The sequence below is a fragment of the Pantherophis guttatus genome, chromosome 14 (genome assembly GCF_059756535.1).
Source record: "Pantherophis guttatus breed Tessera chromosome 14, ASM5975653v1, whole genome shotgun sequence".
Lineage (NCBI taxonomy): Eukaryota > Metazoa > Chordata > Lepidosauria > Squamata > Colubridae > Pantherophis > Pantherophis guttatus.
In genome coordinates, this window is record NC_142076.1 from 18,242,791 (window position 1) to 18,313,041 (window position 70,251).

A 70,251-nucleotide genomic window follows, 5' to 3' on the forward strand; every position below is an offset into this window, starting at 1 on the left:
TTGCCCCCACGCGTTGCATTTTTGCCCTCCCCAGCCCCCAGGAGCACTCTGCAGGCCTCCCAAACCCTCTGCACAACCCGTTTTTGTGAAAAACGGGACGCGCAGAGGGTTTGGGAGGCCTGCAGAGTGCTCCTAGGGTCCGGGGAGGGCAAAAACTATTTTTTCGTTGTTGCTTATCTCTTCAAAATCTTGGTGCGTCTTATACACCGGTGCGTCTTCATAGTCCGAAAAATAGGGTACATTTTCTGTGGCACACTTACACATTTTTACCTGATTCAGACTTCTCGCTGTATTTTCTCCAAAGTAAAATAGACCATAAAAATAATGACCTCAGTTGTAACCTGACTTCGGTTTGTTCCATAACCCAGAAGTGATTGGATGCTCGTGCCATGCCAAGAAACCATAATGGATGAACCCCAACGGCTGCCCCTCACGCAGCGTGGGAAGCCGGTTGGGCTTACCGCAAGGCATGAACCCATCAAGACATTCCTTCGGTGGTTCTGCTGAAGAAGCACCCATCCCAAGCTGACCTTTCTTTCATGTCACTTTTCTTCTAGAGCAGAACTATTGTGAATCTCGCTATCACTTCCTGCACTCCACAGACGGGGAAGGTTGCGCAAATATGTTGGTAGAATATTCCTCCGCCAAGGGATATCGCAGCGAAGTGGACATGTTTGTAGCTCAAGCTGTGTTACAGTAGGTGTTCCTTTCTGATCTTGGATCTTTCAGCCGGAACTGTCGTCCTTGATCTGCTATGACTGAATCAAAGCATGGGTTGACCATTTGTTTCTCGCCCTCAACTCTTTGGCCATCGGCCTGTAAGAAATTTGATTTTATCTTCCAACCAACCTTCTCTAGAAGCTGTTTTGGTCTCCTTTAATAGTTGTCGCAAAGATGCTTTTCCAAGAAGGCATCTAGACTGGAGTTTTTTTTTCCTTGAGGAAGAAGAAGATGTTTCTCATCTCGTCCAAGAATTATTGGATGAGAAGTGAAACAACTACTACTGCTACTACTTCTCTTCCTTGTCTCCTCTTTCTCCTCCTCCTCCTCCTGTCCCCTTCCTCCTTCTGTCCTCCACCACTTCCTCCTTGTTCTCATCCTCCTGTCCTCCTCCTTTTCCTCCTTTCTTCTCCTCTCTTCTCCTCCTCCTCCTTTTACTCCTCCCTCGTCCTCCTCTTTCTCCTCTTCTCCTCCTCCTCCTCATTCTTCTCCTCCTTTTACTCCTCCCCTCCTCCTCCTTTTACTCCTCCTGTCCTCCTCCTCCTCTTGTCCTCCTCCTTTTCCTCTTTCTCCTCCTCTTTCTCCTCTCCTCCTCCACCTCATTCTTCTCCTCCTCTTCCTCCTCCTTTTACTCCTCCCCTCCTCCTCCTTTTACTCCTCTTCTCCTCCTCCTCATTCTTCTCCTCCTTTTACTCCTCCCCTCCTCCTCCTTTTATTCCTCCTGTCCTCTTCCTCCTTGTTCTCTTCCTCCTCCTCTTGTCCTCCTCCTTTTCCTCTTTCTCCTCCTCCTCTTTCTCTTCCTCCTCCTCCTGAAAAAAAAACCACCAGCCTCTTTGAGACAACTGTGACCCGAAGGACAGAGAATCTCCCCACAGACCCACTTAATTAGTTGTGTCCTTCGTTTCCGGTTTCAGATTCCTCTGCTTGAAAAACAAAACCAGCGCCCTGGTAGTTTTCACGACGTACACGGAGAAGCATCCTTCCATAGAAAGCGGGCCCCCCTTTGTACAGCCCTTGCTTAACTTCATCTGGTTTCTGCTGCTGGCGGTTGACGGGTAAGCGCTTCACAGAGCTGCCAAACACGCCCTTCCTTCCTTCTTTTTTTTTTTTTTTTTTTTGAACTCTTCAAGTTTCACAAGTGTCTCTGTGTGTTGGCTGTCTCTTCTCTTTTAGAGGAAAGCTGACCGTATTTACAGTATTGTGCGAACAATATCAGCCTTCGCTGAAACGGGATCCCATGTATAACGAAGTAAGTTTTATCCCAAGCAGGATTGTCTATTTTTCACATTTCCCCCCCCCCCTTTATTTCTCGCCCGTATTTTAATCTGATGAGGGTGCGACTCCCAGCTAGTTACGCAATGGCAACACGGGATGAAAACAGATAACTAACCTGCAGGTTTGTTTAAAAAACAAGACCTTCATAAACTCTGGCAATCTATTCGAACAACTGATAGAATATTTCTAGCTCAGGGTTTACTGTAGGGTCCCTGGTGCTCTCTGGGCTAGGTTGTTTCCTTGTAGACGTTTTATTACCCTACTAGGTAACATCTTCCGGACTAGAAGGGAGTGGGAAAATTGGAGAGCAAACCCCGTTCCTTTCTAGCACAGATGATGTTACCTAGTTTAATAATGAAACTTCTATAAGAAAACAGCTGCAATATAAGGATATCTGCAAGAGGGACCTAAAGGGCCTGGGAATGGACATTAACAATTGAGAAACCTTGACCTCCGATCGTTCAGCTTGGAGGCCAAAGACGCAGCCTGGCCTTCTCCAATTCGAAGAGACACTTGTTCGGCAGGCCAAGGCAAAGAGGCAGGACCGGAATCAGCGAAATCTGGGGGCTGGGCAGGGGACAGAATGTATCTGCCCTCAGGGTGGAAGGGATTGCCACTCTCGAATTGGCCTTTTTAGTCACACTAGATGCTATTTTAGGACCTCTTTCCAGAGCACGACACCATAGTCTCTTGAGGCTGAAGGATGCCAGTGCCAACAAGAAAACAGCCAATCTTAGAAAACACCCACAGTCCTCCTCTTCCTCCTCTCCACAAACCCCACTGCCTTCTAACCCAGATGATGTTATCTGGTCTGCAAGAAAACAGCCAAGCTCAGAGAGCACCAAGGACCCCCGTATCTATTCGTATTCCTGAGAGAAACTGTTTGAAGATGTGGGAGGCTACACAGCTCTTCCACCGGGGAGTAATTTAGAGACTGTGCCTCAACCCTGAGAAAGGCCTTTTCTGCACAGTGAGAATCTCCCTTCTTTGCAACCTCTTACTAGTGAAGAATGGTGTGTCTTCAGGTTGTTTTGGACTCTGAATAGCAAATTCAGGTTGCCATTCCCATCCCAGCAGTCCCTTCTCTAAAATCAACCCTCCACTTGTAGAGGAGGCGTGTCGGGAGATCCTAGAGCCATGATGGCGAATCTGTGGCACGCAGGGCCCTCTCTGCGAGCATGCCAGCCGTTACCCCAGCCCAGCTGCACCACGCATGCGTGCGCACCTCCCGCCAGCCAGCTGGTCTTCTGCTCTCCGTCGCGGAGGGCGGTGCACATGCACTGGGATGCTCGCATTGCATTTTGGGGGTTTGCGTGCTTGCCCTACCATGCCCCATTTGCGTGTGGGCGCTCGCATTGCATTTTGGGGGTTCGCGCACACGCACGTGCTTTGGGCACTCGGCAGCAAAAAGGTTAACCATCACTGTCCCAGAGCAACATTGAACCATGGTCGACATCCCAGCAAATGTTATTGACAAGTAATTATATCCTGTAGACAGAGCATTGGGCCTGGCTTAGTACACGGCGCCTAAGATGAGCCACGAGTAACGTTTCTTTTCCCCCTGTGCTTCCTTCAGTACCTAGACAGAATAGGACAGCTCTTCTTCGGTGTCCCCCCAAAACAAACGTCATCCTACGGAGGACTATTAGGTGAGTTGAAGACTCAGGATAAACCTTCTTGTCTCCAGAAGAAGGGGGGGGGGAATTAGCTTGTTTTTCGCTCTAATGGCTTTCTTGTTGGCATGGGGAGGGCAGCAATGGGTAGATCCAAATGGAGATCTTTTGTGTGAGTTTAAAAATACCTCTTCCTCCTGGATGGTTGGTCCACTCTGGGCTCCTTTTAATTAAACGGTGTTATCCAGGGGTGGGATGGAAAAATTCCAGTGAAGAGGTTGTAAAAACACGCTTTCAAAAGGCTCTGATGATCCCAGCTGAATTGCCTGATAGGCAGAGACTTTTTTTTCTTTTAAATGCCTCTGACGATCAGGCAACTCAGTTTGGATCGTCAGAGGCATTTAAAAGAAATAAAAGTTTTTTTTTCTTTTAAAAGCCTTTGACAATCCCAGCTGAGCCACGCGATCATCAGAGGCTTTTTTTTTTTTACTTTTAAAAGCATTTTTTGGCCAAAGAGTTTGTAGAAAAAATGCTTTTAAAAGTAAAAAAAAAAAAAAAAGCCTCTGATGATTGTGCGGCTCAGCTGGGCATGGGGGCAGGGCAGGGATTTTTGCTACCGGTTCTCCATACCACCCGCCTCCATCGCTACCGGATCGGGCGATCCGGTCCGAACCTGGAGCATTTCACCCCTGATTTAGAGGCCCTCCGTCTTAAGGTAACATCTGGGTGAATTTTCGCCCTGGGCCCATCATCCAATGAGCATCCCCTGAAGCTTTTGGGTTTCCTTCCTTGTCCTGTGATTCCCTCCCTTAGGCAATCTTTTAAACAGCCTCATGGTAGCCGGGGAAGAGGAGGAAACTGAAGAAGAGCAGCAGGAAAACAGCAGCCCCATCGAGCTGGATTGAGATCCTCCTTGAATCCCTTGGAATCCAGACCACGTGCTCACCCGAGACTCCCACGATGACGACGACGACGACAAAACGAAACAAAAACAAACAAAAAAAGAGAGAGAGACATTGGGGACGAATCCTGCGGTCGTTCCTCGTCAGATTCAAGGGGGCCACCTCTGTTATGTTTAAAAGAAGAAGGTTTGCTGAGATGTTCATAATGTTTTGGTCTATATTATTTATGTAAAAACAAAAAAAACCCACAACCCAATGCGCTGGGGATAGGCAGGAGAGAAAAAAAAAACGGATTTTGTTGCGATCATTAGCGGACTTTTTTGAACGCCGGCAGCAGACTGAAAAAGGCGCGCCTTCTCTGTGGTTTTCTGAGCAGTATTTCCCTCCTCTTTCCAGGCCCACGAAATAAAACCAGAACACACATTGGTTGCTTTATATATATAATATATACATATATATACGGTATATATATTTTTCCCAAAGGCTACCGTTTCATTCCAGCCAATTCACCAATTAAGGACTTTTGATTGTCAAAGGAGGGGAGGGGAAGAAGGAAAAATGTGGTGGAGTTGTTGTTGAAAATTCAGGCAGTTTGCTGCTCATGAAGGCATCCCGTAGACTGGTGCCAAAATAGTAGTAGTAGTAGTAGTAATAATAATGAATTTTCAGATGAGCCAAAGAAAAAATTGCTACTAATTGAAAAAGAAAAAAACAAGGACTTACACCAAATTCATATCCATTGTAAAGGGGGAGGGGGTTGGGAAATGATACATTTGAGTAAATTATAGCAAGGAACAGGCCGAGCATAACTTGGGGCAATGTAAATTTTCTATTAAAAAAAATATGTCATTTAACCCCAACTTGTGGAAGGCATAGTCAGAGGAGAATTTTCAGCCTTCTAAGGGTATGAACTGCAGCTAAAATCCTGTTATTTTCCTAGAAAGACGGTTGTTTAATCCGAACATCCAGCAATCTGCAGCCCTGCTTCCGAAAAAATAATACTAAATCACTCCCTTTTGGCTGGCGAAGAAAGCATGCACATATTAGAAGCGAAGAGGGATCCTTAGGTGAAGGGGATCTGCGGACCTTTTAGATTATTTATTTTGACGGGATGATCCATTGATCCATTTTTAACCCTTCGTGTGCAAAAGAAAAAAAAACGACAAGTTAGCTTACCAAACCCCTCGTAACGGGCTTCGCGTAACTCTTTTTAACATCCTCGTCTCCGTTAACGCACATCGACACCGGAAGTTTAAACCGTACAATTACAAAAAAAAAAAAGAAAGAAAGAAAAAAATGGAGGAGGGGACGTTTTATATTTTCACATTTAAAAAAAAAAAAGGCTTAGATTAATACGGCGATCATGCATGAAAGGGGAATATTACGTTTTTATTTACTGTAAAAAAACAAAACAAAACAAAAAAGATGGATTTGTGTTAATTGTTGAGTATAAAATAAATACTTTATACCGGATGTGTGCTGCTCTTACCTGGGGAGCATGGCTAAGCATCACTTGTATTTTATAGGTCTCGTATGAGAGCCTTAAAACCATGATTCTTTTATTTTCTGCGGTAGCTGGCTATGATTTCAACTGTCGGGGATCTTTCTGCCAGATCTTATTTTTCTCAAGCCTTTGTCCTATCAGCTTTTGAGTGATACGGTGGCCTAGAGGTGGAACTCTTGCCTGACAATCGGGAGGCTGTGAGTTCAATCCTAGGTAGAGGCAGATATTTCTCTCTCAGGACACGTTGAGATTATATCTTCTGAATATAACTCCGCACTGGCGACAGGTCGAGCATCCGGCCAGTAAATACAGCTCCATTCAGTTGCCCAGACTCCACCCAGCAAGGGATTATGGGGGTCATTGAAAGACGATGATTGTCCTACCAACTTTTGTACACCTAGCCCTTGACTTAACGATCCCAGCTGAGCCCAACATTTATGTTGCTGAGCGAGACATTTGTTAAGTGGGTTTTGCCCCATTGTACGGCTTTTTCTGGCCTCCGTTGTTAAATGAACCACTTAATAAGTTAGTGAACTTTTCTTGTCAGAAGGTCGCAAAAGGGAATCATATGATCTTGGGACACAGCAACGGTCCTAAATACAGTTGCCAAGCCCCTGGGTTTCGATTGTGTGACCATGGAGAAAATTACAAGTGTGAGGGCTGTGGTTGTAAGTCACTTTCTCCGGTGTCGTCATAACCAGGAACAGTCCCTAACAAAGGAGAATAAGTAGAAGGACTAATGCAGCGTTAAAGACACAGAAGCCAGCAGCTCGCTTTTGACAGCATATAGTAGATAAATGTATCAATTGCAGTAGTCTAGCAATCCGCAAACCTATTTTATGGTAAAATCGCGGATTTGAATTCGTTTTTCTCTCCTTGTTTCTTGATTGATGTTTAGCAGCTGTAGGAAAATAGGCAACTTTGCAGCCCCTAAGCCAAATCTCTCCATTCGGCACCCAGATTTAATTTTCCTGCTTTAGTTTAAGTCACTAGGTGGTGCTGAAGCTCAGATATATAGATATATAGATATTATTTTTTCCCCCACTTGGAAACAAAAGGCCTTCGTGACATCTTCAGGAACAAACCCACCCAAAGCCAGGCTCCTAATTGGTCAACGAGAACGAAGAGACGATGATGTGATCCGGTTCCTTTTTTCTCCCCGCCTCCTTTTTAGTCCTTTTCACCAGAATGAACCAAACTTTCACTGACCTTGAACGTGGTTCGTTTCCCTCGGTCCGCTGTGTGTCAATTGTGCAAGCGTGAAACTGGAGGGGTTTTGCCCAAAAAAAAAAAAAAAACGGGGAGGAAAACCCGTTCCGTTTTGTAATGGCTGGCTGGATCACAGTTCAGGATCCTTTTGAATAGAGAAAAAAAAAAGTTTCTGTTTTTAAGTCTCGGCGTTTTAAAAAAGGAAGCCCATCATAAAGCTGGAAGATCATTGACAGCCAGCAAAGAACATTTTGAGGATGGTGCAGATTTTTAAATATGGCACGGAAGGCAGTTTTCAGCTTTTGCCCTACCGGTATTGGGGGGAAAAACCCCTATTCAGAGAATCACTCCCTGCAAAAGATCCCCATTTGTTTTACGCATCTGATCTGGTCCTTTCTGGTGGGGGAAACAAGAACATTAGCTAGATATGGAAGCACTCTGCACTCTAGAAAGAGTGCAGAGAAGAGCAACAAAGAGGATTAGGGGACTGGAGGCTAAAACATAGGAAGAACGGTTGCAGGAACTGGGTATGTCTAGTTTAATGAAAAGAAGGACCAGGGGAGACATGAGAGCAGTCTTCCAACATCTCAGGGGCTGCCCCAAAGAAGAGGGAGTCAAGCTATTCTCCAAAGCACCTGAGGGCAGGACAAGAAGCAATGGGTGGAAACTAATCAAGGAGAGAAGCAACTTAGAACTAAGGAGGAATTTCCTGACAGTGAGAACAATTAATCGGTGGAACTACTTGCCTCCAGAAGTTGTGAATGCCCCAACACTGGAAATTTTTAAGATGATGTTGGATAACCATTTGTCTGAAGTGGTGTAGAGTTTCCTGCCTAAGCAAGGGGTTGGACTATCATTATTTATTTTAAATCTGCATTTGCTGCGTTTAAAAGTCCCCAATTTTTCTAATGCCCTGCCTAAACCAAGCCTCACCAAACTTGGCGACTTTAAAGACTTGCGGGCTTCCAACTCCCAGAATTCCTCAGCCAGCATGGCTGTGACTTGAGCAATTCTGGGAGTTTAATAAAAGTCTTAAAAAGTTGCAGGGTTTGGAGAAACCTTGCCCTAGACTAGAGCGACCGACGGCAGTCTTGTCTTTTAAGATGCTGTGAAGTCGATTAACTAACCATGGTGGGGCAGTAGTTAGAATGCATTATTGCAAGCTAACTCTGCCCACTGCCAGGAGTTCGATCCCGACCGGCTCAAGGTTGACTCAGTCTTCCATCCTTCCGAGGTCGGTAAAATGAGGACCCAGATTGTTGGGGGGAAATAGGCTGGCTCTGTAAACCGCTTAGAGGGGGCTGCAAAGCCCTGTGAAGCAGTATATAAGTTTAAGTGCTATGGCTATTTCTATTGCTGTTGCCCTTCCTTTCTTCCTTCCTTCCTTCCATCCTCCCTCCCTCCCTCCCTCCCTCCTTCCTTCCTTCTTCCCTCCCTCCTTCCCTCCCTCCCTCCCTCCTTCCTTCCCTACCTACCTACCTCCTTCCTTCCTTCCTTCCTTCCTTCCTTCCTTCCTTCCTTCCATCCATCTATCCATCCATCCATGGTGCACAGTGGTTAGAATGGAGTATTGCAGGCTAACTCTGCCCACTGCCAGCAGTTCGATCCTGACCGGTTGACTCAGCATTCCATCCTTCCTAGGTCATTAAAATGAGGACTCAGATTGTTGGAGGAAAATAGGCTGACTCTGTAAACTGCTTAGAGAGGGCTGCAAAGCCGAGTGAAGCGGTATATAAATCTAAGTGCCATTGCTAGTGCTATTTCTATTATTCCTATTCCTATTCTAGAGCCCTGGTGGCATAGGGATTAGAATATAGTATTGCAGGCTGACTGCCCACTGCCAGGAGTTCGATCCTGACCCGCTCAAGGTTGACTCAGCCTTCCATCCTTCCGAGGTTGGTTAAAATGAGGACCCAGATTGTTGGGGGCAATAGGCTGACTCTGTAAACTGCTTTCAACACTGCAAAGCAGTATATAAGTCTAAGTGCTATTGCTATTAAAAATAACCAAGACTTTGAAGCGGTATATAAGCAAGTGCTGTTGCCGAGTGTGATACGGTCAACGTTCATCCTCTTTTCAGTTAAATTAGATCTTTCAAGTTTCTTTCAGCCTAGCTCCCCTCGGTGTTCCCTTTCAAGATGGGTGCTGACTTCTCCATACAGTTGCCCAAAGAAGATTGCTTCAGCCACCTAACCAACCTCCGGAAGGGCCTGATGGTTTTATCTCTTGAGGTTCTCCTTATCACCTCCTTAGAGCCTCTCTTTCACTGGAGTCCTTTGTTTTATGAGACAAGGGCAGCTCCGTACATTTGACAAATAAGTACAGGGGGAAAAAGGAAGAAAGCACCGTAGAGCCTCCACAGTTCAACCCTGAACCACAGTTACTCTCTTCTAAGGAAGGACTTGTAGATGGCTCTTGCAAACCAATGAAATGGTACTTCCTCTAGAGGTTGCGACACGTTTCCTGGGGAGTGATGGAGTTGCGAAAGACGTATGGCGAAACACACGAAGAGCCTGTTAAAAGAACTTGATCAAACTGCCCGGTTGATCACAGGAGAATCTGGCCTGATGACCTTAATCAAGCATCAACCTGCCTTCCATTGAGGACCTGCCTACTGCACGAGTCAAAAAGAGGGCTGTGAAAATATCTACAGACCCCTCGCATCCTGGACATCAACTGTTTCAACTCCTACTCTCAAAACGACCCTATAGAGCACTGCACACCAGAACAACTAGACACAAGGACAGTTTTTTCCCCAACGCCATCACTCCCCTCAACACTGTCAAGCTATTTACTAAGTCTGCACTACTATTAATCTTCTCAACGCTCCTATCACCCATCTCCTCTTATGACTGTATGACTGTAACCTTGTTGCTGGTATCCTTACGATTTTTATTTATTTATTTATTTATTATTAGTCCAATTTATGGACCAATTTATTAGTCCAATTTATATGCCGCCCTTCTCCGTAGACTTAGGACGGCTTAAAATGCATTATAGCAATAGCCTGCATACTTTTATGTATATACCTGCTTATTAGGGCTTTCGGCTCCCCCTAAGCGGTGTTGTTCTATACAAAGTCAGCTTTATTGCCCCCACAATCCGGGTCCTCAATTTACCTACCTCGAAAGGATGGAAGGCTGAGTCAACCTTGAGCCTGGTGAGATTTGAACTTGCACTAATTGCAGGCAGCTGGCAGCTAAGTGCTAGCACTTAATAGCACTTAGTCCGCTGCACCACCGAGGCTCTTGATTGTTATAACAATATTGTTTCCTAATATGATTTGATTGCTTATTTGTTCCCTATGACTATCATTAAGTGTTATGATTCTTGACGAAGGTATCTGTTCTTTTAGGTACACTGAGAGTTTATGCACCAAGAAAATTCCTTGTGTGTCCAATCACACTTGGCCAATAAAATTCTCTTCTATTCTACTCTACTCTACTCTACTCTACTCTACTCTACTCTACTCTACTCTACTCTACTCTACTCTACTCTACTCTACTCTACTCTACTCTGTTTTACAGCAGGGAAGTTGCCACTGGGGAATTCTGGGAATAGGACACACAACTCTGAAAGTTGCCAAGGTTGGACACACCTCTATCTTAGAGGTTTCGATTTGAGTCAATTGGTTTGATGGACTTAAGAAGTGTGCCATGGCCCAACAAGTCACAACTATTGACATACACAAAATCCACCTAACTTTTCTCCGTGTACTTCCCTTGCAGTAACTACAACCATGGTTTTCTCTGCCTACGACACTTGTGGGTATTTTATTTATTTCCCAAGTTCACTTTTTTAAGGAAAGTGTCCGTCACATCTTCATATGAGTTCATTTGTATTTTTTCACTGCCTGCTTTCTTGGAAGCGGAGAATTTTCCATTCTAAAAATAAATCTTAAGTGGCTTTAAAGATGCTCTTCCTCATTTTAACTTTTTTTAAAAAAAATAAGCTTCAAATATTGCACAACGAGAAAACCGTAAGAAACTCTTTAATTTTTTTTTCCCCCACCCTGAACTTAATCAGACACGCCTTGATCAAGCCAACAGGATAATAATTTATTGGTGTGGGTGATAGTTAGTACCACAACTGTCTTAACCATCAAACTTAACAAACGTAACGCACGAGACAGACAAACCTGGTCTTACAGAAACATTGGAAGAAACCGGTTTAAATCCAGACTGTGTCTTCAGATGCAGGAAAACCTAGTCCTGGACTCTTCAGAAGAATTCTTTTGTACCTGACTTGTCAAAAAAGTTGTGAAGGTAAGAGCTGAGCCTGCGGAGGAGCAAGAATTAATATAATCTTACATCCAGAAGATGAGAAACTAGGAGGTTTCAGCCAAAGGGTGAATTAACCTGCTGAGTCAGTCAGTATAAATAGACAATCATACAAAGTAATGGCTACGAACGGTGGGAATCTGGCTTTAGAGGAGAGAGAGGCGCGAATCGGTTGCCGGGTGGCTTAAACACGATGAAAATAGAAGTAAAATTAAAATCCCATATTAGTCAACGATAGTCCTCGTGCAGCAAACTCCTAAATAGCTCCCACTTGCCAAAAAACAAACAAACAAACAAACAAACCATCACAGGAAATCTCTTGCCTATTGAAGCTAACGGAGCTCTGAATCAAACCATGGTTTGCTTTCTAACTTGTGGCTACTTGCGCTGGGTTTAGTCTTTAAGCGGTTTTACGAATGAACGTTTTTAACGGATGCTTTGTTTGAGGTTGAGCAGGCCTGGGTATCTTACGGCTCCCCTGGGCCACGTCTGGCCCTTTCGGTTGTTGCTGTCCACCCCACGGGAAGATCAATCCAAAATTGGAAATCAAATGTGTAAATAAGTGTACGCCGGGCACGCAAAATTGCTGCATTGCTTTCATTTTGAAGACACCAACTTTTTTTTAAAAAAAAAAATTATCTACACACCTTCAGTCCAATTGGTTTGGCCCTCCACAACAGGCCTAATTTCTCCTGTGGCATCTTGGGAAAATTCATTGCCCACCCATGGATTAAAGGCTTCTTCTTGTTGTTGTTAGCTTTGGTGTCTTCTTGGAAAAGTCACTTCTGACATCGAAAGTAGTGAAAACCATCCAACTCTGCCGTGAATTGAGTTGGGTTTGTGCTAGGCTTCGCGTAGGATGCAAACTCAAAGGTGGCTTAAGTCTTTAAACCGAGATGAAGCAAATCATAGCTTAGTGCTTTTGTGTGCATTTAATCACCGCTTTGCAGAAGTTCACTCATGGATGGGCTATTGTCAAGGGACAACTGGCAAAAGTTTGTCCCGGTTCATCAGCTTGGCCGTGGTGGTTGGGTGACAATATCCTGAATTCTTCTAAGAAGAATATCGTGAATTTTTCTGAGCGAGGATAATGCTCACGATGTTCCATCACAGCTACCATCTTGACCTTTTGGGGACAGTAGCATGGATGCTCCTGCAGAGTTCAAAGATGGGGAAATCTAGCTTTTTTCAGTTCCTTATTGAGTCATGCAGATCTGTCCCAGTCCAAAATTGAGAGGCTGTTTTTTTTTTTTTTGCATCTCCTTCTTAGCTTGTCCCTTCCTGCTCAAATGTCACGATAAGGGTCGGTCCTTCAAGCATCACAACGTGACAAGAAGCAAAACAACCCCAAAAAAGAGCTAAACCCAACCTCTCCGCATCAAACATCTTCAAGAGGTGTTGAGGAGGAGGGGGTCATTGCTTCCTGATTTTGTTAAGTTTAGCAACGTTCCCAGAGAACAAGTGGAACAATGAATGAGTGGAGGGCTTGCCCTTCAGAAGTTATGGGTGCTCCATCATTGGAGAGTTTCTAAGAAGAGATTGGACAGCCATTCTTCTGAAATAGTATAAGATGCTTGAGCAAGAGTTGGACTAACAGACCTCCAAACTCCCTTCCAACTCTGTTATTCTTTTAAGGCTGGGCCAGCGGAATGGATGCATTAGATCAGTGTTTCTCAACCTTGGAAGCTTGAAGATGGGTGAACTTCAACTCCCAGAATCCCCCAGCCAGCAGCGGAGTTGAAGTCCACCCATCTTCAAGCTACCAAGGTTGAGAAACACTGCATTAGATGATGCCACCACGTATTTGACAGCAAGATAACTGAAGTCCATTGTCCAAATTTCATCACGTACAACCTTCTTTCTACCTTCCCTCCTCCCGTTCCTCCTGCCTACTCCCAGACCAGAGTTTCTGCATCACGACCGGTACCTTCCAACGACGGTTTCTAGGTACTGCCACAATCTCTGAACGTGAATCTTCTTGGAACATGTTCCGCACAAGGATATAACCATAATAGCCCAGCCAAGAGCCAAACAGAAGAAAGGAAAAGAAAGGAAATAGTACATTCTGAATACGGGGGATGAAGCACAGAAGATTTGTAACCGACCGACAACCACTGTTCGCAATTGTAATGGATGATGGATTTGTTTTATATTTTGTTTAAAAAAAGAAAAAGAAATTCAGAAAAAGAAAAAGAAAAAGGATGTGGCGACAGGATTCTTCCAAAACGTCAGACACAATTTTTTTTAACTAGTGTGCCCAGGTTATTCACCCGTAAGTGTTCAAGAACGACATTCTCAGAAAAGTGCTGTTGCCTGTGATTTCGGTCTCCTTTGGACGGACAGCATCACGATCCGCAGCTCAAGCATTTGAATTGCACCTCCCATCTTGTGGTCTAAGAGGATTCACTAATTCATATAAATTACGTTTTCTTTTCTTTTTCTTTTTTCTTTTTTTTCTTTTTTGGTCATTGCTAGCCTCGGCAAACAAAAACTTAACAACAAAACCAACGTCCTGGCGTGTCGTAAACCAATCTTGCTTCGACGTCGTCGCTTAGGGTTTATGCTTGAAATGGGCTTCCACTGGAAAGGAAAGACACAAACAAAAGAAGAAAGATGTCAGGTTTCGATGTCGTCTCAAATAAATTGCATTTTCCAAACAAATAGTCTTTGATGAAATCTTTCATTTATTAAGCATGGCAATCTGTCCCCGATTAAGTCGTAGCCAACACTGACTTCCTGACCCCAAACCTTCCCTTTCCGTTCCCCAATTCTCTGTGTCTCATTGGCCATCTTCCAAATCACTCTCCCCATATCTACTATTTCAGCTCCCAGGAATGTCCCCCCTCCCAACCCATCTCCTAGGGGATATTATCTTCAGGGAAAATAAGTAGGTGAAAAGTCAAGCGTCCTCTTGCCAGCTGCCCCCTCTTCTCCTCCTTATGTCAGCACTGGAACGAATGTAGTTTGAAGTGCTGACATCCGGCCCCTCTCCCTTCATATTTCCAGTGAGGCCTGTTGCAAGACAAACAACAAGTTAAGTACCGTTACCCTGTCCGAGGGTGTGTCCCGCCCCCTCATATAATCATTTGATAATTATATCATCAAAGAAGCTGTTTGTCAGCCCTGAAGCTGACCTGACCGAGGCCATTTTGAGAATTCAGCGCTGACAAGGAGAAGAGGGACAGGGAGGGGGCGAATAGATAGTTGAGGTGTTGTAGCCGAAACAAAATACTTTCTCATGGAAACCAAGGACGTTCCTGCAGGTGCTCAGAAGGAGGGGATTGGAGTCACCTAGCAACTGGACTGTATCCTGATTGGACCATGTGACCAACCGTTTTGAGAAAGTGGCAAACTTTCACTTTTAATTAGGTGGAAAACCGCGGGAATATTCAGAGTCGGTTTTCCACCAGCCTGTGCCAATATGACATATCCAATAAATGTATTCTTTGAGGAATCTATCTGCCTCGGAGTCTTGTTTGCTACGGGTATATTACTTGGAACCCTGACAGCCTCTTTACCAAAGACAGGTAGTCCTTGACTTACAACGGTTTGTTTAGTGACTGAGATTACAACGGCGCCAATTCCAGTTTTGATGAAGGCTTCCGTCAATATCGTACGAGCGATGGCTCCTCCCCCGAGACCGAACGCGGGAGCCTCACCTGCGTATTCCTGCGGCAGCATTGGCCTGTTGATCAGTTTCTGAAAAGCGGAGATCCACTCCAGCTGATCGCTTTTGGTCTCACAGGCAAAGAGGAACTTCCGGTCGGGGGTGATGATGGTAATTCCGTACTGCCAGTGATTTCCCTGGATTGATGGTGGGAGCCCTTCCAGGACCTTGTAACTGTTTTCTTTACTCCCAATAAAAACCTCTCCCCTGGCGAAAGCATCCTGAGTAGAGGACAAAACAGAAGGACTCCGTGTTTACAAAGGAGTGGAAGGATTAACCTGGGGCTTTTTTTCCTGCAAAAATTAACAACGGAGACAAGATCTGAAGCCCAAACCAATCATCCTTCCCTTCCCTTTCTCAACTGGGGCTCCATGAACAGTCACGATTAGGAGGGGAAAAAAATATTTTCTTCTTTTCTTTCTTTCTTTCTCTTTCTTTCTTTCTTCTCTCTTTCTCTCTTTCATCTATCATCTATATATCTCTACTTATCTCTATGTATCTATCTTTATCTATCGCTATACCTACCTACCATTTTCCCAAAAATATGACCTATCCCAAAAGTAAGCCCTAATTTATTTTTCTGTCTGTCTATCTGTCTGTCTGTCTATCTCTCTAATCTCTATATCTCTATGTGTATCTATCTATCTCTATTTCTATCTATCTCTCTAATCTCTATACCTCTCTGTGTATCTATCCATCTATCTCTATTTCTATCTAATCTAATCATTTTTATTTCATCAAGCTGGCCTGGCCTAAATCATCTCCTCTTTTTAATTTAAATTTTAAACATAAATGTTAATCTGTTTAATTATGGGGTATTTTAAAATCCAGCCTAAATTATTTAATTCGTTTTAATTTATTTTAAATTTTGTATTCTTGTGTTTTATCTTCTGGCTGTTCACCGCCCTGAGTCCTTCGGGAGAAGGGCGGTATAGAAATTTAATAAAATAAAAAATAATAAATAAATAAATAATAATCTCTATATCTCTCTGTGTATCTATCCATCTATCTCTCTAATCTCTATACCTCTCTGTGTATCTATCCATCTATCTCTATTTCTATCTATCTAATCTCTATACCTCTATGTGTATCTATCCATCTATATCTATTTCTATCTATCTCTCTAATCTCTATACCTCTATGTGTATCTATCCATCTATCTCTATTTCTATCTATCTAAAGTAAGATCTAAAGAAAAAAATCTCTCTCTCTTCAAACCGGAAGAGAGAAAGCAGAATAATTATTTTAGAAGAAAAAGAGAAAAAAAATTGGAAAAAAAAATCTAGAGTGGCTTGCAGCCAACAGGGTGAAATTGGCCTCAAAGAGAGAGTCCTGCATCTAGACAGAGGGGGGGAAAAAAGAGCCAGTTGCAAGATGGGGTAGATCTGTTTTGGCAGTGAAAAGGATCTGCGTGTTCTGGTACTTCGAACGTTGAACGAGAGCCAAGAGTGCGAGGCAGCTGTTTAAAAAAAGGCAAATGCTGATCGTGGAAGGAATTAAAGAACGGATTGTCCCTTCCTTCCCTGCTTTGGTCAGATGCCACTTGGAATATGATATCCAGCAAGGCGTTGAGGAACTGGAGAAGACAACCAAGATGGCCAGGCGAATGGAAACCAAGCCCTACGTACAGTTGAAAAACTCAAAGGAATTAGAATGTTTACTTGTTGGACAAATATTTGAAGACTGCTGGTGTATTTGAAGAGTTGTGAGGGCAAAGGAGGAGGAGGGGGGGCTGTGGGGTCCTTGGTGCTCTCTGAGCTTGCTTATCCTCTTGCAGATGTTTCATGACCCAACTAGGTAGCATCATCAGTGCTAGAAGGGAAAGGGTTTTGGGAGGAGGAGGAGGAGGAGGAGGAGGAGGAGGAGGAGGAGGAGGAGGAGGAGGAGGAGGAGGAGGAGGAGGAGGAGGAGGAGGAGGAGGAGGAGGAGGAGGAGGAGGAGGAGGATTGTGGGGTCCTTGGTGCTCTCTGAGCTTGGTTGTTTTCTTACAGATGTTTCATGACCCAAACTAGAGAACCTCATCAGTGCTAGAAGAGCACTGGATAGCTCAGCAGACTAATGCATTGTAATTTAACTCCAGCTGTCTGCAATTAGTAAGTTCGAATCTCTCCAGGCTCAAGGTTGACTCAGCCTTCCATCCTTTCTAAGGTAGGTAAATTGAGGACCCAGTTTGTGGGGGCAATAAGCTGACTTTGTATAAAATATACAAAAGGATGAAGGCTATTGCTTAACGCATTGTAAGCCGCCCTGAGTCTCCGGAGAAGGGCGGCATATAAATCAAATTTTTAAAAAAAGAGAGAGAGAGTAGAGTTTGCAGAAAGGAGGAGGAGGACGAGACTTACTAAAGGGTCCTTAAAATACATTAATCTTCTATCATCCATGGTAAACCAGCGTTTTTTGAACCCTTCTGTTTGCTAAAAGGGAGGAAATGGGAAAGAAAACCTTATTAATAAACCAACGATAAATATGTTTATCTCAAATACAAAGCAGATACTTTTATTTTCCTTCATTTTTTAAATATATATATATATATATATATTTAACCTTAAAGATGGTCTTATTAATTGCACATGTAGGAACTAACTAGATAATTTAAAGAAAAGGGAAAAAAATTCAGCACTCATATTACTTCTTTCGGACCATATCAAGGGGAGGTGAAGGGGTTAAGCTCATGACTCCCGGAGCCCTGATAGTTTCCTAAAATAAGAGTTTATTAAAGAAGTCGCAATTGGTTGGATTCCAAGGTTATAAAAAGCCTACAACGATGGCTTATTTGTGTCTGTGTATTCAGGCAACACACAGAGCTACGATCAAACAGAAGAAGATTACAGGTTCAAATTCCAGCTATGATAACCAGTCGGTAATAATTATTCTTCCAATTTATCTGCTTCAAAAAAAGGAGGAGGAGGAGGAGGAGAAGGAGGAGGAGAAGGAGGAGGGGGAGGAGGAGGAAGAAGAAGAAGAAGAAGAAGAAGAAGAAGAAGAAGAAGAAGAAGAAGAAAAGAAGAAGAAGAAGAAAAGAAGAAGAAGAAGAAGAAGAAGAAGAAGAAGAAGAAGAAGAAGAAGAAGAAGAAGAAGAAGAAGAAGAAGAAGAAGAAGAAGAAGAAGAAGAAGAAGAAGAAGAAGAAGAAGAAGAAGAAGAAGAAGAAGAAGAAGAAGAAGAAGAAGAAGAAGAAGAAGAAGAAGAAGAAGAAGAAGAAGAAGAAGGGCAGAATACAATGCTGGCCACAGATCCCTAAAAACAGCCACATGCATATCTTTTTGTTTTTTTAAAGGACAAGCTTCTAGTCCCTATGGCCAAGTTCTGGAAGTATGCGTGGTTTATGCTTGCATGAATCCTGACAGCTGGGGAAATGTGTTTGCGTGTGTTTTCCTAGCCTGAAAGAAGCAGAAAAGTTGAATATTGAAATATAAACCTAAACTTCTGCCTTCCTTTTGAATCTCTGCCACGCTCTGATATTTTAATTTCCCTTGGGACCCCCCAACCCACCCCGAGAAAGGGGCGGAGGGGGATGAAGCATCTTGCAAAAACAATGCACCATTTAGATTGTGCTGATTGGATTAAAATGGTTAGCAGCGACAGGGCCAATCCATACAAATCTCTCTCTCTCTCTCTCTTTTTTTTTTCTTTTTCTTTCAAAAGACAGCTCCAGTTAAAATCTGATGCAAATCTTGGGCTTGTTTAAATTTGTATTTAATGACTTGGTTAAGCACAGAGACGGAGGAGGCCTTGATTAAAACTCTCCTTGGCTCACAGCAACAAGAAAATAATTAATTTTCTCGGTTCGCCTTAATTAGGAGAGAGAGAAAGAAAAAAAAACTGCAAGGCATTTTTTTTTTTAAAAAAAGGAATAAACGTTTTCTCCTCCAGAAGCTGACTGGAGAGCAGAGAAATCAGAGAAAATGTTCATCTGGACTTGGAGAAAGAAACCCAGGTTTAAAAAAAATCTCAATTTTTCGGCTTAATCAAACCCTGCAAGTCTATTGTGTAAGGATCAAAAGAAGAGAGGAAAAACCATTAAAACGATCTGTAGTTTTTGGGAAGAAGATATATAGCTTATAATAATAAATGCAGGCTCCCCAGGGACGTTAATAACTCCATTTTGAATTTGGGGAGCACAATATTTATATCCTGTTTCTCCAAAAATAAGACATCCCCTGATAATAAGCCCAATCGGGCTTTTGAGCGCATGCGCTGAAATAAGTCCTCCCCCAAAATATTTAAATGCAGAGCTGGAAATCAGGTAAGACGGCAAGAGGAGCCCCGTCTTGCTCCACGCGCCCCAAAATAATAAGACCTCCCCGAAAATAAGGCCAAGCGCTTATTTCGAGGTTCAAAAAAATATGACAGGGTCTTATTTTCGGAGAAACACGGGTAGCTGTAATCTTTTTTTCAAAGGTGGCGAGCATGAGATCGTCTCCTCTCCAATCCCAAGATGTTTTAGCCAGCCAAATTCCCAAACCGATAGTAATGTTTACTCTTGCTATTATGGGATGGTCTATTAGGAGATATTCAGCTGGTCTGTTGAGCAGAGAAATAACTTGGTCATTTAAGGAAGCTACTCGCCGTCAGCCCTTGTTTCAAGATCCACCAAGATCCTATTTTGGGGGTTCACGATATATGGGAAATATCAGCTTTCTAAGGCAAGCTAAATTTGCCAATCAAATTCCTTTTGAATATGATAAAATACCTTTTTAAGGCTTTCAATAGACTCTCGGGCAGGGGTCCCCAACCTTTCGGACCTCAGGGACCACTAACTTCATAATTTTAAATCCCGCGGACCACTAATATGATCTGCCTAATGACCAGATGGGTAGGCGTGGCTAGGTGATCATGTGACTGGGTGGGTGTGGCCAACTTTATGTCACTCACGTCAAGGGGCGTCTCGCTGGCCTCTACTCGCCCCTGCCCTCCTGGCCACTCCTCACCTGCCTGCCCGGGCTCCTTAGGACCCCAACAGGAAGCAGTTGTTGGAGCTAAGCAGCCACTACGAGAAAGAGTGGGCAAAACAGCTCAGGTCAAATTGGATCTGACCGAGAAGGAGACTCAGCAGAAGCACCTCACTGAGGACTAGGAGCATAGGCTTTCCAAGCAGAGGGAAGACCCACGGGAGTGCAAAGCCAGGTACCAGTGCCTGGAAGCTCAGCGGGCTGAGATGGTCAGCCAGTTCCAGGCCATGATGCAGTCCCACTGGAACGAGGCCCTTTGGCTCTTCGCCACCAGCGGCTCTTCCCTCCAGCCTTCGCCCAAAGCCCCGTACCAGGAGGCCGAAGCAGACCCCAAGTCGGAATTTCTGCCCCCCTCCGACCCACACAAAAAGACCCCGAAGGGGGAGACTCTCTGCAGCAACATAAATGTTCATTGCACGTATTCGGCCCAGGGGCCGTAGTTTGAGGACCCCTGATTTAGTGCAATATTTTTCTGCGGACCACCAAAATTTTCTCGCGGACCACCAATGGTTCACGGACCACCAGTCAGTGACCACTGTCCTAGCCAAAGCACACAAGCACAATGGAAATATTTCAGCCACCTCTTTGTGGTTCACAACGTAACATGCTACGGAGCAGAACTGATAAAAAAACATTTAAAGGAAAGCAATAACCAACCTTGAAATGTAACGTCTACGGAGATTCATCAGTCATCCAGGTCACAGTTGTCCCAAAGGTGTTTTTTTTTTCAAGAGGCAACTGGACTTTCTGTTGTTTTCTTTTGAAGACATTTCCCTTCTCATCCAAGACGCTTCTTCAGCTCTGACTTGGATGGTGGGGAATGGAAGTCAGAGCTGAAGAAGCTTCTTGGATGAGAAGCGAAACGTCTTCAACGAAAAAACCAGAAAGTCCAGTTGCCTCTGGGAGAAAAAAAAAAGCAATTTTGAGACTTGAAATGTAATCCAGATCCCCATGATTCGTGCACAATATACTAAAGGAGATCAGGATTTATAAAGTCACTTTCTTTTCCCACCCCACATTGTCCAATTCCATTTGACCTTAAAGATTAAATTGGTCTTACCTTTGGCCCAGTTTTCTCCATGTAGCCTTCCTTCAGATAATTCCTTGAAAGTTTTGGCACCAGCTAAAATGTTCAGATGATGGAAGAGGAAGGAGATCAGAAGATCAGAAATACGAGGCAGTGCCAATTGGAGAAATGAAGCAGCAGGAAGAATAAAATCACATAAGCCACCCAGAAGAGCCTTGGTAGTACAGTGGTCTAAAGCACCCTGTTATTAAGACCAGCTGCCTGCAATTACTGCAGGTTCGAAACTCGCCAGGCTCAAGGTTGACTCAGCCTTCCATCCTTTCTAAGGTGGGTAAAATGAGGACCCAGTTTGTGGGGGCAATAAGCTGACTTTGTATAAATATATACAAAAGGATGAAGGCTATTGCTTAGCACATTGTAAGCCGCCCTGAGTCTCCGGAGAAGGGCGGCATATAAATCAATTTAAAAAAAAAAAAAAAAAGGTGGCTTAGCCATCAGTTGTTGCAGCAAGGGGATAAAACAAGGAAAGCTGGCTTATAGAATTATTTGACACAAAGACACATTAGATCCATGTTTCTCAATCTTAGTAACTTTAACTGTTGTGGTTCGCCAGCAGCCTGCGGAGCTGGCAGCGGAGTTGGACAGTGAGGAGGCTGGGGAGGACCATGGGCCAGTCCTGGAGGCTGGGGAAGGCCCGGATGAAGGCTCTGCATCGGAGGCAGAGTTGGGGTCAGGGCCATCGGGGAGTGATGTGCGGACTCCGGAGCCTCCTGAGGCTGACAGCAGAGAGGCAGAGGAACAGGAGGAGCCTGTTCCTAGTGCACGTATGAGAAGAGCTGCCAGAAAGCAAGAGCAGCTAAAGCAAAAAGGACAACTCAGGAGTAAGGCCAAGAGATGATTGGCCCCTCCCATACAGCTTAAAAGACCAGCAACAGCTCTTGGGCTCTTTGTCGGAAAACAACGTTGATAGACTTATTCTTGTCTTGCTGCACTCATCTCTTGTCGGCATCGTCTGCTTTTGAACTTTTGCCAAGAGAAGCCTTTGGCAGTTTGCCTAATTATACCAAGGTTGGTGATTAGACTGAAAAATTTGTGTTATGAAGAGTTTGTTTTAATTTAGTTTGGACTACACTGAGAATGAGTTAATTCTCAGGTGTTCTAATAAAGTCTGTTTGTTTTGGAACTGTTTGCATTGATTACCACCTATTTGGGACTGGGTCGCAACATTAACATAGGTAGACTTCAACTCCCAGAATTCCCCAGCCAGCTTGCTGTTCAATCTAGACATTCTCCTGGTGTGTGGACTTCAACTCCCAGAATTCCCCAGCCATGTGGGACTGGCCTTTCTTGGGAATTCTGGGAGTTGGAAGTCCACACATCTGGAAGTTGACAAGTTTGAGAAACATTGGTAGAAATAATTCCGGGGAACAAGAAGAAGGAAGAAGAAATGCTGAGCTCACGTCAATATCGCTGGCTCCGGGGAACGCCACTTGCAAGTAATGGAATCGCGCGGCACGGATGGCGTTGAACCAGTCCGCCATTTCCTGAAGAGCAAGAAAACGGTTGTGTAAATAAATGTGCAGCAGTGCACACTTCAGAGGCAATCTCTATGATTTTTCCTAGAGCTGACTGGGATTGGATTTTAAATGCAGCTCTTCCCACAATCGCTAAATCTCATTTCTCCAGGTTCCACTTTCAAAATTATTCTATTTCATTCAATGGCAGTTTTTTTTTTTTTTTAAAGAAACGTGTACAGTATATAGCTGCATGTGCTGCAGTTTAAAAAAAGAAGATGTAAAGTAGTTTGAGTCAGAAATAATATTGTGTTTCAAATTAATTTCAAGAGGTTCAGGAAGGGAGAAGGGTTACCCTTCAGTAAGATAGCAAGAGAGAGAGAGAGAGAAATAAAAGAGAGAGAGAGAGAGAGAGATGGGTTGATGGATGGGTGGATGGACAGATGATAGGGATAGAGACAGAGAGAGACAAATAAGAGAGAGAGAAAAATAAGAGAGAAAAATAGGGAGAGGGAGAGAAATAAAAGAGAGAGAGAAATGAGAGAGAGATAAGAGAGAGACAGAGAAATATAGAGAGAAATGAGTGAAAGAAAAATAAGACAGAAAGAGAGAAATAAAAGAGAGAGAGAAATGAGAGAGAAATAAGAGAGAAATAAGAGAGAAATAAGAAATATATAGAGAAATAAGAGAGAGAAAAATAAGAGAGAGATATAAAAGAGAGAGAGAAATGAGAGAGACATAAGAGAGAGAAATGAGAGAAATAAGAGAAATATATAGAGAGAGAAATAAGAGAGAGAGAGAGAGAGAAATAAAAGAGAGAGAGAAATAAGAGAGAGAGAGATGGGTTGGTGGATGGGTGGATGGACAGATGATAGAGATAGAGAAAGAGAGAGAGAGAGAGAAATAAGAGAGAGAGAGAGAGAGAAATAAGAGAGAGAGAGAGAGAAATAAGAGAGAGAGAGATGATTGATGGATAAGAAGACAAAGAGAACAATATTGGGTGGAGAATTGTCTTCCTAGCAATTATCTGGAGTCATCCCTGTTGCCGTCACAAGTCAGAAGGGATGCACAAACAGACACACACACACACACAGTCTCTACTCGCTGCTCCTTTTGGCCACATGCAAACCAACTCTCGGAGCTGCTTCCTTCCTTACTTCGGGGCCCCCACCTTGCCATCTTCATGGTAAACAAAGATATTCCTTGTGCTGTTGTCCTTCAAGTAGGTGATCTGTAGCCCGTGAGGGTTTCCGATTTTCTCAGGCTGGAAGGTGGCGTTGAGATGCTCAATTTTCATAATCGCTTTGGGTTCTTTGGCCTGGCGAGCAAAAACCACAACAACACATTAACCACAACTGCAATGTTTGAGGGCTTCGCTATGATATCTGTGGCGCATCTGGTACACAGCTAGTACTCATCCCAAACAAAATTGGGAGAAGTAATTTTGTAATCCATCAGGAATTAACATAAGGTCGGGATTTCAATCGAAGTGACCAACCTTGGCAACTTTTAAGACCTGTGGACTTCAACTCCTAGAATTCCCAGGCACATTCAGTAAACACAGAAGAAATATGGGGGAATCAGTGGATAGATGGCTATGGTCTTCCCAGTTGCAATGTATGGCTGTAAATGTTGGACGATAAGAAAAGGCCGAGCGCCAAAGAATTGAGGCCTTTGAGCTATGGTGCTGGAGAAGACACTTGAGAGTCTGCAAGGCCATCCAACCGGTCAGTCCTAGAGGAGATCAACCCTGACTGCTCTTTCGAAGGCCAGATCCTGAAGAGGAAACTCAAATCCTTTGGCCACCTAATGAGAAGGAAGGACTCCCTGGAGAATGCTGGGAACGATGGAGGGCAAAAGAAGGAGGGGACGGCAGAGAACGAGGCAGCTGGATGGAGTCACTGAAGCAGTCGGCGTGAGCTTCAATGGACTCCAGAGGATGGTAGAGGACAGGAAGGCCTGGAGGAACGTTGTCCATGGGATCGCGATGGGTCGGACACGACTTCGCAACTAACAACAACAACAACAAAGGATAGATCTCCCAGACAGATTAAGCGGTTTCTGTTTTTAATTGCGATTCACCTCAGCAATGCAAAGAGTCTTTTAAACTTTCCGAGAAAAGGATCATTTAAAAAAAAAACAACATTCAGATGGAGCACTATGAATTATGAATCAACACCCGTTTGCTCTTATTTCTGGCTCCAGATCTCCAGAAGGTCCAGAAGCAATCATGAAGTCACCATCCTTATTTCTTTGCCAGCCATGGGAAGGAGCTGAGTCATGTCTATGAAGAGATGACTCAGCAAGTTGTCCTTTTTTTAAGTGTTAGAAGCTATCAGGACCTTGGACAGCACCAGCCATGATGCCGGCTGGGGAATTCTGGGAGCTGAAGTCCACATATCTAATTATCAACGCTGGGCTAGACCCTTCCTTATAGATGGCCTTCTGTCAGACAGAGATGTTCTACTGCGGTGTTTATTCAACCTTGGCAACTCTGTGGACTTCAGCTTCCAGAATTCCCCAGCCAGCCTGCTAAGAATTGAAGTCCCACCCGTCTTAAAGCTGTCAAATTTGATAAATCCTGCTTTGGTGGATCCTGTTGGACTAGTCTCTTTTCCTCTCAAGGTCCAGTGAAGTTCTTTCACTCAAAGGAGAACCTGGCCATCCCTTCATCTTTATTCGACGTTGACCATAGGCCATCTTTTGCCTGAGTTCACTTGACATGCTAAACATACAGCCAGTTAATACATCAAAAGACCATGTTTGCATTTGCACGATGGGCTGAGTCCCACAAAATCCACCAAGTTTTGGAAGAAGATGGTTCAACGCCATAACAATTGAGTTTCCCGCCACAAACAAGACTACCATTATCCCAATCTCCTTCAGCCCTAACCCAACCTGGTGAGAACTCCAGTCTTCCACACCTACAATCAGAAAAACTAGCATTATCCTCCTATCTGAAATGGTTGTCCTCTCCCACTAAGTATGCAGCTTGGGAAGGAAGCACGGCGTGGCAAAAGTGGATCTGGGATTGTTGTGGTCCACCAGCAGCCTGCGGAGCTGGCAGCAGAATCGGACAGTGAGGAGGCTGGGGAGGACAATGGGCCAGTCCTGGAATCAGGGGAAGGCCCGGACAAGGGCTCTGCATCGGAGGCAGAGATGGGGCCAGGGCCATCTGGGAGCGATGCACGGACTCCTGAGCCCCCAGAGTCGGATAGCAGAGATGCAGAGGAACAGGAGGAGCCTGTTCCTAGTGCACGCATGCACAGAGCTGCCAGAAGGCACGAACAGTTAAAACAAAAGGGACGCCTCGGGAGTAAGGCCTGGAGATGATTGGTCCCTCCAATAAGGCTTAAAAGAGCAGCAAAGGCTCTTGGGCTCTTTGTAGGAAAGCAACGTTGCTAAATCTGTTTCCAGTCAGCATCTCTTGTTTCTGAACTTCGTGGGGCTTTGCCAAGAAAGGCCTTTGGCAGGATGCCAAAGAAGGTAAAGGTTTGTGATAAGGCCGAAGGACTTTTTCTGAAGGACTTGTTTTGGAATTAATTTAGACTAAGCTGGGAATGAAGTAATTCTCAGCTGTTATAATAAAATAGGTTTGATTAGGACTAATTGTGTCTTTTAATGACCAAATGAGCCTAGGTCACAACAGGGATCTAGTAACCCAATTGAGGGGGGTCGAGTGATTGAAGCTGTGTGGGATTGGTTTTGTTTTGGACTAGATTTAGCCTCCTTGGAGTTAGCGGATAGGATCTGCTGATCTCTCTTTGGCGTTCCTTCAACAGACGAACCTTTGAACCATTAACTCACTCCCAAGTTAGTACAAGGCCCGTGAGAACTTAGGAGCAGAGCCTTATTCTCATGTCCTCCCAGAATATAATGTACCATATATAATTAATTAAAATCTACAAACGAGAGACTGAGCAGGTTCTCCTCAGTTTCCCTAAGCGACCCACTCTTCAAAAGAGGGCCTATCCCACCACCGACCACCATCGATCACCTCTCTTACATCATTTCTGTTGTAGTACTTTAGGGCTCCTTCCCGTTCCGACAGGACAAATTTCCTGCTCAAAAACTGCCCGTTGTCACGTCCCCTCTTCCACAGATATCCTTCCCGGTAGCCTGTGTAGAAAACAGTAAGAAAAAGCAGGGTTTTCTACTGGAAGAAGATGGACCTCTTTTGCGAAAAGTAAATGAAACCTGGATTGTTCCTTTATAACAGACTGTCTCCTAGTGCAGATAACAGGTTCAGTTTCTGCTTTGGCCTGGCAAGATTCTGTCCGTAGGCGAACAACAATAAAGAAACTGCTCAGAAGGAACTCCAACAGTGGTGGGTTGCTCTCGGTTCTGTCCGGTTCTTGCGAACCGGTAGTAAAAGCAGCGGGAGGCTCCGCCCACCTGCCCAGATGTCATAATGGAAGATCTGCGCATGCAGATTCAATCTGCGCATGGGCAGGAGTTCCCATTGCAAACCGGTAGTAAAGGTAAGTAGAACCCACACCTGAAATCCAAGTGTTGTTCATATAACCCAGGACAGTGGTGAGTTCCTACCGGTTCGCCGCGGATCGGGCAAAACGGTAGCGTTGTCGTTGGATTGGATTTTGGATTTTGGATTTTGGATTTTGGATTGTGGATTGTGGATTGGATTGGATTGGATTCCATTTCATTCCATTCCATTCCATTCCATTCCATTCCATTCCATTCCATTCCATTTGAAACGTTTATTCTATTCTATTCTATTCTATTCTATTCTATTCTATTCTATTCTATTCTATTCTATTCTATTCTATTCTATTCTATTCTATTCCCATTCCCATTCCTATTCTTTGCTTTTTAGTGTCCTTTAGAAGGCAGGGCAGATTGATCTACTCCTCGGTGCAACCGAGGAGGAAAACAAGAGTTTGTATGTTCCATCTTGAGACAATGAGGAGGGAGAAATGCCAAAGTTCTCACGAGGACACCGTGAAAGCTCTTGTGTGTTGCCCCACTCCCAAAAAAACCGCCTTCTTACCCTAGACCCCAGCTTCGTGACCCCCACGTTCCCAGCTGCACCGTTTCCACCACACACCCACTGCTTTATTAACAACAATGCTATTGTTGAGCTCTGAGCAGAACGAAGGATTTGAGGGCCTGGCATGAAAGAGGCTAATTCTGTGCATTTTCCTTGGGAGTCAAAAAGAAGAGAGCAGCTTTGTCCGTAGCTGGTGTGTTTTTGCACAATGAGCATCAAACATCTTCTTTTACGCTTCCACACCTCAGCCTGCATCTTTTAAACCAGCGGTCACCAACTGGTGGTCCGTGGACCACTGGTGGTCCGTGAGAAAATTTTGGTGGTCCGCAGAAAAATTATTTGCATTTTTTTAATGTTGCACTAAACCAGGGGTCCTCAAACTACGGCCCCTGGGACAGATACGTGCAATGAACGTTTGTGTTGCTGCAGAGAGCCTCCCCCTTCGGGGTCTTCTTGTGTGGGGCAGAAACTCCGACTTGGGGGTCTGCTTCAGCCTCCTGGTGCAGAGCTTTGGGTGAAGGCTGGAGGGAAGGGCCACTGGTGGCAAAGAGTCGGAGGGCCTCGTTCCAGTGGGACTGCATCATGGTCTGGAACTGGCTGACCATCTCAGTCCACTGAGCCTCCAGGCGCCGGTACCTGGCCTTGCACTCCCGCAGGTCTTCCCTCTGCTTGGAAAGCCTATGCTCCTAGTCCTCAGTGAGGTGCTTCTGCTGAGCCTCCTTCTCGGTCAAATCCAATTTGAACTGAGCTGTTTTGCCAACTCTTTCTCGTGGTGGCTGCTTAGCTCCAACAACTGCTTCCTGTTGGGACCCTAAGGAGCCCGGGTGGGGAGGCAAGGAGTGACTAGGAGGGGAGGGGTGAGTAGAAGCTGGCGAGGCGCCCCTCGACGCGAGTGACATCGAGTTGGCCATCGAGTTGGCCATGCCCACCCAGTCACATGACCACCTAGCCACACCCACCAAGCTGGTCATTAGGCAAATCATATTAGTGGTCCGTGGGATTTAAAATTATGAATTTAGTGGTCCCTGAGGTCTGAAAGGTTGAGGACCCCTGTTTTCAATGGTTCCATCAACATTGTAGTGTCCATGCTAGCCTCTTGGGAGAACCCACTACTGACTTCTGTAATATACCCTCCACCTTCAGAAAACCTTAATTTGAAGTTACTGGTGTCCCCCAATGCTTGGAACTCCATTTCTTCCCTTCAAATGCTTGGGATCTTCTCACTCTTCAGATATTGTTGGACTCCAGCTCCCATCGTCCCCACCCGACACGACCAATCGTTTGAGATAACGGGAGTCATAATCATCTCTAAGAGATCATCACCCACTTCTCATCCTTGAGTTAGAAGAGTTAGAAGAATTCAGGAAAGTCCTCTCGACCAAAAATCTCTGGGAGGACCATCTACACAAACCAAGCTTCTTCAAAAGCCATAAATCCTGGTTTAAAACTGTCTTGACGATCATGGCTTGTTATGGGGGCACCAAGTCATCTTCAAAGGCAGGAGGGGAAAAAAAAACAGCCTCCAGATTGTTCTGTGATTTACGAAGCCGTAACATTTAGTTTTGCAAGTGTTGTGTGACACTATTTCGGTGTCTAACTCGTTCACCATATTATAACTTCGGCTGTTTCGGCTGTTCTCTAGTTAACATTTCCCCCTCCTTCTCTCTCTCTCTCTCTCTCTCTCTCCCTCCTGCAAGAGTCTCTGGCTTGTCCTTGTAAGGAAGGGGTGCCCACTGTTTCTCATTTTCTGCACACAGTTGCCAACACCAAGGAATCAGGAAGCAAACAGCTTGCCTGTCAGAGCTGCAAATCCTAGAGGCAGGCTGACTACGCCAACAGGAACTCCAACACTGGAAGTTTTTAAGAAGAGATTGGACAACCATCTGTCTGAAATGTTATAGAGCAGTGATGGCTGACCTTTTTGCCATCGTGTGCCAGGAGCGGGGAGGAGCGGGGGTCGCGCACACGCGTGCCCACACTCATAATTCTATATGCCCCACCCCCCTGCATGCATGCGTGACTCCCCCACTCCCCCTCCGCTCCTGGCACGTGATGACATGCCCGGTAGGCCCGTTTTTCTCTCTCCCCAGGCTCCAGAACCTTTCTAGGAGCTTGGGGAGGGCATAAACAGCCTTCCCCACACCCCTCCGGAGGCCCCCTGGAAGCCGGAAACAGCCCGTTTGCTGACTTCCACCAGCCAGCTGATTTTCGGGCTTTGTGAGCCCACCGGAAGTCAGCAAACGGGCCGTTTCCTGCCTCCCTAGGGCCTCCAGAGGGGTGGGGAAGGCCGTTTTTACCGTTCCCAAGCTCCTAAAAAGGTTCTGGAGCCTGAGGAGAAAGAAAAACAGGCTTTCCCCACCACCCCCAAGGCCCTCCGGAAGCAGGAAATGGCCTGTTTCACTACTTCTGGTGGGCCCACAAGGCCCGAAAATCAGCTGGCCAGCACGTGCATACATGCCGGAGCTGAACTTCCGTGCCCACCAATACGGCTATGTGTGCCACCTGTCAGTTCATGAAAGCTTATTGCCTTGCAATAAAATTTATTAGCCTTCAAAAAAAAATAAAAACCAATACTTCCTGGTGCTTTCTGATTTCTGTTAATGAAGTGTCATGCTCACACAAAACCAGTATTTCTCAGGCCTTAGAAAAGCTTGCATTTTGTCCCAAACGGGATTTGGCATTTCCCAAAAGGAGTGACTGTGTTATTTCTTTTTATTTATTTATATCCTGCTTTTATTATTTTTATAAAGAACTCAAAGCGGTGAACATATCCAACACATCTTCCTTCTCCTATTTTCCCCGTAACAAGAAATCTGCGAGGTGGGTTGGGCTGAGAGGGAGGTACTGGCCCAAAGTCACCCAGCCGGCTTTCATGCCTACGGTGGGACTAGAACTCCCAGTCTCCTAGTGATTGGCCCAAAGTCACCCAGCCAGCTTTCATGCCTAAGGTGGGACCAGAACTCCCGGCCTCCTGCTTTCTAGTCTGGTGCCTTAACCACTAGACCAAATTGGTCCTCTGAACTTTTAAGTCTGACTTAAGTTTATGTGAGCCATTCCCACCATACCTGTAATTTATTTCCACCCTACACTCTGGCCAATCTCTTAAAACAGGTAGAACGAAACAAAGAAACAATCAGTTTCCAAATGAATACGAGTCTTGCTAATTTTAAGACTGCCCTGAGCTCACGCCAATAGTGGCTTTCTTCTGAACAAGTGGTCCACATCCTGTTTGGCCAGCTAAAAATAAATCAAATTACTCAGGTCTTTTTAGTGCGTGTGCTAGGTTTACTTTCCCCTTCTTTCTTTCTTTCTTTCTTTCTTTCTTTCTTTCTTTCTTTCTTTCTTTCTTTCTTTCTTTCTTTCTTTCTTTCTTTCTTTCTTTCTTTCTTTCTTTCTTTCTTTTGGTAGGAAACACAAGTCTCTTTTGCACACCTACATGGCAAAAGCATCAAGAACACAGCTGGAACACAAGGCAAGAAAATGAGGAGGTTGAGAAGCCCTGATTTAACCAGGGTTTCTCAGCCAGGGTTTGTTCACTAGTTGTGAACAAACTAACATGTAAAATCAGGATTCTATGTAATCCTTGCTCACGATAATCAGTTACTCCATTTTGGACCAATCACAGAACTATGGTTAAAAGTGAAAGTAAATTGGGAAGTTTTCCCCAAGAGGCTTAAGTCAATAAGAACTTTGAACAGTAAATATTTAGATTCATACTAACACAAATATATATATATATTCCCAATTACCTGCAGAATAAGGCTCCTGCTTCTCGGTGAAAATGAATTCTTCCCTTTCGTATTTAGCCCTGATCCATTGTTCTCGTAACAGTCTGACCAAAAAATGAAAGAAAGAAAATCAGAAAAAGGACTGATTTAAAAAGCACTGCAATGATGAATTTTTTTCACCTAAAGCAATATCCTCCAGCAATACCTCGGTTTACAATCACAACTGAGCCCAAAATTTCTGTTGCAATTAAGTGAATTTTGTCCCCTTTTAGCATTATAAACTCAATCAACATGCGACGAATTCCGTAATTCATGTTTTGTTCCATTCACACATAAACATCTATTTTTTCTTTTTTTTCGACAGGTTAGTTTAAACCTGGAAGGGTTTTTCGGGACAAACAAATAATGCAATTTAGTTACCTAAAACAACAACAACAAAGCAAAACACAGCTATTGTTTTCATCAGTTACATCCAAGAGCTGAGTAAATAATCCACCTGCAATCTCATGCGAGTTAAGAGTTTTCAATCCGTCAAGTTTCATTGCAGTTTTTAAAAAAAACAAATCCACAGAAAGCAGCTTTCGGGATGAAGATGATAGTCGCTCCGGCGTACCTTGGAAAATACTTCTCCCCAAAATGCTTGAGGAAAAGGTGGATACTTACAGGCAGTCCAAAAAAGTTGGCTTATAATAAAATGGTGGGATTTTGGATTCGTATTTAACTTTGGAGAATGTGTTCCCCGTGGAAGCCATAAACTGCAAATAAACAGAGATATATTTAAAACAGTTAGTCCCTTTTAATAATTTAAACAATGCAGTCAAAAGACAAACAGAGGTAGATGCAAGCATTTCGTATTGACTCATCAGTACCTACATTACAACAACACAGTTGAAAAATCAGCCTCAAATGTAAGAGCTAGCAAGAGCATTAATTAAGCCTATAACGTATGCAAAAAAACAACCAATGACAAGCCTTATGCCCACAGAAGGCGCAGATTGACATATAAACAACCAATGATAAGCATAGATAGATAGATAGATAGATAGATAGATGGATGGATGGATGGATGGATGGATGGATGGATGGATGGATGGATGGATGGATGGATCGATCGACAGACAGACAGACAAATAAATACACAGACAGACAGTATCATAGATAGATAGATAGATAGATAGATAGATAGATAGATAGATAGATAGATAGATAGATAGATAGATAGAGATAGATACCATAGACAGATACCATAGATACCATAGATAGATAGATAGATAGATAGATAGATAGATAGATAGATAGATAGATAGATAGATAGAGATAGATACCATAGACAGATACCATAGATACAATAGATAGACAGACAGACAGACAGATAGATAGATACCATAGATAGATAGATAGATAGATAGATAGATAGATAGATAGATAGATAGATAGATAGGGATGGATGGATGCATGCATGCATGCAATGCATGGATGGATGGATGCATGGATGAATGGATGCATGGATGGATGCATGGATGAATGGATGCATGGATGGATGGATGCATGGATATAGATAGCTAGATAGATAACTAGATAGATAATAGATAGACAGACAGATAGATTTTTTTTTATTTGATTTATATGCCATCCTTCTCCGGAGACTCAGGGCAGCTTACAATGTGCTAAGCAATAAGCAGATAGATGATAGATAGGTAGGTAGGTAGGTAGGTGGATGGATGGATGGATATAGATAACTAGATAGATGATAGACAGACAGACAGATATGGATGGATGTATGGATGGATGGATGGATATAGATAACTAGATAGATGATAGACAGACAGACAGACAGACAGATATGGATGGATGGATGGATATAGATAACTAGATAGATGATAGACAGATAGATAGATTATAGATGATAGGTAGGTAGGTAGGTAGGTAGGTAGGTAGATGGATGGATGGATATAGATAACTAGATAGATGATAGACAGACAGACAGACAGATATGGATGGATGGATGGATATAGATAACTAGATAGATGATAGACAGATAGATAGATTATAGATGATAGGTAGGTAGGTAGGTAGGTAGATGGATGGATGGATATAGATAACTAGATAGATGATAGACAGACAGACAGACAGATAGATAGATAGATATGGATAGAGATAGAGATAGAGATAGATAGATAGATAGATAGATAGATAGATAGATAGATAGATAGATAGATAGATGATAGATAGATGTGTGTGTAGCGTATGTATATATGTGTTATGTCTGTGTATGGATAGATATATACTTTCTTTTGAGAGCAGGCAACAGAATTTCATTTTTAACGTAAAGCACGACCCCAAAGCGTGATCTTATCGATCTGACCTTCGAACAACCCATTACCTCAATTTGCGCCGAGTCCCATTCATCCATACGGACGGATTTCACCTTGCTGATCTGGGGGATGTTCCGATGGATCCCCGAACAATTTAAGCAAATGAAGACCCCCAGCGTGTGAGAGGCCCAGTCTGGATCTGCGGAGAACAAAACATTGGAGGAAGAAACAAAACATCGCGACGTGTTAAGCCGGTGGGGGGGGGGGGAAATCTGGCGTTAAGAGAGGAAATTGGGCAATGAGCTTAGGCGGTTTTACGAGCAGCGTGTCATATATGATATCACTGCGAAGTTATTGTCACACCCAAAGACGATTCTCAGATCACAATCAGCCGTTTTGATCGGGGATTCCAACCATCCTGCTTTGTTGTTGCTGTTGTCTACACACCCTATCGATACAGGTAGTCTTCGACTTGTTCATTTAGTGACCGTTCAAACATTACAACGGCGCCGAAAAAACGAAGACTGTTTTTTTCACAGTTATGACCTCTCCGTGGTCATGTCATCTAAATTCAGATGCTTGGCGACTGGTTCATATTTATGACGGTTGCAGTGTCCCTTGTGTGTGTGTGCGTGTGTGTGTGTGATGTGATCCCCTTTTTGTGACCAAAGTCAACGGGAAAGCCGAATTCACTTAACAACCGGGTTACTAACTTATCAAACTGCAGTGATTCACTTAACAACGGTCACCAGAAAGGTCATAAAATGGGAGGGGGGGAAACTCACTTAACAAATGTCTCACTTAACAACAGAAATGTTGGGCTCCATTGTGGTCGTAACTCGAGGACTACCTGTATCACAGTTTAGAACGGATGTTTTGATTCTAAATAAGAGTCTAGGAATCAGGGCGTTATTATTAAGGTATATGACGTTTCCAGGAAGCGGCAGCAGAAGTGGGAAATGAGATACAGGTCGGGACAGTCCTTGTTTAGTGACTGCCTCATTTAGCGGACGCTTGCGATTACAACAGGGATGAAAAAGTACTTTGCAACCAACCCACACATTTAATACGACCCTGGCATGTCTGAAAAGCCCAGGAAAGCTGGGATCAGATCACAGGCGCCGTCATAGTTTCACTTAGCGACTGCTTTGCCTAGCAACGGAATTGCCAGTCCCCGTTGCGGTCCCTAAATGAAGAGGCTTCACGGCTTGCAAAAATTCAACGGCGGAAGGATTTGGGTTGCAAATATGAAGCACCATGCTCCATAACCATAATTTTCCCTCCCATTTCCTGGGAATGCTAGGATAAAACCCAAGATTGGGAGATTTTAGCCGCCCTGAGTCTCCGGAGAGGGGCGGCATATAAATTTAATAAATAATAAATAAATAATAATATTTTTTTTTGCACGCCCAAAAATATGCCAGGTTCCCAAGTTGCCCTTCCTAAAATGAAAGCATGAATGAAAATGAAACCTCATGATTCTGTGCAAAGGATTGATCCTCCTGTGAACTGCCTAAGCGGCCATCGCCAGCAAACTGATTATCCATCTAGTAAGTCATATGTTTATTTATTTTATTTTATTTTTACAAAAAGTTGGGGTGGGGTTTCAATCTAGCTGTTTCAAATAGGACCCCTTACAGGTAAAGAACCCATTTTTCCCCCGTCCCCTAAAAAGAGCAAATCTGTGCAATAACACTAACCATATATCCGGAGCCTGAGTGGCGTAGGAGGCTAATGCCTCCTACTAAGGCAGCATTTAACATCCAGCTGCCTGCAATTACTGCCAGTTCAATTCTCACCAGGCTCAAGGTCGACTCAGCCTTCCATCCTGCGGGCAATAAGCTGACTTTGTATAAAATATACAAAAGTATGAAGGCTATTGCTTAACGCATTGTAAGCTGCCCTGAGTCTCCGGAGAAGGGCGGCATATAAAAATAAATTTAAAAAAATAAATAAATTGTGTAGGTGTGTGCTGAGACAAAAAAAAAAAGAGAGGCATATACTATTTGGCGTTTCGAAAAGAAGACTTCATTGGCACTTTTTACTACCAAGCGGATCAGAAAAGGGGAGGGGGGTTTCAGAGTAATAATCCCTCCAGGCTGCATTGGGGCCTGAATTCCCCCTCCCAAAAAAAGGGGGGGAGAGGAGAAAGAGAATACAGAACCAGCCCTAAAGCTATCTCCCAACCCACTTTATGGTGGGGAGGAAACCCCTTGCCACCCCAAAAAGCAGCTCCTTACAAGAAGGGGGATGATCCTGCACCCAACCCAATCCCCTCTCCATTTTTAAAAAAAAAATTGATTTATATGCCGCCCTTCTCCGAAGACTCAGGGCGGCTTACAATGTGTTAAGCAATAGCCTTCATCCTTTTGTATATTTATACAAAGTCAGCTTATTGCCCCCACAAACTGGGTCCTCATTTTACCCACCTTAGAAAGGATGGAAGGCTGAGTCAACCTTGAGCCTGGTGAGAATTGAACTCGCAGTAATTGCAGGCAGCTGGTCTTAATAACCAGCTTAATAACAGGGTGCCTTCGACCACTGTACTACCAAGGCTCTTAAGCGGATTCCAAAGTGGGGAGGGGGACCCATGCCCGCCCACCACCACCACCACCCCCGCCAAGACCTCTCCCAACCCAGCTGTGCGCGCAAAAGGCGAGGCTGGCATTTCCCACCCCACCCAGACCAAGCCAAATAGCTGGCCAGACCCAGCTGTGATGCTCAATTTAGTGCCAAGCCCCCCCTCCCCTCCTCTTCCTCTCCTTCCCCATCCCCAGGGAGCAGGGACCTCTGCTACCCACCCACCCACCCAAAAAAACCAACCCCGAGCCAGGCCAGCCGCCCCCCACCCCTCGGTACCCAGCCAAAGGCGGCATTCCCCGCGGCTGATCTGCACTGCAGTTCGCAGCCAGCGAGCCCCTCGCTCAGCATGGGCGATGACATCACCATTGGCTACGTCAGCCAGAGAAAACTTGGGGGGGGGGGGGCGACAGAGAGAGAGAGAGAGAGAGAGAGATTGGGGAGGGGTCCCCGAATGGGGAAGGGGAGCAGGTCGGTTTCTTCCTCTTCCTTGGGGAAGGGGCAGAATAAACCTTCCCTTTTTGGGGGGAGGGGGGGGAGTCCCAGGATTTGACAGGGGAGGGGGGCGGCAAGAAGAGGAGGGGAGGGGGCGTTGGAAAGAGTTTCACCTGCCCATCTCTTGCCAGCCAAGTTGCCGGGAAGGGCGCCGGGCGCCCCGAGAAGCGCAAGACGCCTGCGGATGGGGGGGGGGGGGGGAGCCTCCTGATTTTCCTGCCTACGTTGGCAACTTTGGCTGAGTTGGTCGCAGAGGGGAGAAATCTAGGGGGGGGTCTTTCTACACCCCCCCACAGACACACACACATCGTCCCCCCAGGATTTAAGGAGGGTGGGGTCCTCTGCTTTTCTTGGGGGGGAAGGCAACCCACGCTTTGCACCCCATCATCTCTCTCTGTCTCTCTCTCTCCCTGGGGGACCCCCTTCCTCCCCCCTCATCATCCTCCCCCCCCCCCACCGCCGCGCCCCACGCCCGGTTCCTCTTTCTTCCTCCCCCCCACTCCACCTTCCCAGCAAAGTGAACCCAGAAGCAGCGGATGGGGAAACTGAGGCCGGGAGGGAGAGGAAGAGCTTCCCTCCTTTAAAACACTCCCAAACCCCTGCGCCACTGCTCGGGGTGGGGTGGGGGTGGAAGGGAGAGGAGACCACGCAGCCAGCCAGCCAGCCAGTCGCCCCCAGACCCATCCATTCCACTTAAGAGAGGAGTGGGGAGCAAGGGGGTTTTCTCTCTCTCTCTCTCTCTCTCTCTCTCCTCCCTTTGAAGGCAAAGCAGGTCCCTGGAGCCATGCACCTGCCTCCCACCCCTCCCCAAAAAGGATCCCCGGCCCCCTCCCCAAATCACTCACCGCTGGCCTGGCAATCGGCGCACTCGCCGTTCCCTTCGCTTTGCAGCAATTCCAGCAGCGCCGTTTTGTTCCTCTCCTTCGCCATGGTGGGGTGTGGGGGGGGTGCTAGGGTGGGGGGGGGGGCTTCAGTGCCGAGCCGGGGGTCGTTCCTGGGAAAAGAGGGGAGGGGTCGGCAGAGGCGATCTCCCTCTCCTCCGCCCTGCCCTCTTCGCCTTTGCCCTAGTGGGTCTCCAGGGCGCCTCCCCGCCGTCTAGGGGGGGCTGCTTCATTCAGAGAAGACCCCCACCCACTTTGGGGGGGGGGCGCCTGGAGAGCCGGAGGGGGTGGGGTGGGCCAAGAGGGGGTCCCTCGGCCGCCCGGCGGCTTCAGCATCCCCGCCTTGTGAGCTGGGAGGCTGAGGGGGAACGGGGTGGAGGGAGGTTCCGCATGCCTCCAGCCCCGGAGCGGACCCAGCCGGCAAAAAGAGCAAATTCAACCAACTCCGAGAGACTCTCAAACCTTCCCCGCCCGGCCAGGCGCGCACCTATTCGGAGCCCCGGCTCCAGCGCGACCCCTGCTGGACGCTGCGGAGATCGACAGGCCGGACGCTGCCCCGGCCCAGGTGAGACGGCTGAGTGGCCAGGTTGCCAAGGTATTTTTTTTTTTAATTTGATTTATATGCCGCCCTTCTCCGGAGACTCAGGGCGGCTTACAATGCGCTAAGCAATAGCCTTCATCCTTTTGTATATTTATACAAAGTCAGCTTATTGCCCCCACAAACCGGGTCCTCAATTTACCTACCTTAGAAAGGATGGAAGGCTGAGTCAACCTTGAGCCTTGGGAGATTCGAACCTGCAGTAATTGCAGGCAGCTGGATGTTAAATGCTGCCTTAGTAGGAGGCATTAGCCTATAAGTTTTATATTAAGGGTTTTTTTTTTTACCTGATATAAGTATATTGTGTGGAAGTCCGGGGGGAGGGGAGGGTTAGGGAGGGTTAGGGAGGATGGGAAGTTCGGGGTGGGTAGAGGGGGGGGGAAAGGGGTGAAAATGTAACTGTAAAACTTTTGCAATAAAAAAAAAACAAAACACCTTGAGCCTGGTAAGATTCGAACCTGCAGAAATTGCAGGCAGCTGTGTTAATAACAGGGTGCATTAAACCACTGTACTACCAAGGCTCTCCAGAGGTTGCCCTCTGGAGAGGCTCCTTCGCCTTTTAACACCCCCCCACACCCTCCACCCCCCAAAAAAAGGGTATCCTGTTCTTTAAGATCGGTTGCCTCCTGACCTCCGCACCTTCCACCGCGACTTATAGAGCCTTGGTAGCACAGTGGACTAATGCACTGTTGTTAACATTTGCTGCTTGCAATTACTGCAAGTTCAAATCCCACCAGGCTCAAGGTTGACTCAGCCTTCCATCCTTTCTAAGGTGGGTAAAATGAGGACCCAGTTTGTGGGGGCAATAAGATGACCTTGTATAAATATACAAAAGGATGAAGGCTATTGCTTAACGCATTGTAAGCCGCCCTGAGTCTCCGGAGAAGGGCGGCATATAAATTAAAGCAAAAAAAAAAAGAAAGAAAGAAAGAAAGAAAGAAATGGCTGTTCAGCCTGGACTGGGGGGGTTAACATGTATTTTAACACGCTTTTATTCGGATATTTTATTGTGGTGAGCCGCCCTGAGTCCTATGGAGATAGGGCGGCATATAAATCAAATCAAATCAATAAATAAATAAGATGAGTAAAGTAGGGCTGGGAAAAGGAGAACCCGGCATCCCATAACCCAGATGAGGGCAAATCTACACAGCCTACTAAAAAAGCAGAGACATCGCCCTGCCAACAAAAGTGCGTATAGTCAAGGCGATGGTTTTCCCAGTTGCAATGGATGGCTGTGAAAGTTGGACCGTAATAATAATATTATTATTATTATTATTATTATTATTATTATTATTATTATTATTATTATTATTATTATTATTATTATTATTATTATTATTATTATTATTATTTTATTTCTATACTGCCTTTCTCCCAAAGGACTCAGGGCGGTGTACAGCCAATTTAAAAACACAAGACACAACAACGATTAAAAATTAAAATAATTAAATAGATTTGGCCGGTTTAAAACCCCAAAAATTTAAAATACCCCAATTTAAAATTATTATGTTGATAGTCCGGCCTGGTGGAACAACAGGGTCTTCAATGCGCAGCGAAACACCCGGAGGTCTAAAACGGCAAATACCAGCCAAATACCTTACTCCCAGAGTGGGGTGGGAATGGAGATTTTTGTAATATCCTTCCCCCAGGAGTGGGGTGGGAATGGGGATTTTGCAGCATCCTTCCCCTGGAAGTGGGGTGGGAATGGAGATTTTGCAATAACCCTTCCCCCCCGGAGTGGGGAGGGAATGGGGATTTTGCAATATCCTTCCTGCAGGAGTGGGGAGGGATTGGGGATTTTGCAGTATCCTTCCCCTGCCACGCCCACCAAGCCACGCCCACACAACCAGTAATAAAAAAAAAAAACTGAATTCCACCACTGACTCCGGGGGATGGTAGAGGACAGGAAGACCTGGAGGAACGTTGTCCATGAGGACGCGATGGGTGGGACACGACTTTGCGACTAACAACAACAATAGCAATCCAGATGAGCCAAGGAGGTGATCAACCAGGGTCAAAGCAAGCCATGGTTTGGTGTGATGGGGAGCTGGGTTTAGCAGTCCATGCACTGGGCTCTGGATTGAATCTTCTGGGATCCATCTAGAGCTGATCCTTTAAAAAAAAAAATAATAATCTGCAGCTATTAAAGGTGTTCTGTTTCTATAGAAAAGGACTCGGGGAAGCAGATAAATATCAAAAGGGAGAAAAATACCAGAATCCCACTCCTGCCCCCATTCCCAGCCTTGCAACCTAAAAGGAAGTTTTTTTCAGGAAGCTGAAACTTGGACTTCCTTGTTTTTTCTTTTTGAAGACGTTTCGCTTCTCATCCAAGAAGCTTCTTCACCTCTGACTTGGATGGTGGGGAATGGAAGGACTTAAACTCCTTGCAGACAGAGCTGGTCGTTTGCATCCTTTTAGAGCAGGGGTCAGCAACCTGCAGCTCTGGAGCCGCATGTGGCTCTTTCACCCCTCTGCTGCGGCTCCTTGTCATTCAAAATATACGTCACAATCGGCAATGTACGAAACCCGCCGACACGCAATTTATTGTGCTTTTTAACCTCCAGTAGGCCAACCATGGATAAATCCAAGAAAAGTTTCAGAACATTTAATTTCAACTACATATGCTAATTTTGTGGCCGCTCAAGAAATAGTCAGGCACGGGAAGGGTTTTGTGGCTCCCGGTGTTTTCTTTTCTGTGGGAAACGGGCCCAAATGTCTCTTTGAGTGTTTAAGGTTGCCGACCCCTGTTTTAGAGGGTCGTTGAAGCACTTGGAGGTTTATCTTAAGGACTCTCTAAAAAGATGCAAATGACCAGCTGTCTGCAAGGAATATTTTTCTTCCAAGGGAAAAAAAACCAGAAAGTCCAACTGAAAAAGCACTTTTTGGATAACCACGGCTTGGATGACTGGGAATCTCTACAGACTTTTAACCTAAAAGGAACTGGCAGGAAAAGAAAGGGAGTGAGGAGGGAGAAGGAAGAAAGGCGAATCAAACTAGGGCACACAAGTTGTTAACGGGACTCGGCTCCAAGTGAGTCCGCCACATTTAACTCCACGTTTTCTTTCTATTTTTAATTCGCCTTCCCTCAACGGAGTTCGATCCACGTGGCTCTTGTGTTTTGACCTACATTTTATCGAAGTCTGCAGGTTAGGTGACTTTTCTAAACTGTCTAACCTGACTGGCTTGTTCTGAAGATTTTTTTTTTTTTTTAAAAAGGGCACATTATTGTGCTGCCTTAAAAGAATGTGATTAAAATTCTTTTTTTTTTCCTTCCTTTTTTTTTTAAACGAAATGTTTCTGAGCCAGCTGAAATTCTACCGAACGAGAATTCGCTCTTTGACGGAATAAGCAGATTCTGCGGCATAAAAGAAAACGAGTGGAGCTTTTAAAACAATTTCGGGGGGGGGGGACCTCCATGGAATCGGGCATCGGATTTATTGAACAATATTACAATCCACACCTTCCTGATCGACACTGAGAGGCAGGGGCCATAATAAAATGAGTCAAACCAATAAAATACAGCTTTATGTAGGCAAACCCATTTTACATGTATAACAGGGGTGAAATCCAGCAGGTCCTGACAGGTTCTGGAGAACCGGTAGCGGAAATTTTGAGCCGTTCGGAGAACCAGCAAATGCCACCTCTGGCTGGCCCCAGAGTGGGGTGGGAATGGAGATTTTGCAGTATCCTTCTCCCAGAAGTGGAGGGAATGGAGATTTTGCAGTATCCTTCCCCCAGAAGGGGAGGGAATGGAGATTTGGCAGTATCCTTCCCCTGGAGTGGGGTGGGAATGGAGATTTGGCAGTATCCTTCCCCTGCCACGCCCACCAAGCAATACCACGCCCACCAAGCCACGCCCACAGAACCGGTAGTAAAAAAAAAATTGGATTTCACCACTGATGCATAATGTAAAGCTACCGAAGACTTGTTTTAAACCTTTGCAAATTCATGTTTGCTCCTGTAAAGGAGTTGCAGGAGGGCTGAATCAATAAAAGAATTGATCTTCCCGTTGTTGCAAACTTATGGGAAATCTATCGCATCAGACCAGGGAGTGTAACGATCAGGAAGAGAAGAAAGAGAGCAGCTGAAATTGATCCAAGATACACAGAGTAGTAGCGCCAACGGCTTTTTTTTTTTTTTTTCCTACCGCAAGATTCTCCCTGGTGTCCTCACTTGCATCATAGTGTTTCTCTCTGGCCCAACAGCAAAACAAATGAGATTCAAGATGACTTCATCCCTTCTTCCTGCTTCCCCATCCGCATTTCTCCCAGTAGAAAATTAATCTATTAATTTCATTAATATTACAATGAAGCCGGTTTGATCTAGTGATTAAGGCACCAAGGTAGGAAGCAGACGACTTTTTGAGTTCCAGTCACGACTGAAAGCAGGCTGGACGACTTTGAGCTAATCGCCAGGAGGCTGTGAGTTCTAGTCCCGCCTTAGGCATGAAAGCCAGCTGGGTGACTTTGGGCCAATCACCAGGAGGCTGTGAGTTCTAGTCCCGCCTCAGGCATGAAAGCCAGCTGGATGACTTTGGGCCAATCACCAGGAGACGGTGAGTTCTAGTCCCGCCTTAGGCATGAAAGCCAGCTGGGTGACTTTGGGCCAATCGCCAGGAGACTGTGAGTTCTAGTCCCGCCTTAGGCATGAAAATCAAATTAACCTGGGGCACTCACATTGCAGCCCTGGTCAAAAGGGCCCAGCAGAGATTCGACAAGGAGCCGCAGCAGAGGGGTGAAAGAGCCACATGCGGCTCCAGAGCCGCAGGTTGCTGACCCCTGGCCTAGTGCCATATCGGGTTTTCAATTTCAATTATATATATATAATTTTACGTGGGAGAAGACCCGAATAACCAAAGACCTACATACAAACACCCGCGAAAACCTGAGAAAACATATATATATATGATATATTTGATTTATATGCCGCCCTTCTCCGGAGACTCAGGGCGGCTTACAATGCGTTAAGCAATAGCCTTCATCCTTTTGTATATTTATACAAAGTCAGCTTATTGCCCCCACAAACTGGGTCCTCAATTTACCTACCTTAGAAAGGATGGAAGGCTGAGTCAACCTTGAGCTTTGGTGAGATTCGAACCTGCAGTAATTGCAGGCAGCTGGTCTTAATAACCAGCTTAATAACAGGGTGCCTTAGACCACTGTACTACCAAGGCTCTTATATAGAATGTAAAGGAGGTATGTTTGTGTTTTTGTTTTTATAGTTCCAACGTAGACTGAAGACGGCATTTAATTTCGTTGTGCCATGTGCAATGACAATAAAGTAAGGTAAGCTAAACAAACCTTACCCGCCTCTTTTGGATAACGCAACCACATCGGGCTGGTTGAAGAAGGTTTCTCATTCCGTCCTCTTGGCTGCGCTACAGGAGAAAAGCAAGGGGGAGGCAGAGGTTTTTTGGGGAGGGGGGGAAACAGATCAGGTGCGATGCCAACCGCTTTTTGCCTTTTCCTTTGCTCTTCTACTTGAGCATTAGCAAAAAGAGACTCTGGGTTTTTGTTCCTCCTCCCCCCACTTTGATTGACCTACGATTGGGAGGGGGCTTGTTAACTATTTCTCCTCATTTATTATCCAGGTTGTGGGCCACGCAGACATCCTTGGTCAAAGGGAGCCATTGTGACGCCCGGATTCTTCCCACCGTCGTTGAGTTCTGCGATAGCCTGGAGCGGAATTCTCCGCATAATCTTTTTAAGAACAAGAAAATGTTGTTTATTTTCCCAAGGAACGATCAAGAGGTGGTCTGCATAGTTTCAGAATGCCCCCACCCCATCCCTCCATCACACACACACAGCGGCTTCTATAGGCGGTCCTTGACTTACAACAGCTGACTTAGCAACCGTTCAAAGTTAGCACGCGGCACTGGAAAAAAAAAAAAGACTTGCCGTATTTTTCGGAATATAAGACGCACCTTCCCCCCCCCCTTAAAAGGGGGTGAAAATTTAGGTGTGTCTTATACACCGAATGTAGCCCCGCCCACCCACTGGCCCCCACCCTTTGGCCTTTACCTCCTTGCAGCAAACAGCAAGAAGAAACAGCCCATTTCAGCTTCAGCACAGGCTAATTAGTTCGAGTTGATTGGATCGGCCTCCTGACTCTCAGCTGTTTTGCTCTCAGCTGTTTTGTGCAGGGCTCTGCTGCTTGCTGCAAGGAGGTAAATTGCTGGAGCAGATTTTTTTTTTCCCTTTGTGCTAATCAAGCTATGCTGAAAACGAAACTGAAAGTAAAGCAGGCTGTTTGCTGCAAGGAGGCAAAATTGCTCAGAGGCAGAGGGAGATTTCTTTTTTCTTCTTTTCCTCCCCAAAAAAGGTGCCTCTTATACTCCGAAAAATACAGTACCCCCGTTTTTCACATGGACGACTCAAAATTCAGACGCTTGGCAACTGACTCGTATTTATGACGGTTGCAGTGCGGGATCCCCTTTGGCGATTCTTCTGACAAACAAAGTCAAGGGGGAAAGCCAGATTTACTTAATAGCCCTGCTACTAACTTAATACCGTGTTTCCCCGAAAACAAGACACTGTCTTATATTTTTTTTAAACCCCGAAATAAGCGCTTGGCCTTATTTTCGGGGAGGTCTTATTATTTTGGGATGCATGGAGCAAGATGGGGCTCCTCTTGCCGTCTTACCTGATTTCCAGCTCTGTGTTTACATATTTTCAGGGAGGGCTTATTTTCGGGGGTAGGCTTATTTTAGCGCATGCGCTCAAAAGCCCGATTGGGTTTATTATCAGGGGAGGTCTTATTTTCGGGGAAACAGGGTAACTGCAGTGATTAGGTGCAAGGAAGGTTGTAAAATTGGGACAAAGCTCACTTAACAAGTGTCTCGCTTAGCAACGGAAATTTTGGGCTTCACTGTTGTCATAATTTGAGAATGCATTGTGTATTTCTCTCTCAAAGGGCTGTGCAGTTTCGACAATGGAGACTTTCTTCAATACAGGTTGTCCTCGTTTAGTGGCCACAATTGGGACCAGCGACTCGGGTCATTAAGTGAATCCGCAACTGTGCTTACGATCTTCCTTCGGCTTTCCTCTCTTCTGCTGAACTGGGAAGATTAACCATGGAGGGATTGGTTGCAAATGCACTTTTTCACCAAGAGGCTGTTCCATCACTGTGAACGGCCACTAACCAAGTCAGTCGTTAAATGAGGACTGCCTATATATACAAACACACTCATACACATCCTGTTGCAGCCAGAATCCTGCACGGCTCATTCCTCGCATGAGGACAGAGAAAAAAGAAGGCTGAATCTTGAATAAAAACTCAATTCAGAGTACAAAAACTTAACAGCACAACTTCTGATTTTAATGTTCTTAATATCAGTTTCAACACAAGTCCAAACATTCTATTAAAAGGCATTGCAATCTTCTTTCCTTTTTTTTTTTTTAAAGGAAAAACCATCCCAAAACGACTGAAACAGCTGGAAAACAAACCTCACCGTCCTTTCGGAGTGAATGCCTTCAAATCTGCCATTTGCTGAATTTCTGTGACCTTTTTCGAGAATAACTTTCTCTTAAAACGAAACACAAACGAGGCCACATACAATATATATATATGTATATGTATATATGGCTGCAGATTCTGGGCTGAGAATTAAGGGTCAGGAGGCGTTTTGTTGCACTGTCTCAGGCTGGTCTTCGGGTTTCTCTTCCTTTAGGTCTTTAAACCCCAGTTTTTCCAGTGGCTCTTTGGCCATCAGTTCCCTTGAAGAAATCAAACAAGATTGAATAAATCGTTAAAGGCTTCAAAGCGGCACATTTAGTCATGTTCATTTCCATTGTTGAATAATTTAGTCTCTCTAAAAGCAATCACACACACACACACACACACATGCCCCAAAGGATTATATCGAGTGCTCTCTCTGTGTATCTGTACGTGTATCTGTACTAGAACAGATACAGAAGACTCTTGCACATTGTACAGGATGAAAATTTAAGCTTCCTTCGAATCCCAGCACTTACTTTTAATTAGTACATTTCTGTTTCTTCTGTAAATAAAACTATACAGTTGGCAGACAGTGATGCTTGCCAAGAGAGTCAACCTTTTCTTAAAGCAATGTTCGCTTTTTACACTATTATTACTATTATTATTACTACTACTACTATTATTATTATTATACTTTATTCATTAAACATGAAACTCAGTCAACTGAACATTCAAAAATGCAACACAAATATGATTGACTGGTGCTAATGGTTGATACGCATTGCTGCCAGCGTCCTAGATATCAACCAAATATCTTCTTAAAATATATGATTCTTGACGAATGTATCTTTTCTTTTATGTACACTGAGAGCGTATGCACCAAAGACAAATTCCTTGTGTGTCCAGTCACACTTGGCCAATAAAGAATTCTATTCTATTCTATGTTGTTCCGAGTAGCGCAGTTTTTTGCAGTTCCACTGGTGTTATAGCAGGAAACTGCAATATATATATATATATATATTTGTGTTCTGTTGTGTTGTATTGTGTGTTGTGTTGAGTTGTGGTTTGTTTTGATTTGTTTTGGTTTGGTTTGTTAAATGTGCATGCCGGTACAACTCACAGTAACTCTGGGCCACTTGGAGAAGGAGTAGCTTTATTCCCACAGAGGGAAAAAAAGTCCGTGTGTGTGTGTGTGTGTGTGTGTGTGTGTGTGTGTGTGTGTGTGTGTCCTTCCTGTTTTGAGATTGCACAGATCAGAGATGTCTGAAGAGCTAATTTAGCTAATCCGGAATCTTGGAGAGTGAGCCAAACAGGAGTGGGTTCTACTTAACCTTTACTACCGGATCGTAGCGGGGCCGCGCACGTGAGAGCGCTTTGTTCACTCGCTCTTCTGCACATGCGCAGAAGCATTTTGGTGATGTCGGGGTCAGTGGGCAGAGCCTCCCACCGATTTTACTACCGGTTCTATAGAACCGGTGCGAACCGGGGGCAACCCACCACTGGAGCCAAACCTCCGTTAACCTCAGCAGTTCTCACCTCTCCATTCGGCATTCGAGATATTCTTTCGACTCCTGTCTGCACAACCCGTTCTCAAAGTTATTTGCCTGCAGACACTTCATGAATTTTTCTTTGAAAAGTGTACATTCTCCTGTACAAAAAAAAACAAAACACAAAAAACACAAAACCTCAGCCTTTTTTTTGTTTGTTTAGAAGAAAAAGTAAAACACGCCTGGAATTAAGAACACCCCAAAAGAAAAAAGGTAAAGATTCCCCTCGCACCTATGTGCTAGCTGTTCCTGACTCTAGGGGGCGCTGCTCATCTCCGTTTCAAAGCCGAAGAGCCAGCGCTGTCTGAAGACGTCTCCGTGATCATATGGCCGGCATGACTCAACGCCAAAGACGCACGGAACGCTGTTCCCTTCCCACCAAAGGTGGTCCCTATTTTTCTACTTGCATTTTCTTTTTACCTGCTTTCGAACTGCTAGGTTGGCAGAAGCCGGGACAAATCACGGGAGCTCATCCCGTTATGCGGCACTCGGGATTCGAACCGCTGAACGGCCGACCTTTCGATCGACAAGCTCAGCGTCTTAGCCACTGAGCCACCACATCCCAAAAAAATAGCATATGCCAAAGACAGGATGAGGAGTCTGGAAAAAGGATGAAAGTTCTAGGAGAGATGAAGAGAAGGACTAGGGGAGACATGATAACAGTCTTCCAATCTCTCAGGGGCTGCCCCAAAGAAGAGGGAGTCAAGCTATTTTCCAAAGCCCCTGAGGGCAGGAGAAGAAGCAATGGGTGGAAACTCATCAAGGAGAGAAGCAACTTAGAACTAAGGAGAAACTTCCTGACAGTTTGAACAATTAATCAGTGGAACTACTCGCCTCTTGAAGTTGTGAAAGCTCCAACATTGGAAGTTTTTAAGAAGATGTTGGATAACTATTTGTCTGAAGTGGTGTAGGGTTTCCCACCTGAGCAGGGGGTTGGACTAGAAGACCTCCAAGGTCCCTTCCAACTCTGTTATTCTGTTCTATTTCACAAACTATGGCTTACTAAAGATACCAAACTACATCGTAGCTCATCCCGAGATGCGAATCCTTCTTTTTGACACAACTGAGCCCAAAATTTCTGTTGCTCAAGTGAGAAAATTTGTGAAGTGAGTTTTGCCTCACTTTACGACTTTTCTTGCCACATCCGCTGAGTGAATCACTGCGGCGGTTAAATTAGTGACCCGGTTGTTAAGTGAATCTGGCTTCCCCCATGGACTTTTGCTTGTCCGATGGTCGCAAAAGGGGATTGATTGCACGACTGCCGGACACTGCGATCGTCATAAATATGAGTCCGTTGCCAAACCGTCTGAATTTTGATCACATGACAACAAAGGATGCTGTGACGGTCGTTAAGGGTGGACAAACAGCCGTTAAGTCACTTTTTTCAGCGCCGCTCTAACTTCGAACCGTCACTAAGCAGAACGGTTGGAAGTCGAGGACTAGCATTTTTCAAACTTGGCCCCTTTAAACGTGCGTGGACTTCAACTCCCAGAATTCCCCAGCCAACATGGCTGACTGGGGAATTCTGGGAGCTGAAGTCCTCCCGCCTTAAAGCCGCTGAGAAACTCCTGCGTTAAGAGAGCGACGGCGGCGACGCTCTAGTTTTGCCATCTCTATGGTGGGAGTTCTTATCGCCGGGAGTCTCTGTGGGAGGAAGAGAGCCGCGCATGCGCACTTTCCCCTCCCCTCACCGAAATGATCCAAGGGGAAGGCGCCCTTGTCCGGCGCCCTCGGCTTGAAGCTTTTCGACCCGAAAACCATGGTAGACATGACGGCGACGGACGAACCGACGGGCCGAGGCCCGAACGCTGCCTTACGGTCGCGGTTCTCCCCCACTTCCGGAATGAGGGAGCCCAGCCCAGGCCTGGCAGCGGAGCGCCGAACCAAGCCAGGCCAGACCAAAAGAGGAGAAAGCCGAGCGAATCGAGCGGGAAACGCTCAGCCCCGCCCCTTTCGAACGCTGGCGGGCAGCTGCTGAGCGATCGGGCGCCACGTGCTCAGAGATGCTGGTTTCTCGGATGATGGTTTTGCAGCAAAAAAAAAAAAGAAACCACAATGGGGAGGGGGGGGGGACGGAGAAGCCAAGATGCTCATATGAAGCCTTGCACCCGTCGCCCAAAGGAGTCTGTCGGGCAAAGATGGGCTTTTCCTGGAAGGAAGCTTTTTTCTTTTTTTTTTGCAACAAGCCACAATGAACAGGGTTTCCCCCCCCCCCAATTTCCTAACATTCTAGGTTTTAGATCTAAATGTGAGCAGGACAAGGGCTGGGATGAATCCAAGAATCCCCTTGGATTCTTCAGGGTTGGTTACAATATTGGGTGCCTTTATCTATCTTTCTATCTCCATCCATTGTCTGTCTGTCTGTCTATGTATCCATCCATCCATCTCTATCTATATCCATCATCCATCTATTTTTCCATCCTTCCATCCATCATTATCTATATCCATCCATCCATCATCCCTATCTATATCCATCATCTATTGTCTATCCATCCATCCATCCATCATTATCTCTTATCTATATCCATCCATCCATCATCTATTGTCTATCCATCCATCCATCCATCATCTGTCTATCCATACATTCATCATCTCTATCTCCATCCATCCATTATCTGTCTGTCTATATCCATCCATCCATCATCTCTATCTATCTATAGCCATCCATCCATCATCCGTCTACCTATCTATATCATCCATCCATCATCTATCTATCTATCCATCCATCATCTCTATATCCATCCGTCTATCCATCCATCCATCATCTCTATATCCATCCATCCATCATCCCTATCTCCATCCATCCATTATCTGTCTATATCCATCCATCCATCATCTCTATCTATATCCATCCATCCATCATCCGTCTATCTATATCCATCCATCCATCCATCATCTATCTGTCTGTCTATCCATCCATCCATCATCTGTCTATCCATCCCATCGTCTGTCTGTCTATCCATCCATCATCTGTCTATCCATTCATCCATCCATCATCTATATCTATCCATCCATCCATCATCTGTCTGTCTATATCGATACATCCACCTGTCATCTGTCTGTCCGTCTATCTTCATCATCATCATTATCTGTGGAATTGGGATCGTAGAAACACCCAGGAGCATAGAAGAGTTCAGAGGCAGATGCATAAATAAATGTCTTAAACGTATTTATTCATATGATAAATCATATTAACTATGTACAACAGAGATCAAGTCTCATGAGGAACAAACATGAAAAGAGAGAGATGGAGAGAGCGAGGTGGAAAAGGTTGGAGGGGGTTTTATACTCAGGGTAAGCCCCTCCTTTCCACATAGGGGTGGAGACACTCTCTGCCTCCACTGGTGTCTATATGACACATGTGCCAATGGCTTGCAAATACTTGACATTATCCTACCTATATCTATCCTATTCTATCATTGATAATCTCTATCATCATGTATCTAATCTATCTAATATAAATAAATATAGATTATTCTATTCATTAAATTATTAAAAAAATTTATTATTATTTTTTAAATTTGATTTATATGCCGCCCTTCTCCGGAGACTCAGGGCGGCTTACAATGCGTTAAGCAATAGCCTTCATCCTTTTGTATATTTATACAAAGTCAGCTTATTGCCCCCACAAACTGGGTCCTCATTTAACCTACCTTAGGAAGGATGGAAGGCTGAGTCAACCTTGAGCCTGGTAAGATTCGAACCTGCAGAAATTGCAGGCAGCTGTGTTAATAACAGGGTGCATTAAACCACTGTACTACCAAGGCTCTTATTTATATTTATATTTAAATTTATATGCCACCCATTTATTTTTATATTTTATTTATTAATCTGTGTGTCAGCTCTCTGGCTATTAGGCAACTCTTTTATGTTTATAAGTATAAAGTATAACTTTATAAGTACAAGTAGTTCTCGACTTACAGCAGCAGTTCATTTACTGACGGTTCCAAGTTACAGCGGCACTGAAAAAATTGACTTCTGACCATTTTTCACACTTAACGACCGTTACAATATCCTCAAGGTCATGGGCTCCCCTTTTGCGACCTTATCACAAGCACAGTCAATGGGGTAGCCAGATTCACTTAACAACCGGATTAATAACATTAACTACAGTGATTCACTTAACAACTGGGCCAAGAAAGGTCATAAAATGGGGCAAAACTCCCTTAACAAATGTCTTCACATAGCGATGGAAATTTTCAGTCGTCGTCATAAGTTGAGGATTGCCTGTAATGATTTAAGAGTGGTAATATTTCTTCTTCGTCTCGGTGACAGTTATGGAGAAACAATAAGAGTTATAAACCCATTTCGTTGGCCTGACCACAAGAAATAAAATGATCTCTTATTGTTGTTTGTGCTTCTGATGGATTCCTTATTTCACCTCATAAATGGGGGAAAAAACCACCTGGATGGTTATATAACCACTGGCTGGAAATATGAATCTGTTATTATGTGGTGGCAGGGAGCGTGAAAAATAGGCTTTGCCGGGATTGTGAATAAATGACTAATGTAATGCAAACAAAACTTTGATCCAACTTGTTATCCTCGTCACGTGACTTGAGCTGCTGCGAAAGGAGAATATGAAACGAGGAGAAATATTTTCCGCTCTGGATGACCCACCCAACTTCAAACTGGACATCTTACAGAATAATAAAAGTTGGAAGGGACCTTGGAGGTCATCCAGTCCAACCCCCTACCTCACCCAAGCAGGAGACCCTACACCATTTCTGACAGATGGCAGTCCAGTCTCTTCTTGAAAGCCTCCAGGGATGAAGCTCCCACAACTTCTGAAGGCAACTTCTGTTCCATGGGTTGATTGTTCTCACTGTCAGAAAATTTCTCCTTATTTCCAAGTTGAATCTCTCCTTGGTCAATTTCCATCCATTATTCCTTGTCTGGCCTTCAGGTAGTTTGGGAAATAGCTTGACCCCCTCCTCTCTGGGGCAGCCCCTCAAATACTGGAAGACTTCTCTCATGTCCTCCCTGGTCCTTCTCTTCACTAGACTAGCCATGCCATCTGAAACAAGGTCCTTGCATGATTCTCCAAAGGTGGTTGAAATGCACTTAAAACCGTTGCAAGAAAGCAGAAGGGGACAGTCAAACCGAATGCTTTCGGGCAAGTGGAAGGGTTGAGCGACAATTCCCATCTTCCCCCCCAACCACTGGTGACGCAAATAATGGCTATTTTAGAGCATTGGACTTTGGTTTTATTTATTTTTGTGTTCAAAACAAGTTCAATGCACCTTCCTGGTCCTGTTTTTCCTCATAACTATAACCTTGTGAGGTGGGTTGGGCTGAGAGAGGGGCTGGCCCGAATCACCCAGCTGCCTTTCATGCCTAAGGCAGAACTAGAACTCTCCATCTCCTGGTGATTGTCTCAAAGTTACCCGGCTGGCTTTCATGCCTAAGGCAGAACTAGAACTCTCCATCTCCTGGTGATTGTCTCAAAGTTACCCAGCTGGCTTTCATGCCTAAGGCAGAACTAGAACTCTCCATCTCCTGGTGATTGTCTCAAAGTTACCCAGCTGGCTTTCATGCCTAAGGCAGAACTAGAACTCGCCATGTCCTGGTGATTGTCCCAAAGTCATCCAATTGGCCTTCATGGGTAAGGTGGGACTAGAACTCACTGTCCCCTGAACACCCAACTAGATTTGATGGCTAAGGCAGGACCTGAACTCATCGTCTCCTGATTTCTAACCCAATGTCTTAACCTCTACACCAAACTGATTCAAAAGACAGAGTGTAACACTTCCACTCCAGAGATAGGTTCTCCAGATGTTGGTTCACTCCAACTTCCATCAGCCACACCACAAATGGTAAGGGCACATCCATGGGTAGCCATGAGGATCTTCAACCATACTTTAGCTTGGTCATTCAGTCTCAGCCCCATGGAATTGTGAGTTGTGTAAAGCCAGAGTTAAAGAAAATTGGGCACACAAACATGTTACATAAGTATAAATATATATATAAATATGATGAGAAGACGGGGGAAGTGATCAGCAACGAGCAAGCTCTAACAGACTTAATCCCTAATCTTAGTAATTTGCAGAGACATGAAGGAATGTAATCTGATATTTGGCACTCTCTGGATATTAATCTGTGTTTTTGCTAATTTAGTAATGCACCAGAGGAACTCAATGAAAATGTCTGACGAATGATATTTTTCGGGATAATCGTTTGGAGGACGCTAAACTTTGGGGAATCTTGGATAATTTGGGGCTAATTGTTTACAGAATTACGAAGCTTACTCACAGGAGTGAAAACTGGAAGAAATCTCACACAAAACTGAGAAATTGTGAGCAATCTATTGCTATTTTCCTCTCTCTCGGAATAGATGCCTTGCCTAAAATTGTCAGTTAATATTTGGTGCTCATGTGTGGTAAAATTCTGTCTGTCTGTCTATCCATCTATAATATCTATCTATCTATAATATCTATCTATCTGTCATATCTATCATCGATCTATCATCTATCTCTATCAATCTAATCTATCTCTCATCTATTTCCATCAATCTAATCTATCTATCTCTCATCTAACTATCAATCTGATCTATCTCTCATCTATCTATCAATCTAATCTCTCATCTATCTCTATAAATCTAATCTATCTCTCATCTATTTCTATCAATCTAATCTATCTATCTCTCATCTATCTATCAATCTAATCTATCATCTATCTCTATAAATCTAATCTATCTATCATCTATTTCTATCAATCTAATCTATCTCTCATCTATTTCTATCAATCTAATCTATCTATCTCTCATCTAACTCTATCAATCTGATCTATCTCTCATCTATCTATCAATCTAATCTATCATCTATCATCTATCTCTATAAATCTAATCTATCATCTATCATCTATCTCTATCAATCTAATCTATCTCTCATCTATCTATCAATCTAATCTATCATCTATCATCTATCTCTATAAATCTAATCTATGTATCATCTGTCATCTATCTCTATCAATCTAATCCATCATCTATCTATTATCTATCTATCTATCTATCTATCTATCTATCTATCTATCTATCTATCTATCTATCTATCATCTCTTTCATCAATCGTTTCTTTCTTTCTTTCTTTCTTTCTTTCTTTCTTTCTTTCTTTCTTTCTTTCTATCACACTAGCTCTCTGACATTTATTCCTTACATAACAATATATTTTTGTCCACTTTAGAGTGTATTTTTTTAAAAAAACAAGTTTGCCAGAAACTGCATTCAGCCACCCTCTTCCAGCTTCATGGATCTCTCCCAGAGCACTTTATTTTTATTGCTATCAGCACGATAAAACCGCCCAAAGATTTTTTAAAATTTATTTATTTATTTTTTTTACAAAGTCTCATCCATCGACCGCCGGAGCCAGAAAAACCTCACTGGATAAAAATCCTAACAATTAGGAGCCAGCGAAAGCAAAAGGGCGTGTGGGAAGCTTTTTTTAAAATTTTTCTTTAGGGCCCCAGGCAAATATTAACCTTTGTGGTGACAGGAAAAACGCCTAGAAGACAAATCCTGGAGCACAAAAACCTTGAACACAAAAGGCCTCTGAAGAAACACCCCCCCCCCCAAATCGTGGATGGAAAGAAGAAGAAAAGTCATTAACTTTTTTTTTCTCTCTCTCTCTTTTTTTAGCTGTACACCTGCTTAGCTTTGCTAAGGAAATTCTCGCCCCGCTGTTGTTTGACAGGAAAGCCATGCTTAATAGCTTGCCTTTCAATGAGATTAATCTCTTGGCTTTTAAGAGCCGTCTTTGAAAATGGTTTATAATACACACGCCTAAGCCAGCCCACATTTTTACCAAACACGTTAGGCTTAAAAGTAAAGCACGAATCACAGGAACGAAGAGCTCAGCTGTCAAACTGTACCTGTGGTTAAGAGACAAGGCACATCGTTCGTCTTCTAAGGTGACCTGCCTTCGGGCAGGACCCAGGTATGTCGCTGACAGGTATTAATCCCTTGGGGGAGATGCACCAGCTTTCCCATCAGGAGTGGAGAAACCAGCGTCGAAAAATAAGATTGCTGAGATTTTTTTGAGAAGCAAATTAATTTATTGTATCCAACAAAGGGGAGGGGGGGATTCTACCCCTGTAACTGTATTTGCAAGGTGCTGTTATATTGAGGAGGAGGAGGAGGAGGAGGAGGAGGAGGAGGAGGAGGAGGAGGAGGGAGGAGGAGGAGGAGGAGGAGGAGGAGGAGGAGGAGGAGGAGGAGGAGGAGGAGGAGGAGGAAAAAGAAGAAGAAGAGGAGGAGGAGGAGGAGGAGGAGGAGGAGGAAAGAGGAAGAGAGGAGGAAAGAAGAGGAGGAGGAAGAGGAGGAAAGAGGAAGAGAGGAGGAGGAAAGAAGAAGAGGAGGAGGAGGAGGAGGAAAGAAGAAGAGAGGAGGAGGAAAGGAGGAGGAGGAGGAAGAAGAAGAAGAAGAAGAGAAGGAGGAAAGATGAAGAGAGGAGGAGGAAAGAAGAAGAAGAGGAGGAGGAGGAGGAGGAGGAAAGAGGAAGAGAGGAGGAGGAAAGAAGAAGAGGAGGAGGAGGAGGAAAGAAGAAGAGAGGAGGAGGAAAGGAGTAGGAGGAGGAGGAAGAAGAAGAAGAGAAGGAGGAAAGATGAAGAGAGGAGGAGGAAGGAAGAAGAGAGGAGGAGGAAAGGAGGAGGAGGAGGAGAAATAATAATATGGGGTCCTTGGTGATCTCTGAGCTTGGCTGTTTTGTACTAAACCTTTCATGACCCAACTAGGTAACAACATCAATGTTAGAAGGAAGTGGGATTTATGGAGAGGAGGAGGAGGGGGAGGAGGAGGAGGAGGAGGAGGAGGAAAAGAATTGTGGGGTCCTTGGTGCTCTCTGAACTTGGTTGTTTTGTTCTAAACCTTTCATGCCCCAACTAGGCAACATCATCAGTGCTAGAAGGGATTGGGGTTGGTGGAGAGGAGGAAGAGGAGGAGACCCGTGGACTTCAACTCCCAGAATTCCCCAGCCAGCTATGAAATATAAAGAGAGTTCAAGTTTCTGAGCAGAAGATCAATTTTGAAAGCTCTTAGACATACGTGGATGGAAGAAAGCCATCATTGGGGGGGTGGGGTGGGGGGAAACAAAAACATATCTTGGCTGTGTTCGGCCAGAGAAGCACGTAGGCCTGCGAGGCAGAAGGTCGAACCCAACAGAAGCGTCTCCTGGAGAAGCGACTTGCGTCACTGGGTCGTTCCCGCCCCCTGTTCTCAGCAAGCCGCGACGTTTGTACAACATAGTTTCAGCTCGCAATGGAAAACATGCTGTCAATAGTGGGCAGGGGGCCAAATTCGGTGGGCAATGGCACCCATACCTTGTGGGGACCTGAGGTGTGTCTCAGTGCAGCAATAATCCTTTGGGATAATACATGTCAAGTCAGCCTGGCATTTAAACAGACACAGAGAGAGAGAGAGAAAGAGAGAGAGAGAGAGGGAGGGAGGGAGGGAGGGAGGGAGAGAGAAAGAGAGAGAAGGAGGGAGGGAGAGACATTGTACATATAGATCAGGGGTGGTTCTATCTACCTTTACTACAGGTTCGCAACGGGGCCGCCCGTGCTCGCTTGCTTCGCTCACGCACGCGCGCACGCTCTTCTGCGCGTGCGCCGAAGCATTTTGATGACGTCGGGATCGGTGGACAGAGCCTCCTGCAGGTTTTACTACCGGTTCTATAGAACCGGTGCGAACCGCGGGCAACCCACCACTGATATAGATACAGGCAGACAGACAGAAAGAAGAGATAGAGAGTGAAGAGTCAAAAAGTGAGAGATACAAATAGATGAATTGTATAGGGTCTCCTGTTTGAGTAGCAGGTTGGACTAGAATTGGGGTCCCCGACCTTTCGGACCTCAGGGACCACTTAATTCATGATTTTAAATCCCACAGACCACTAATATTTTAGTGGGTATTTACGAGACCGCCTTCTGCCACCAGTAGCCTCTCACGACCAGTACGCTCCCATAGAGAGGGGCTCCTCCGGGTGCCGTCGGCCAAACAATGTCGACTGGTGGCCCCCAGGGGGAGAGCCTTCTCTGTGGGGGCACCCGCCATCTGGAACGAGCTCCCCCCGGAGATACGGAGGATCCCGGACCTGCGCGCTTTTCGCCGTGCCATCAAAACATTTCTTTTCCAGCAGGCCGGCCTGGCCTAACCTCTCTTTTAAACTTTTAAAATTCTTTAATTTTAAATTTGTCTTAAGAATTTGGGGTGTTTTAAATTTCATTTTTCGGGCCAAATTATTTAATTGTATTTTAATGCTTTTTTAACATTTGTATTATATGTATTTTATCTGGCTGTTCACCGCCCTGAGTCCTTCGGGAGTAGGGCGGTATACAAATTCAATAAATATAAATATAATATAATATATATAATATGTTCTGCCTAATGACTGGCTGGGTGGGCGTGGCTAGGTGGTCATGTGACTGGGTGGGCGTGGCCAACTCGATGGCCAACTCGATGTCAATCACATCAAGGGGCGCCTCGCTGGCCTCTACTCACCCTTTTCCTGCCAGCCAATCCTCGCCTCCCTGCCCGGACTTCTTAGGGCCCCAACAGGGAACTAAGCAGCCACCATGAGAAAACAGCTGGCTCAGTTCAAATTGGATCTGACCGAGAAGGAGGCTCAGCAGATGCACCTCACTGAGGACTAGGAGCATTGGGTTTCCAAGCAGAGGGAAGACCCACAGGAGTGCAAGGCCAGGGACCAGCACCTGGAGGCTCAGCGGGCTGAGATGGTCAGCCAGTTCCAGGCCATGATGCAGTCCCACTGGAACGAGGCCCTCCGGCTCTTCGCCACCAGCAGCGTTTCCGTCCAGCCTTCGCCCAAAGCCCCACACCAGGAGGTCGAAACAGACCCCAAATCGGAATTTCTGCCCCCCTCCGACCCACACAAAAAGATCCCGAAGGGGGAGACTCTCTGCAGCAACACAAACATTCATTGCACGTATCCATCCCAGGGGCCGTAGTTTGAGGACCCCTGATTTAGTGCAATATATAAAACGCAAATAATTTTTCTGCGGACCACCCAAATTTTCTCACGGACCACCAGTGGTCCACGGACCACCAGTTGGTGACCGCTGGACTAGAAGACCTCCAAGGTCCCTCCCAACTCTGTTATTCTGTTATTGGACAAACGATCAAACGAAGGAGGTTTTCAAGAAAAGATCACACAACTATTTGTCCGGGATGTTATAAGGATTCCTTATAATGTACTCTCTCTTTTGCCCCTTTCAAAAGAGAAGAGAATTTAGATGAAAATTTGCCTGAGTTGGGTCTGGTCTATGTTGTGTCTATTTTCATTTGCCTTGTACAATACCAACCTTACGCTTCATTGTTCCTTCGGTAACCCCAAGATGGAATTTTGGGGAACTGCTGATGAATGATTCCAGACTTTGATAAATATACATAAACCAGGAATTCGGTTGCTCTGCATTCTTTGGAGAACTGCAAGCAGGACAGACGGGGGGGGGGGGGGTCTGCCCTCTGCTTTCAACTCTTGATGAAACATTTCCAGTCAAGCATCACAAAGAAATATATTCCATCTGGTTGGAGCACCTACTGCGGAGAAGAAGTCGGAGGCCACGGCCAACCTGCCAGGTGAAGAAACTCAACAGAAATATGAAGTTGAAGGGTTGGGACAGGGGTGAAATCTAAAATTTTCCCCTACCGGTTCTGTAGGGCGTAGCTTGGTGGGCATGGCAGGGGAAGGATACTGCAAAATCTCCATTCCCTCCCCACTCCAGGGGAAGGATACTGCACTCCTGGGGCCAGCCAGAGGTGGTATTTGTTGGTTCTCCAAAGTACTCAAAATTTCCCGCTACCGGTTCTCCAGAACCTGTCAGGACCTGCTGGATTTCACCCCTGGGTTGGGACTTGTTTGCAGTGAAACCCCACCCAGGTTTCTGAGAACCCGTAGTACCATTGATACCCATATGATCCATTATTTATTTTATTTTTATTTTTATTTTGTTGTGGTTAGTTGCAAAGTCGTGTCCGACCCATCTCGACCCCATGGACAACATTTTCCTCCAGGCCTTCCTGTCCTCTACCATCCTCTGGAGTCCATTGAAGCTCACGCCGACTGCTTCAGTGACTCCATCCAGCCACCTCGTTCTCTGCCGTCCCCTTCTTCTTCTTTTGCCCTCCATCGTTCCCAGCATTAGGCTCTTCTCCAGTAAGTCCTTCCTTCTCCTTAGGTGGCCAAAGGATTTGAGTTTCCTCTTCAGGATCTGGCCTTCTAAAGAGCAGTCGGGGTTGATCTCCTCTAGGACTGACTGGTTGGATGGCCTTGCAGTCCGAGGGACTCGCAGGAGTCTTCTCCAGCACCAGAGTTCAAAGGCCTCCATTCTTTGGCGCTCAGCCTTCCTTATGATCCAACTTTCACAGCCATCCATTGCAACGGGGAAAACTGTAGCTTGACTATACGCACTTTTGTTGGCAGGGCGATGTCTCTGCTTTTTAGAATGCTGTCTAGATTTTCCATAGCTTTACGAACATTTATATGACTGCCCAATACACTCACAGAGACCTGGAGAGCTTACAGATATAAAAACCCAAATAGAGAACCGATTGAATCCCCCACAACACACCCCAGGGGCAACAATCAAACGAATCGCTTGATGGGTCCCCATATCAACCTGGGGTCACCAGGACTATGTCTTCAGGGCCTTGAGAAAGGATGTCAAGATGAGGTCAATTTTATATCTGGAGGGATGATGTTCCACAAAGAGGGAGCCACCATGTACGTCTTGGTCACTCTAGATGGACCTCTTTAAGAGAGGGGACTCATAACTTCCTCCCTGGTCTGCTGAGTTGGGTAGATGAGAAAAGACTGTCCTTCAAATAAGCATATCCCAAGCCTTGTAGGACCTTGAAGGGGGCCACCAACCATTATGGATGTGTGAAAGAAAGGTTAGCCAGAGGAAGACCTGAAGAAGAGTTGAGTTGCTTACTGGCCAATCGGTTGTACTCGGCATTCTTGGCAGACGGATACTATCATGTTTTCCCACTCATGATACCCCCATCACATGCACCCATTCCGGAAAATAATCCTTTGGCTACTGAATGCGATCCAAAAACCGGAGGGGGGCTCCAAAATTATAACTTTGATGATTGCTTTTACCTGCCTCAAACACGGAGCTGGTAACTTAAAACTGCTTTTCTCCTCCAATCGCAAACTGCTTAAACCACATTCTCCAGAAGTGGTTAAAAGAGGGTGGGGTTTAACTTTCTCTTCACATTTCTGCAGCCCGACTTATAAAGCTTTAGCGCTGGCAAAGGGTTGAGCAAACGAGCCAGCCAAGCCGATGCCCACGTTCCTCTCCGCCACACCTGAGCCAACATTTCATTCCTCTTTTGCAAATGGCTCTGCTGGATTTCTTTTTTTCTTTCCCCGCATCTGTCATTCTGTTGTTTTTTCTGCTGCTTTTCGCATCCTCCTATTTGCCGGCTCTCTTTCGAAAACCATCTTTAAAGTTGCCGCCCGGCCCTTGGCCGCTTCCCATCATCGGACATCTGCACTTGCTGGATTTTAAAAGGCAGGACAAGTCCTTGCTAAAGGTAAGAGAGAGAGAGGGGGGAGAGGGAGAGAGAGGAGAGGAGAGGAGAGGAGAGGAGAGGAGAGGAGAGGAGAGGAGAGGAGAGGAGAGGAGAGAAGAGAAGAGAAGAGAAGAGAAGAGAAGAGAAGAGAAGAGAAGAGAAGAGAAGAGAAGAGAAGAGAAGAGAAGAGAAGAGAAGAGAAGAGAAGAGAAGAGAAGAGAAGAGAGCTGACAGGTTCCCTGGTGCAAATTCCAGAGTTTCCCCTTCTTAGGATGCTAAGATCTTTTATTTTATTTTATTTTCTCCAGGATTTCTCCTGGTTTTAAACCAGTGGAGTCGACACGGTGCTCCACCGGAATGCAGAATGTGAATCCTGTGTAGGTTTGTTTAGTGTTTGCTTGAGCTATTTGTCAAGTTTTGCTTGGTGCGAAACAAAACAGGTGTTTGTCCGTGCACGCATGTGTCTGTGCATTTCATTCGACTCTTAACTTTGAAATTCCTTAGGAATGAATGCCTTGCTTGCATTCTTGGAGGTCTAAAAATGAGGAGTTTTGTTTGTTTGTTTGTTTGTTTGTAGAATAGAATAGAATAGAATAGAATAGAATAGAATAGAATAGAATAGAATAGAATAGAATAGAATAGAATAGAATAGAATAGAATTCTTTATTGGCCAAGTGTGATTGGACACACAAGGAATTTGTCTTTGGTGCATATTCTCTCCGTGTACATAAAGGGAAAGATACGTTCTTCAAGAATCATAAGGGACAACACTTAATGATAGTCATAGGGTACAAATAAGAATAGAGAAGAGAAGAGAAGAGAAGAGAAGAGAAGAGAAGAGAAGAGAAGAGAAGAGAAGAGAAGAGAAGAGAAGAGAAGAGAAGAGAAGAGAAGAGAAGAGAAGAGAAGAGAAGAGAAGAGAAGAGAAGAGAATTCTTTATTGGCCAAGTGTGATGGGACACACAAGGAATTTGTCTTTGGTGCATATTCTCTCTGTGTAAATAAAAGATACGTTCTTCAAGAATCATAAAGTACAACACTTAATGATAGTCATAGGGTACAAATAAGAATAGAGAAGAGAAAGGAAGAGAAGAGAAGAGAAGAAAAGAGAAGAGAAGAGAAGAGAAGAGAAGAGAAGAGAAGAGAAGAGAAGAGAAGAGAAGAGAAGAGAAGAGAAGAGAACAGAACAGAACAGAACAGAACAGAACAGAACAGAACAGAATTCTTTATTGGCCAAGTGTGATTGGACACACAAGGAATTTGTCTTTGGTGCATATTCTCTCCGTGTACATAAAAGATACGTTCTTCAAGAATCATAAGGGACAACACTTAATGATAGTCATAGGGTACAAATAAGCAATCAGGAAACAATATCAATATAAATCTTAAGGATACAAGCAACAAAGTTACAATCATACAGTCATAAGTGGAAGGAGATGGGTGATGGGAACGATGAGAAGATTAATAGTAGTGCAGACTTAGTAAATAGTTTGACAGTGTTGAGGGAATTATTTGTTTAGCGGAGTGATGAGCTTTCTGAGTTGGCGCAGAAAGAACATTCTTTGTTGTGCTTTTTTGATGATGTTTGTTTGCTTGCTTGCTTGTTTGTTTGTTTGTTAGGAGGGAACAACCAATTGCCCTCCGAGGAACAGTTCATGGGAGAGAAGCAGCAAATTCTTCTCGTAGAAATAGCAATGGTTACAACGCGGCTTTAACATAAAACGCTGAGAATCCTTCTCTTGCTTCCCCGAATTGCAATAGTGCTCATTCCCATTCTCATGACTTTTAAAAAAAGAAAAAAGAAAAAAGACAAATTAAATTTGTCTTACATTTGAAAAAGAATAAGGCAAATTCCTTGTGTGTCCAATCACACTTGGCCAATAAAGAATTCTATTCTATTCCATTAATATATATAATTTTATCTACGGTTTTTTTCTTTAACATCCAAAAGTGCTTGGTGGACAGTGTATTGTCTGGGTCAATATACTTTTGCACACTATTCTACTGACTTTGATGGCAGGTTAGGATGGATGTTGTTGCAGTCTACGTTTATAGAGTGCCAAGACAGGAATGGAGGTAATTTTTTTAGGCTGGAACTGCTGGGAGAGCAAGAGAGTTTTTTTTTTTTTTTAATTTGATTTATATGCCGCCCTTCTCCGAAGACTCAGGGCGGCTTACAATGTGCTCAGCAATAGCCTTCATCCTTTTGTATATTTATACAAAGTCAGCTTATTGCCCCCACAAACTGGGTCCTCATTTCACCTACCTTAGAAAGGATGGAAGGCTGAGTCAACCATGAGCCTTGGCGAGATTCGAACCCTGCAGTAATTGCAGGCAGCTGGTCTTAATAAGCTTAATAACAGGGTGCCTTAAACCCCTGTACTACCAAGTTAAATCTCTTTTGAGCTCAGCTTGGTCTATCCATGTGAGGTGGGGTGGATATTGGCTGACTCTGGCAATGCCGCTGTGGGACGTGTTAATACATATTTATTAACCCGAGAAAACCTGTTTGCTCTTAAGAAAAAAGGAGTGAATATCAAGTCTGGGAGCTGGAATCGAATAATCAGAATCGTTCTAAAGTTCAGTTGCTCAAGGCGGGGGCTGGTGGGGGGTTGCCACCCTAAAAGGAGAAAATTACAAGCCTTCCAGTATTGACTTCTGAAAGTTATTGGAAAGGGTGTGGCTTTTGCAAGTGTGTGGACCTGTGTGCATTACACACACAGATACCACCCCCCAAAACACACACACTCATGCACAACCCAGAGAGTTGACCTTGAACAAGACATTGCATATTTAAGCCCCCTGCCTTAGTTTCTAGAGAGACACGGTGGCTCAGTGGCTAAGACGCTGAGCTTGTCGATCGAAAGGTCGGCAGTTCAGCGGTTCGAATCCCGAGTGCCGCGTGACGGGGTGAGCTCCCGTGACTTGTCCCAGCTTCTGCCAACCTAGCAGTTCGAAAGCAGGTAAAAAATGCAAGTAGAAAAATAGGGACCACATTTGGTGGGAAGGTAACAGTGTTCCGTGCGCCTTCGGCGTTGAGTCATGCCGGCCACATGACCACGGAGACGTCTTCGGACAGCGCTGGCTCTCCAGCTTTGAAACGGAGATGAGCACCGCCCCCTAGAGTCGGGAACGACTAGCACAGATGTGCGAGAGGAACCTTTACTTTTACCTTACCCTAATTTCATAAATCAGAATGGGAATAAACAAACTGGTTTGTCGGAGCGCAAGGCTGGTGAATCGGGTGCCTTTAATTAGTCAGAATCTGAAAAAGTCCATTTCTGCCTCCAGATAATAAACCTTGCAAATCTGTCTCAAATCAGGCCGAAGCATCCACGATTCGGTGAGATCCTTCTGTGTTTTATTTGATAGAGCCTTATTTGGTAGATTGTCGGGGTGCACAACGAAATATAATTTCATTGTATTTTATTTATCTATATATTAAATTATTATATTATATTCCAATTTCCTTTTACAACTGTATTTTATTCCAATTTCCTTTTAAATCGTATTTTATTCCAATTTCCTTTTAAATTGTGATTTTATCCAATTCCATTTTAATTTGGTTTTTTTTAAAATCAGATTTTAGTAATAATTTGTGTCTGGAACACTGCACTTTGATATGGCCCAAGGGCTAATCAGTAAAATAAACTCTAATTGTTGATAAGACCCCAAGAGAGAATCTGGCCATCATGCTATTTCCTAATTTCTGAGAGTTGTATTTGTGGCCCCATCTTTAAAAATGGCCCCCTAAGACATGGGCAGGTAATCAATAAACCTCTTATTAGAGTTGGTCTCACAGCCAGACAGATGTTTAGCAATAGCAATGGCACTTAGACTTATATACCGCTTCATAGTGCTTTTACAGCCCTCTCTAAGCGGTTTACATAGTAAGAATATCGCCCCCGACAATCTGGGTCCTCATTTTACCGACCTTGGAAAGGATGGAAGGCTGAGTCAACCTTGAGCCGGTGAGATTCGATCTGCTGAACTGCAGCTCGCAGTCAGCTGAAGTAGCCCGCAGTGCTGCACTCTAACCACTGCGCCACCTCGGTTTAGAGTGGATTCTTGGTATTTTTGTCCACCCCATTTCTTCCCAAGGAACTGGGATAGACAGATGTGCATGTTTGATGGTGTTACAGATATCGTCGGAGGATGTAAGCTGTTCCAAGCAAAACTGCCTTTTGCAATTGACCGATGGGGATTTTGTCAATGCAGATGGTGTTCAAAGAAAGCTCCAGATAATCAGTTATTTGTATCATGGCTTGTCACACAATCAACCAGATGTTTAGACCGGATTTGACATTTTTGTCCATCTGTTGAGTCCTAGCTGAGGACCTGGGAGAGGCAGATGTGGATGTCTGATCGTATTATAGGTCCCATCGCAGGATGTAAGCTGTTCCAAGCAAAACTGCCTTTTCCAATTGACCGATGGGGGTTTGGTCAATGCCGATGTTGGGCAAATGGTTCTCCAGTTGGTTTGGGATCGCACCAGGGGTGAAATGCTCCTGGATCGGACCGGTTCACCCGATCCGGTAGCGATCTTGGCCAGTGGTTCAGCAATCTGGTAGCGATGGTGGAGCGAAGCTCCGCCCACCCACCCGGAGGTCATTACTTCCTGGTTTTAACCAGGAAGTAATGTGTTTTTTACCTTCTGGGCATGCACAGAAGGTTTTGTTTTTTTTTTAATTTGATTTATATGCCGCCCTTCTCCGGAGACTCAGGGCAGCTTACAATGTGCTCAGCAATAGCCTTCATCCTTTTGTATATTTATACAAAGTCAGCTTATTGCCCCCACAAACTGGGTCCTCAATTTACCTACCTTAGAAAGGATGGAAGGCTGAGTCAACCTTGAGCCTTGGCGAGATTCAAATCTGCAGTAATTGCAGGCAGCTGGTCTTAATAACCAGTTTAATAACAGGGTGCCTCAGACCACTGTACTACCAAGGGTCTTGTGAATGCGCAGAAGGTCTGTGTGCGTATGTGATGCAGCGCGTGCACTTCCGAACCAGTAAAGAAGGTAAGTAGATTTCACCCCTGGATTGCACCCAAGGTGCCTATGACTGTTGAGACTTCCTTTGCTTTCTTTTGACCCAGTCGCTCTATTTCTCTTGGCTCTCTTTCAGCTTGCGGAAAAATACGGACCCGTCTTTACTCTCTATTTCGGGTTCAGGAAAGTGGTAGTGTTGACAGGCTACGAAGCAGTGAAGGATGCTCTTGTGAACTTCACTGAGGAATTTGTGGACAGGCCTTCCATACCTATATTTGAGGAAATTCAGCATGGAAACGGTAAACGCTCGCTGTCGTTTCCCCTCCCCCCCAGAAGGAAAACTAAAACACAATGTACCTTCAGATCTGGTTATCCCAATCTTATTTCCTGGTGGAAGTCAGCACGGCATTGCTAATCATTTGTGCTTAAAAGCCCCTGTGAAGAACCTCAACAGATGTAGGACGCTGAACATTTCTGGGCAGGGTGGTATGAGGGAAAACAGAGAATAGGTAGACGGAATCTGTCCCGAAAAGTTGGCAGTTTCAATAATAGAACTTAAAGTTCCCAAGTTTGGAGACTCCTGCTCTAGATCTTACTAAATACAATTCCCGGCATTGTTCAACTGCAGCTGAGCTGGGTTCGAGGTCCTGGGAGTTATAGTTTTGATCAACAAGTGGAGAATCCCAATTTCCTGGCTACTCGTCAACTTGAATGGCTTGCATCCAAGGTGTATCTTGGTTGACTTCTCATCTGAAATTTCTCCCTCCTCTTGGTGGACTTTGTGGGGTCCTTGGTGCTCTCAGAGCTGGGTTGTTTTCTTGGAGATGTTTGTGGAGTTTGCATACCTAAATTTCTTAAACTCCATGGGAACAGAAGGTAGCTGTAGGAGAAAAACAGCCAGAACTGAGGGTGGAGTTAAGCATGTCATCAGCTTAGAGTCCTTAAATTGCCACAAGTGATCAAAGTCCAACTACTCTTGAATTCCATTGACCCTTATCTGGTGCCAATTTAGTATTGAACTCTAGCTGACCAGATTCCTGTGTATAGGAGATTCAAGATTTATTCATCTTGAATAAATCTTCCATGCTACGACTTAATGGATAGCCCTGGTTCTTCTCTTCAATCGTATCTTCTATTTTCCCCAACAGGGGTTTTCTTCTCCACTGGAGAGTTATGGAGGTCTACCCGAAAATTTACGGTGTCCACCATGCGCAACCTTGGGGTGGGGAAAAAACACATTGAGGAATGCATCCACGAAGAGCTCGGTTTTCTGATAGAGAATATTAACTCTTTCCAAGGTGAGTGTCATGTCATGAAAATGAGCTGGAACAAGAGCCGGCAGAGACCGAGAAGCCGTCTCTGTTGGCCTTGGAGGAAACTGGGGAAGGGCAGTGTCAGTCCAGGCAAGGCTTCTCTGAATTAGTAAGGCCTGCAGACCTCAGGGAGAGTTCAAGAGAAGACCAAGGACTACCCCCCTCCTGATCTGAGAGCAAGGAGGAAAGAGAGAAGGCGAGAACAACGCAAACTGAGCCAGCTACGAGGGAGGAGAGTGCTCCACCCCCCTTTCACAAGGAGGAGCCTGTTCCTAGTGCACGCATGTGCCGAGATGCCAGAAGGCAAGAGCAGCTAAAGCAAAAGGGACGACTCGGGAGTAAGGCCAGGAGATGATTGGCCCCGCCCATAAGGCTTAAAAGAGAAGCAAAGGCACTTGGGCCTTTTGCAGGAAAGCAACGTTGCTAACTCTGTTTCCAGTCGGCATCTTTCGTTTGTTTCTGAACTCCGTGGGGCTTTGCCAAGTAAGGCCTTTGGCAATGTGTCAAAGAAGATAAAGGTTGATGATTATCCCGAAGGACTTCTTCCAAAGGACTTTTTTTGCAACTAATTGGGACTCAGCTGGGAATGAACGTCATTCTCAGCTGTTACAATAAAATAGTTTTTTTGGGGGGACTAATTGTGTCTTGTAATGACTCAGTAAGCCTAGGTCACAAAAAAAACCCTTGTTCCAGCCACAAACCCCACAGTCTTCTTTAACAAGAGTTATCGATGCGAAAGGGATAGTTACCGGCATTTCTGCAACGGAGCAATTTCTTCATAACAACTCAGTTGGAAGGGACTTCGGAGGTCTTCTAGTCCAACCCCCTGCTCAAGCAAGAGACCCTATACCCGTGTTGGTGAACCTTGGCAGTGTGCCAGAGGTGGCATGCAGCGCCCTCTCGATGGGCACATGAGCCATCGCCCCAGTTCAGCTCCACCGCATATGGGTGCACACCTCCCGTCAGCCACCTGGTTTTAGGGTCTCTGTCACGGATGTGTGGAAGGGCGGGGCACGTGCAGGGGGGTGCACACGCATGCATGGAGGGGTGGGGCACATACAAGAGGCCACATGTGTATGCGGGGGGCATTGCAGGGGTGTGTGCATACACGGGAGCGGGGCGCATGCTCGGGGGGCATACGCGCAAAGCATTTTGGGGGTTCAAGCGCGCTTTGGGCACTCAGTCCGGAAAAGGTTAGCCATCAGTGCCCTATACTGTTTCAGACAAATTGTTATCCAAGTTTGTTTTAAAAACCTCCAGTGTTGGAGCACCCAACAACTTCAACTGTTTCCACCGATACCAGTTTCTCCTCTCTTTTACTCTGAAGGCGAACCTTTCGACCTGAGAACATTCAACGCTGCTGCAACCAACATCACTTTCGTTCTGCTGTTTGGGGAACGGTTTGAGTACAACACCCCGAATTTTGTCACTCTCCTAAGACTCATCGACGAAGTGATGTGTCTGCTTGGCTCTCCTACTTTACACGTAAGCCGGTGTTTCTCTTCCCCCAACAAATCTTAACAAACTCCAAAGCACGGCCATGACTGCACCACGGAAATTGGCAACGGCTACGTCGCACAGTAGGGACGCGGTGGCTCAGGGGCTAAGACGCTGAGCTTGTCGATCGAAAGATCGGCAGTTCGGCGGTTCGAATCCCTAGTGCCGCGTAACAGGGTGAGCTCCCGTGACTTGTCCCAGTGTCGACTTGCAAAGCTTTCAAGTTGCCATGAGCAGGAGGGAGGGAGAACTGATGGAGCGGATTTATTTCCCTAACTGACACTACATTCCACAGATGTTTGGGTTACCCCAATCAGTAGGAGAGTTTTGGGTTTACACAGCCAGCCAAAGTGGTTAATTGGAGAATGTGGTTTATGACACGGCCAGGGAGGAGGGGACAGACAGGGTCATAGGGGAATGTAAATTCCAAAAGAAATACGAACAGTTTTCTCCTACAACCACCACTCCCCTTTTACTTTTTTTTTTTTTTTAATTTGATTTATATGCCGCCCTTCTCCAGAGACTCAGGGCGGCTTACAATGCGTTAAGCAATAGCCTTCATCCTTTTGTATATTTTATACAAAGTCAGCTTATTGCCCCCACAAACTGGGTCCTCATTTCACCTACCTTAGAAAGGATGGAAGGCTGAGTCAACCTTGAGCCTGGTAAGATTCGAACCTGCAGTAATTGCAGGCAGCTGTGTTAATAACAGGGTGCTTTAGACCACTGTGCTACCAAGGCTTTTAATTACTTCTATTAATTCCCCAGTCAGGGAGGGGCCATTCAGCATCCACGTGTCCCTTGCTTCCCAAGTCAACTCCTGATAATCAATTGTTCTCCTCTTCTGATAGCTCTGCGCATAGGCGCATCTGGAACAGGCCCCAGCTGTTCCTCTTCCCCGCTTATCTCTGACTCCGAAGGCAGCTGGGGAATGTCGGACAGCCTTGGCTCCATCTCTGCTTCCAATGCAGAGCCTCCATCAGAGCCTTCCCCAGACTCCAGGACTGGCCCAAGTTCCTCCCCAACCTCTTCATCGTCCGAGTCTGCTGCCAGCTGACGGGCCACAACAATAAGAACGAAAAAAAGACTAGAAAAAAGTTAGGAGGGGGGGAATTATTAGAATGAGTTAGAATCAGCAAAAGTTTGGCATCTGCAAACTCTGCATCTTAATGGTCTCTTTTGCAAGCAGGGATGTACGGTCCTTCGTCTTTCTTATATTTCTCTCCTCTCCTTTTCCTGCCTTTGACGCTGACTAGCTGTTCAACTTCTATCCGTTCCTGGGATTTCTCTTCAACGCTCACAAGACTTTGCTTCGGAAGATCGAAGACGTCCGAGTGATCATCCGAGATTACATCAAGAGTAGCAGACAGGATCTCAACGGCAACAGCTTCAGGAGCTACACAGAAGCTTTGGTCTTTAAGCAGGAACAGGTGTGCCCGGCGCAAGTAACAAAGCTTGCAAACAGGGGGTGGGCAGCCGGATGCCATCCAAAAAGTCTAGATGGTGGTCAAATGATGTGCCTCGCCCATAATACCATGGTGACTACTATCTTAGTGTCAGGGTTTCAATTTACACCCCCAACGAAAGAAGACTCCAAGGCTTGAGTTTCCTCAAAGTTCCATTTTATTAGAGATGTCATATTGGCACATCTAGGAAAACCCGAATCTGAA

At 44.9% G+C, this 70,251-nt stretch overlaps 4 protein-coding genes across 5 annotated transcripts in view; 2 read left to right on the forward strand and 2 right to left on the reverse strand.

Moving 5' to 3' along the window:
- GET4 (guided entry of tail-anchored proteins factor 4) overlaps positions 1 to 4,933 on the forward strand; it is a 17,081-nt gene extending 12,148 nt beyond the window's left edge. For both annotated transcript variants that reach the window (XM_060684062.2, XM_060684063.2), the window contains exons 5-9: positions 558 to 696; positions 1,635 to 1,775; positions 1,894 to 1,969; positions 3,572 to 3,644; positions 4,422 to 4,933. In XM_060684062.2, the coding sequence (XP_060540045.2) occupies positions 558 to 696; positions 1,635 to 1,775; positions 1,894 to 1,969; positions 3,572 to 3,644; positions 4,422 to 4,513 (521 nt within the window). In that variant the 3' untranslated portion in view covers positions 4,514 to 4,933. The remainder of the gene's footprint in view (positions 1 to 557; positions 697 to 1,634; positions 1,776 to 1,893; positions 1,970 to 3,571; positions 3,645 to 4,421) is intronic.
- Positions 4,934 to 11,260: 6,327 nt separating this feature from the next.
- Positions 11,261 to 38,137, reverse strand: ADAP1 (ArfGAP with dual PH domains 1). Its single transcript, XM_087878632.1, has 11 exons — positions 37,633 to 38,137; positions 33,781 to 33,911; positions 32,061 to 32,152; positions 31,419 to 31,501; positions 26,668 to 26,780; positions 23,833 to 23,979; positions 22,608 to 22,691; positions 21,181 to 21,243; positions 17,513 to 17,584; positions 15,163 to 15,391; positions 11,261 to 14,083 (listed from the first exon to the last, which is right to left on the reverse strand). Exons 1-11 carry the CDS (start codon positions 37,715 to 37,717, stop codon positions 14,055 to 14,057), a joined length of 1,128 nt encoding a protein of 375 aa, XP_087734758.1. The 5' UTR covers positions 37,718 to 38,137; the 3' UTR covers positions 11,261 to 14,054.
- A 7,424-nt stretch (positions 38,138 to 45,561) lies between these two features.
- COX19 (cytochrome c oxidase assembly factor COX19) lies at positions 45,562 to 49,119 on the reverse strand. Its single transcript, XM_034436542.2, has 3 exons — positions 48,942 to 49,119; positions 47,240 to 47,351; positions 45,562 to 45,981 (listed from the first exon to the last, which is right to left on the reverse strand). The coding sequence occupies exons 1-3, from the start codon at positions 49,018 to 49,020 to the stop codon at positions 45,879 to 45,881; spliced, it is 294 nt and encodes a 97-aa protein (XP_034292433.1). The 5' UTR covers positions 49,021 to 49,119; the 3' UTR covers positions 45,562 to 45,878.
- An 11,386-nt stretch (positions 49,120 to 60,505) lies between these two features.
- The window catches only part of LOC117676771 (cytochrome P450 2W1-like), a 15,669-nt gene continuing 5,923 nt past the window's right edge, over positions 60,506 to 70,251 (forward strand). The window contains exons 1-5 of the mRNA XM_060684020.2: positions 60,506 to 60,802; positions 65,908 to 66,070; positions 66,920 to 67,069; positions 68,412 to 68,569; positions 69,838 to 70,011. Coding sequence (XP_060540003.2) covers positions 60,605 to 60,802; positions 65,908 to 66,070; positions 66,920 to 67,069; positions 68,412 to 68,569; positions 69,838 to 70,011 — 843 coding nt within the window. The 5' untranslated portion in view covers positions 60,506 to 60,604. The remainder of the gene's footprint in view (positions 60,803 to 65,907; positions 66,071 to 66,919; positions 67,070 to 68,411; positions 68,570 to 69,837; positions 70,012 to 70,251) is intronic.

What these genes read in the sequence shown, in the direction of transcription:
- ADAP1 (XM_087878632.1), bottom strand. Translation starts at nt 37,717, where the DNA reads ATGGCGAAGGAGAGGAACAAAACGGCGCTGCTGGAATTGCTGCAAAGC. An exon ending in GGGACTCGGCGCAAATTGAG is followed by an intron (nt 32,153 to 33,780) that starts GTAATGGGTTGT and finishes GTTTATTTGCAG; the next exon opens with TTTATGGCTTCCACGGGGAA. An exon ending in CCGGAGCCAGCGATATTGAC is followed by an intron (nt 21,244 to 22,607) that starts GTGAGCTCAGCA and finishes TGAACATTTTAG; the next exon opens with CTGGTGCCAAAACTTTCAAG.
- COX19 (XM_034436542.2), bottom strand. Translation starts at nt 49,020, where the DNA reads ATGTCTACCATGGTTTTCGGGTCGAAAAGCTTCAAGCCGAGGGCGCCG. An exon ending in CTTCCCCTTGGATCATTTCG is followed by an intron (nt 47,352 to 48,941) that starts GTGAGGGGAGGG and finishes TTTTTTGTACAG; the next exon opens with GAGAATGTACACTTTTCAAA. An exon ending in CTCGAATGCCGAATGGAGAG is followed by an intron (nt 45,982 to 47,239) that starts GTGAGAACTGCT and finishes GATTTCTTCAAG; the next exon opens with GGAACTGATGGCCAAAGAGC.